Source organism: Panicum virgatum, chromosome 5K (assembly GCF_016808335.1).
Source record: "Panicum virgatum strain AP13 chromosome 5K, P.virgatum_v5, whole genome shotgun sequence".
Lineage (NCBI taxonomy): Eukaryota > Viridiplantae > Streptophyta > Magnoliopsida > Poales > Poaceae > Panicum > Panicum virgatum.
The window spans coordinates 59,544,014-59,613,626 of record NC_053140.1 but is presented as its reverse complement, the minus strand read 5'-3'; the positions used below and the strand labels follow the sequence as shown (position 1 = coordinate 59,613,626).

Below are 69,613 nucleotides of genomic sequence, written 5' to 3'. Positions count from 1 at the left end.
GAGCGCCTGTTGCGCCGGGCTGGTGAAGTCGGAGTGATGAGGTCGCGTTCGGAGGAGAGGAGCTGCATGAGGTAACCGTTGCCGGTTGTCCTGAACTCGAGACTCCCGAACGAGATCGCGCATCCCGCTGGAAACGGATCCGAAACACCCATAGGGTATGGGTTCGATCTGCTCGCCATTCCTGGAGATCAAGTGGGAAAAAGGGAGAAAAAGTCACGCAGCGCCCCTACCTGGCGCGCCAACTGTCGGCGTTCCGACCCGTGGGGCCTGAATCCCAACTAGTAAATGCTGCGTGTTTCCTCATCCCAGATGATGATGCAAGAGGCAATCACAGTAACGCACGGTTTTATCCTGGTTCCGGCCGCGGGGCCGTACGTCCAGCAAAGGGGGTGTGCGAGGGCACTGTATTATCTTGCACCCGAAGTGCTCGTAGTAGGGGATACAAGCGAGGCGAGAGAGGGAGAGAAGCTCCCAAGTCTCTGCTAGAGGTGGAGTTGGTTGAGATGAGTGCTCAGTCGTGCTGAGAGTCCTCTGAGGGGGAGTTCAGAGAACTTACTTCCAACCTTTTATTGGAGAGAGTCGATCAGCCCCTCCAAAAGGAAGCCCACCCTCTCCTTTTATAGTTGTAAGGAGGGGCGGCGTACATGAGTGTAGGGGCGCGGAAGTCGTCGTTTTCCCCTGAATCGCGGGTACAGTGGTCGAGCACTGTAGGAAGTGTACTGTGGGAAGGCGACGCACGTCGCCGTCATCCTGGGCTCCGTCCTTGGTCTCGTGGAGATGGCGGCGGCCGTCCTGCAGAGTCCCAACGGTAGTAATGGCGTGGGACGGTCCCGGACCCCCTGGTCGGGGTGCGAGCGTGCGCACTAGAAGGTCCGGGGGCGCGTGGAAGTCCCGGACCCCACAAGAGGGAGGTCCGGGACCGTCCGCGCATGCGGAGTGCCCCTCCCGGAAGGGCACGTGACATCGCCAGACCCCTTCCCCAGGGGGGAGGTGTGTTCGGATGGTTGATGTCGGCGTGACAGTAACGGGGGCGGCGCCAACTTGTCTTGTACCGCGTTGAATGCTCCACAGTGCTGCTATAGCGGCTGGGGTGGCAGAGCGGTGACCGGGGTCAGTGGACGGGACGCCGGTCACATCCACTGCGGGAGTGGCAGTCTAACGCCGCCCGTCCTTTGAGCCGTGGCGGAGTAGCTGGCCTTTAATGCCTTTGTACGGCGGTCGGTTGGGCGGTGGGGCCACTTGTCCCTTGTGCCGAGAGATGGCCTCGAGCGAGGCGGAGATTGGCCACCCGCTCGAGGGCAGGTCCGCTGTCCTCGAGCGAGGCGGAAATGCGATTGCGCGGTCGAGGGTCCGAGGGGAGCCCTCGAGCGAGGCGGAGATGAGTGACCCGCCCGAGGGTAGATTCGCTACCCTCGAGCGGGGCGGAGATTGTTCGGTGGGCCTGAGAGGGGAGCGAATGGGCCACATGCCGGGCTTCTTTGAGTCCTTTCCTCTCTTCCAGATTTGGAAGGAGGCCGGGGGCCTTTGTGGGCCCAGTTGCCTTAACATGTGTTTGTGTTTTCGAAAGTGGTTTTAGTACTCCAATTAGGGTGTCCCTAATTGTGGCACCCGACAGGTTGCGACGACCTTGCCGGCTGGCGGCGCGTTACTTGCGGCCTCGCGGCACGCCGGCACCACGGAGGCACGGCACGCACGTTCAGAATCGGCAAGCTGCGGCGGCACAGAGCACAGAGATGTCGTGGTGCGCGAGCGCTGAAAACGACCGGTCCGGGCAGGCACGGACGGGCAGAGGGGAGAAGAGAGAAGGCAGCGTGATGCGTGCGTGTCATCTTTGGAGGCGGGGACGTATGCATCACACATGCGGCCACGCCGCTCTCCTCCGCCTCCGGTACCCTTTGTAAGGAAACGCTACGCCAGCCATAAGAATCTCACGTAAGCAGATGAACATGGAGCGTTACTCCTCGACGCGCAGTGCAGCGGAAGATGCGTTGGAGTAGACTTGTCCAACGTAGGCGCGCGTCGATGAAGAGGAAGTAGTCGATCACGTCACGAACGAATCATCTCCTCCTTGCCGATCAGCACCGCAACAGCAGCAGCGCCTCTACGGAGTCCAAACGCGCGGGAGAAGGAACGCCGTGCGCCGATGTGCTAGCACCGCACGCAAGGCTGGAGGAGAGCGACGGGCAAGAGGGAGGGCGGCTAGGGTTTGGACGCAGCAAAAAGGTGTCTCGCCCCTAGCCCCCTTCCCTCGTATATATAGAGCGCGCTAATAGGCCATCGACCATGTAGGTCCATTAGTAAACCTAATCGCTCATGGATTAATATTCATGTGGGCGTTTAATCCATATTGTTATGATTGCCTCTTGGGCATATCACCAACAATCACCCACTTGCACTAGAGACAATCATCTAGCCAAGCTTTCCAAAATTCCAACCCCTTAAATGTGTGACCCGTTAGATTCATGTGTAGACGGTTGTTGGCAGAAACCGTTTCCAAACCACAAGTCAATAGCGGCACCTAGCAGGGCATACTGACTCCCGAATGCACATAAAAATTATATCGGCTGAACCTAAATACATACATATACTAGTCCTTTTGCCACACGATATCAGTCAAGCTCAAGGCGAGATTTGTGCCACCCTTGTGATATCTCAACCATTCACTCGATCAAATAGTGGATTCAATATGACTAACTTTTAGTCACCATGATTAACTCATTAATCACATTGGCATGGCCATGCACTTCCCAATCCAACTATCTCGAGGGGCCCAGAGATATCTCTCCCGTTATTAGGAGGGGCAAATTCCATCTTGATCCGCACACATCACATTCCATATTTCATGATACACCCAAAAATTGATTTTATAGCTACCCAATTACGGAGTAGTGTTTGGCAGCCCCAAAGCACACCACTACGCACAGTGAGAAACATTGACAATCTCAGGTCTAAGGATCTAGTAGGTGTATCACTCGAGACTAACTGATGGCACATATAAAATAACAATCACAGCAGTATCTCGGAGTGAGTCAGTCTAACACCATGTTCACTAACATGTGTCCACATCATTAATTTGATATCTCTATATCCATGATTCGTGAAACGTAATCATCAATTAATCCATGTGCTAGTCGTTTTATCATTATCGTCCCACGTAATGATGTAGACTAGAGACCATTTAGAATAACATCACAAAGTACAAAGAGTTTCACGAACAAGTCACATACTTGATAATCAATGTAAAGTAGTTGCTCAAGGAACAAATAACATTTTATTAAAACACAAACTTAGACGTGGTTACAATAATCTCCCACTCACTTTAGAGTCAATCATGCAAGTATCTAATACCCATGGAACTCATATGTGCCTCATGCTTTTGCTGTGAGAGGGGCTTCGTCAACGGATCCGCAATGTTTAGATCCGTGTGCACCTTGTATATATTCACATCACCTCTGTCTATTATCTCTCGAATCAGGTGATAACACCGCAGTATGTGCTTGGATTTTTGATGTGATCTAGGCTCCTTGGCTTGTGCAATGGCACCACTATTATCACAATAGAGGTCCATTGGACTGGACGCACTAGATACAACCCCCAACTCAGAAGCAAACTTTCTGATCCAAACAGCCTCCTTTGCAGCTTCCGAAGCTGCTATGTACTCGGCCTCTGTCGTAGAATCTGCCACCATTTCTTGCTTGGAGCTTTTCCAGCTCACCGCTCCACCAATAAAGCAAAATATAAATCCAGATTGCGATCTGAAGTCATCCTTGTCAGTTTGGAAGCTAGCGGCGGTGTAACCACTTACAACGAGCTCCCCCTCACCTCCATAGATAAGAAACTTATCCTTAGTTCTTCTAAAGTATTTAAGGATATTCTTAGCTGCAACCTAGTGAGCCTCTCCTGGGTTTGCCTGGTATCTTCTTGCAACACTTAGAGCATAGGCTATCAGGGCGTGAACAAAGCATGTCGTACATGATGGATCCAATAGCCGAAGCATATGGAATCGCACTTATCTTCTCTTGCTCATCAGGTGTCGAGGGACACTGACTCTTGTAGAGACTGACACCATGTGACATTGGCAGAAAACCTTTCTTTGAATCATGCATATTGAACCTTTTCAATACCTTGTCAATATATGTATCTTGGCTTAATCCAATTAGCCTCTTAGATCTATCTCTATAGATCTTAATGCCCAAAATATATGCAGCCTCACCTAAATCCTTCATCGAGAAACTTTTTCCCAATGAAGATTTAGTGGCTTCTAACATTGGAATGTCATTTCCGATCAACAATATGTCATCCACATAAAGGACCAAAAATACAACTGCGCTCCCACTAGCCCTCTTGTAAACACAAGGCTTTTCTTCATTCTTGATGAAACCAAACTCTTTGACTACTTCATCAAAACGAATATTCCAACTCCGAGATGCTTGCTTTAACTCATAAATGGATTTTTGAAACTTGCATATTTTTCTAGCATTTTTTAGGATCGACAAAACCTTCAGGCTGTATCATACACACATCCTCACTTAGGTTTCCGTTCAGAAAAGCCATTTTGACATCCATTTGCCATATCTCATAGTCATAAAATGCGGCAATAGCTAGAAGAATCCGAATTGACTTTAGCATTGAGACGGACGAAAATGTCTCATCATAGTCAACACCTTGAATTTGTTTGAACCCTTTCGCCACCAATCGCTCTTTATGAATGTGAACATTTCCATCCATGTCTATCTTTTTTTTTTTAAATCCACTTGCACTCCACAGGTCTCACACCATCAATTGGATCAACCAAGTTCCAAACTTGATTACCGTGCATGGATTCTATTTCGGATTTCATGGCTCCAAGCCATTTCTCAGAGTCGGGTCCCGTTATTGCTTCCACATAGGTCTTAGGCTCATCGTTATCCAATAACAATATATCGTTATGCCCCGTGGTTAGGAGCGTGAACTTTTCAAGTGCACGACGTGACCTTACAGATCTTCATGGGGCTGGTTCTTCCATAACAGGGTTCTATAACTCCTTGATCATCCCGTAAAGATTCAGTGGGGGCTGAAACCGTTTTAGGCACTTCCCGAATTTTTTCAAGTTGCACCTTGCTCCCACTGACTTCTTTTGAGAGAAACTCTTTCTCTAAGAAGACACCATTGCGGGCAACAAACACTTTGCCTTCCGCTTGATTATAAAAATAATATACTTTGGTTTCCCTCAGATACCCCACAAACAAACACTTGTCTGATTTTGGGGTGAGCTTATCTGACATCAAACGTTTGACATAAGCCTCACATCCCCAAAATTTGAGGAAAGATAACCCGTGATGTTTTCCAGTCCATATCTCATATGGAGTCTTTTCCACAGACTTAGTTGGAACCCTATTTAGTGTAAATGCAGCAGTTTCTAGAGCATAACCCCAAAATGACAGTGGAAGATCAGCTTGGCTCATCATCGACCTAATCATGTCCAACAAGGTTCGGTTCCTCCGTTCGGAGACCCCCATTCCATTGAGACGTTCCAGGCGGAGTCAATTGTGGAACAATTCCACATTGTTTCAGATGACCACCGAATTCATGGCTCAAATATTCACCCCCACGATCAGATCGTAAAAATTTAATTGTCTTGCCCAATTAATTTAGTACTTCATTCTGAAATTCTTTGAACTTTTCAAACGATTCAAACTTGTGCCTCATTAAGTAGATATATCCATATCTACTAAAGTCATCAGTAAAAGTGATGAAGTACTGAAAACCACCTCTGGCCATTGAGCTCATTGGTCCACATACATCGGTATGTACAAGTCCCAACAAGTCACTTGCCCTCTCACTTCGACCAGTAAAGGGCACTTTAGTCATTTTCCCAAGTAAACAAGACTCGCACGTGTCAAATAATTCAAAATCAAATAAGCTTAATAAACCATCTTTATGGAGTATTTCTATGTGTTTCTCATTTATATGATCCAAGCGACCGTGCCAAATAAAAGTGGGATTCAAATCATTCGGTCGAAGCCGTTTTGCATTAATATTATAAACAGGTTTATTCTCAAGATCAAGAACATACAATCCATTCATCAATGGACAATGAGCATAAAGAATATTATTAAAGTAAATGGAACAACGCTTGTTCTTTATTACAATCTCATAACCATCAACTTCCTCCATACATGAAGAAGAGATAATGTTCTTACTCAAAGCAGGAATGCAATAACAATTATTTAATTCCAAAACTAAGCCTGAGGGTAACGACAAGTGATAAGTGCTGATCGCCATGACTGCAATCTTTGCTCCATTGCCGACACGAACATCCAACTCGCCTCTTGCAAATCTTCTAGTCCTTTGAAGGCCCTACAACGATTCGCAAGTGTGAATCATCGCCCCAGTATCAAATACCCATGATTCACTAGAAGACATAACAATATTAATTTCTGTAATGTTTATAACATTCATACCTGAAGCGGAAATCTCACTTCCCTTCTTTTTTTAAGATCCTCCAAGTATTTCTTGCAGTTTCTTGACCAGTGTCCCTTGCCCTTGCAGTGGAAGCATTCATCATTAGGAGAAGGGCCAAATTTGGCCTTAGTCTTAGAGCCATGGGGATCTTTGGAAACCTTTTCCTTGCCCTTACCCTTGCTCTTGGGAGGCGTCCAACGCTTTCTCTTTTTGTTCTCCTTTTGTACCACCATCACATGATTGGTACTTTTCTTGATGCTTTCTTCTGCGGTTTTAAGCATGCCATGCAATTCAGATAACGATTTCTCCATACCATTCATTTGAAAATTCATAATGAAGGGCTCATAGCTCGGCGGGAGCGACTGGAGAATGACGTCAACAGCAAGATCATCATGGAGCTCAGAGCCAAGTCTGTCCAAAGTCTCAATGTAACCAATCATTTTGATCACATAAGGACTGACCGGGCTACCTTCTACTAGCTTGCATGAGAACAAGGATTTTGAGATGTTGTACCTCTCAACCCTAGCTTGGTTCTCAAACATTCCACGCAACCCTCCAATCATATTGTAAGCATCTGTATGCTCATACTGCTTCTGCAGATCAGGTGACATGGTAGCAAGCATGAGACAGCTCACGTTGACTGAATCATCGCAGTGCTTCTCATAAGCAGTGCGATCGGCATTACTAGCATTATCAGGGAGATCGTTGGGGTATGGCTGCTCAAGAACATACTCCTTTCTCTCTTGCCTGAGAACAATTCTCAGGTTGCGGTACCAATCAATAAAGTTGGTTCCATTTAACTTTTCTTTCTTAAGAACAGATCGCAAATTGAAAGCAGAATTGTTACTGGCAGACATGATCTACAACATTAAAGTAAAGCAAGGTTTCAGCACCAAGTTCATGTAATTCTTCTATTAAAAATAAAAGACTCCCACTACAACATCGCCTTCCCTCGAATGACATATAGGGGACCAAGATCCATATTCACTAAAATTCTAGTGAGCTTTGGCTTCACTGCTAGAAAACTAGTGACATAGGTAAACAACGCCTTGTTAATCATATCTCTATATGACTCTTGTTTGTTGGGTGGCATCCAATGCCCCGGCTCCAACTCCATACCCTAAAGCCCAAAAACTATTTTGATAGCTTTGTTGAGAAAATCAATACTATGCTAGTAAGTGTCCGACACTCACTCTATTCATGATGATGGTTGAAGATACTCTACTTTGGTAAACCTACCACACAACGATCAAAATTTTAATAGGTGCAGCTATTGGTAAAAGGATATCAAAGTTCTCAACTTTACTGAGGGAAGCTATTCTATCATGATAAAAACATATCGCTCATATGAAAAACATGAAAGAACAGTATGACAAGAAAATAAACATCACAGGCATATAATCATATTATATTGTGAATAGTATGTCCTTTTGCATCACAATGGGCTCCATCTCCATGGCTCCATGGTGACCTCTGTTGTCATCCATCCTGTCTTGTGGTGATCGTCATCGCCATTCATGCTTGAAGCCTCCAAAAATAAGTACTAAGCTATTACATCTAATAACACTAGTAAAATAAATTACATGAGGGAATCAAGCATCACATGTCGACACGCAGGCTGTTATACAATGATGGGACAACCTCAACCCGGTTGTTGTAACGGTGACACGCAGGTCACAAAAATCATTACACACAGATCATCACATGATATTGAGGCCATACCATTCACATCACACCCTGCAAAAACTAGTTAAGCGTAGAACGTATATATTCTACCGTAGAGGTATGATAAACCGCTATCAACAGACTGCAACGGCAGTCCCGCTATGAAAATCTCATCGGATTGATCCAATCAAACCGGTCTGGGCCATTCACAATGTCCCTTATTTTCACTAGTCAATCACATTGACTATCGCGATAGGTACATCGGAGAAGACCGCACCACACGAGTCAGATATGTCGGCTCAATCTCTTCTCGTTTGCACAGTTAGCCCAGATGGTGATTCCAGCCGGTATGAGCAATTCGTGCGCACAATAGAGAAAGAACACGAACCAATCTACAATCATCGTGATGCAATCAACTCGTACCAATCCCACACCGTGCATCAATCTATACATCTCATATGAACATATTGCAAAACCCTAAACAAGCCTATCTATATATGCACATCCAGACCAAAAGCTAAACATGATCGCTCTGGTACCACTGTAAAGAAACGCTACGCTAGAGATAAGGATCTCATGTAAGCAGATGATCATGGAGCGTTACCCCTCGATGCGCAGTGCAGCGGAAGATGTGTTGGAGTAGACTTGTCCAACGTAGGCGCGCGTCGATCACATCACGAACGGATCGTCTCCTCCTTGCCGATCAGCACCGCAACAGCAGCAGCGCCTCCACGGAGTCCACACGTGCGGGAGAAGGAACGCCGTGCGCCGATGTGCTAGCACCGCACGCAAGGCTGGAGGAGAGCGACGGCCAGGAGGGAGGGCGGGTAGGGTTTGGGTGCAGCAAAGGGGTGTCTCACCCCAAGCCCCTTTCCCTCGTATATATAGAGCGCGCTAATGGGCCATCGACCATGTAGATCCATTAGTAACCTTAATCGCTCATGGATCAATATTCATGTGGGCCTTTAATCTATATTGTTATGATTGCCTCTTGGGCATATCACCAACATCCTTTTGGTCTGGTCGCTTTCCAAAGTTACCTTGGTGCCCGGGGGAGAAGGAGATTTACTATTCTGCCCTCGGCCAAGCGTCTACTACCAGACTCTCGAGGACGGACGGGGACGTTGAACCAAAAACTCACTGCTGCGCACGTGACGGTGATGCTGAACAGCTCCCTTTCTCTATCTCTCTTTTTTTTTCTCTCCCTTTTTTCCCCTTGGACGATCGTCTCCTCCTCCTCGCGAGGAAACAACACCTCCCTCCATGAGTTTCCGGGGGCACGAGGGCTCGTGCTCCCCAATCTCCACGTTGGATCCGCCCCTAATCCAAGCGAGACGCTGTCCTCCTTGAAAAGTGCAAGCTGTAACATTTCGTTTCAGTATGGTGTGTGATCTTAGATTTAAAAAAAAAAGCAACATGGTTACGACGAGCTGGTACGACATTTTCTCCGCCTAATGTGTAACAACGGTGACTCTGATGTCTGATCTACAAGTGCCGAAATTAATTAGGCCATGCATGACGTGCATCTGCCATTGACTTTCTGTGCTCCCACAACATGTACAAATAAATCAAATCATTAGGCTGCAGGCTTTCATCATGGTGTAAGGGAGAAAACGCTTGGTTCGGAGCTTGTAATCAACTTGGGAGTTTATGATAACATGTCAAAACAAGATGAGGTGACAACGACTTCAACCTGAATTCTATCTAATTCTGAAATAATGTTTGTCTACGGCGCACGGATCATTATATTGAAGCAGTACTAGTTTCACAGTCAATGGGAAATATGATACAACCACCTTTTCCTTTCAGAGTATTTAATATAATTAGATGTGCATTGTAACGACCCGGCTCGGGATAACGGTTAAGATCTACTCTACATTTTGAGTAAACCACACCTGCTAAATAACTCTTTTGCGCTTTCGTCCTCGCTTCGCGCAAAAGGCTGCAGCCGGAATTATTAGCTTCCCGCGATCCGGCTATTTAAGCTGGTCTTGCTCGCGTTCGGTTTCCCGTATGGGACTAAACTGAGAACACTGTGCCGGAGCTACAGTATTTTTCGCGCTACAGTAGCCATGCTACAGTACTCGACTTCAGCCCGGCCCAACTGGCCATGGGCTGTCACAGTCACCCCGCCGTTGAGGACTCGACGTCCTCGTCGAGACATCGAACCAGCTTACCCATACGGGACAAAGGAGCAGGATCCCCTCTCTTGGGCCACGTCCCATACGTCTAGTGCTACGATCCCATGTGCCACGCCCGTGGGTTCACTGCCAGCAGCCCGTGTGTGTCCGTCCACATACTGTTGGCATCTGTGTTCCCACGCGCCGACGTGCTCATGTACGCGCACTTCTGCCCGTACGTGGCGTGAACCGCGAGAGTATGGCTCTGATACCCCTTGTGACGACCCGGCCCGGGATAACGGTTAAGATCTAACCTACATTTTGAGTAAACCACACCTGCTAAATAACTCTCTTGCGCTTTCGTCCTCGCTTCGCGCAAAAGGCTGCAGCCGGAATTATTAGCTTCCCGCGATCCAGCTATTTAAGCTGGTCTTGCTCGCGTTCGGTTTCCCGTATGGGACTAAACTGGGAACACTGTGCCGGAGCTACAGTATTTTTCGCGCTACAGTAGCCATGCTACAGTACTCGACTTCAGCCCGCCCCAACTGGCCACGGGCTGTCACAGTATACCATATAGAATCACCGGGTGGAGAGATCATTTCTAGAAACTTTGTGGATAGGGTTCCAATTCTCATCGAGGGAGCTATTTTCCAAGCTAATCTTCTTGTCCTAGATCAGATGGGTTTAGATGTGATTCTTGGGATGAATTGGTTGGGTAAGCATGACGGAGTTATCAAATGTGGGCCCCGCACCATTGATCTTTTGCACCCTTCTGGGAGTAGAGTTCTACTCTCTCTTGCCAAGATGGAATCTTGTTTATATGCCTTGGCGAGTACCATAGCCACGGCATTGGAAAATATTCCTGTGGTTTGTGAGTATCCGGATGTCTTTCCAGAAGAATTACCGGGTATGCCTCCTGATCGTGAGGTGGAGTTCGTCATAGAGCTCAAGCCCGGAACTGCTCCTATCTCTAGACAGCCTTACCGAATGCCTCCCAATGAGTTGAAAGAATTGAAGAAACAACTCAAGACTTTATTGGACAAGGGTTTCATTCGTCCGAGCTCCTCTCCTTGGGGATGCCCGGCTCTTTTTGTGAAGAAGAAAGATGATAGTTTGCGGATGTGTGTTGATTACCATCCGTTAAACGAAGTCACTATCAAGAACAAATATCCTCTTCCACGGATTGATATATTGTTTGATCAACTCTTTGGAGCTCGTTATTTTTCTAAGATTGATTTAAGGTTGGGTTATCATCAAATCAAGATTCGAATTGAAGACATTCCGAAAACGGCTTTCTCTACTAGATATGGTCTCTATGAATTCACTGTCATGTCTTTCGGCCTCACCAATGCACCGGCTTATTTCATGTATCTGATGAATAGCATCTTCATGGAGGAACTTGATGTCTTTGTGATCATCTTCATCGATGATATTCTCATTTATTCCAAGACCAAAGAAGATCATGCTCGTCATATTCATATTGTCCTCCAAAAACTTAGGGAACATCGTCTTTATGCCAAGCTTAGCAAATGTGAGTTTTGGCTTGAAAAAGTATCTTTTCTTGGTCATGTCCTCTCCAAGGATGGTATTGCTGTAGATCCTAGTAAGGTGCAAGATGTTCTGGATTGGAAGCAACCACAAAATGTCCATGAGGTTCGGAGTTTTCTAGGACTTGCGGGATATTACCGCCGGTTCATAGAGAATTTCTCTAAAATTGCAAAGCATATGACCGAGTTACTGAAGAATGGGGTCAAGTATGAGTGGTCCCCAGTCTGTGAAGAAGCCTTTCAAACCTTTAAGGATCGTCTCACTACTGCTCCAGTTCTTGCTCAGCCAGATATTTCCAAGAGTTTCGATGTTTATTGCGATGCTTCTCGCATCGGTCTTGGCTGTGTTCTTATGCAAGAAGGCCGAGTGGTGGCCTATGCTTCTCGTCAACTCAAGCCACATGAAGAAAATTATCCTACCCATGATTTAGAGCTTGCGGCTGTTGTTCATGCTCTAAAAATATGGCGTCATTATCTGCTTGGTAATCACTGCAACATCTATACTGATCACAAAAGTCTCAAGTACATTTTCACTCAATCTGATCTCAATATGAGGCAACGTCGATGGCTTGAGTTAATCAAGGATTATGACATTGAAGTGCACTATCATCCCGGTAAGGCGAATATCGTCGCCGATGCACTAAGCCGAAAGGCTCAATGCAACTGCTTGACCATAGCTCCTCCTGTGCATACTCTTTGTGATGATCTCCGGAAACTCGGAATTTCTATGGTCAAAGAAGGCTATCTTGCTACTCTTACAGTCAGATCTGATCTTTATGATCAAATTAAGGAAGTCCAAAAGAAGAATAAGGGTATGGCTCGAATTCGGGAGTTAATGAATCAGGGCAAAGCTCGATGTTTCTCTACGGATGATCAAGGAGTTCTATTCTTTGGGAAGCGAATTGTGGTGCCAAAGGACCATAAGCTCAGGCGAATTATTCTTGATGAAGCCCACAGTTCTCAATTTTCCATTCACCCAGGTAGTACAAAAATGTATCAAGATATCAAGCAAAGATTTTGGTGGACTCGCATGAAGCGAGAAATTGCTCGGTACGTTTCTGAGTGCGATGTTTGCCAAAGGGTTAAAGCCGAGCATCTTAAACCAGCTGGTACTCTTCAGCCATTGCCTATTCCATCATGGAAGTGGGAAGAAATTGGAATGTATTTCATCACTGGATTACCCAGGTCCTCTCAAGGGTATGATTCTATCTGGGTAATTGTGGATCGATTGACGAAGTCGGCTCATTTTCTTCCAGTGAAGACTACTTATCTTGTCAAGCAATATGCGGAGTTGTACCTTACCCGCATCATTTGTCTTCATGGTGTTCCCAAGAAAATTGTCTCTGATCGTGATCCTCAGTTTGTTGCTCACTTTTGGAGAAGTCTTCATGAAGCCATGGGAACTGACCTCACCTACACTACTGCTTATCATCCTCAAACTGACGGTCAAGCTGAGAGAGTCAATCAAGTCTTAGAAGACATGCTTCGAGCCTGTGCTCTAATCTATGAGAAGAAATGGGTTACTTGCTTGCCATTCGCGGAATTCTCCTACAACAATAGTTATCAAGCAACTATCAAGATGTCTCCTTTTGAAGCCCTTTATGGAAGACGGTACAGAACTCCGATCAACTGGTCCGAATCGGGAGAAAGGCCCTTCTTTGGTCCAGATTTGGTGAAAGATGCCGAGGATCAAGTCAGGATTATTCGTGAGAATCTTCGCATTGCTCAATCTCGTCAAAAGACTTATGCTGATCATCGTTGCCGAGAACTCCATCTCAAAATTGGTGATTATGTCTATCTCAAGGTTTCTCCATTTAAGGGCACTCGTCGTTTTCAAGTCAGAGGAAAATTAGCGCCACGCTTTGTCGGACCTTTTCGAATCACCAAGAAAGTTGGAGCAGTGGCCTATCAATTGGAACTTCCTCAATCACTATCCGCCGGGCATAATGTTTTTCACGTCTCTCAGTTGAAGAAATGCCATCGCGTTCCAGCTGACGCCGTCGACCTTGAGTCACTTGATCTTCAACCGGGCCTTACCTACGAGGAACACCCAATTGCCATTCTTGACCGAGATGAAAGAAAGGTGAAGCGTAACATGGTGAAGTTTATAAAGGTTCAATGGAGCAATCATTCCGAAGATGAAGCCACGTGGGAGCGTGAGGATCAGTTACGTCAAGAATACCCGGAATTCTTTTCCGATGAGTAAGTTTTTTCTCTACCCCGCCCCACTTTCTTGATGAAGTTTAGTTTCCTAGATATTGTTATATGTGTACACAATCATCCATCAAGAAGTCCCTAGGAATGTCTCACACCACATCATTCGGCCTTTGTGCATCATCTCTTAGATGTTTATCTTGTCTAGGTGAATATGGTCTTAACCTAGTCTGAGTTTTATCCTTCTTCTCTTGTCTGCCTAAATCTCGGGACGAGATTTTCTTAAGGGGGGAGATTGTCACAACCCAGGAGAAAAAAAAAGAGAAAAGAAAATAAAAATCCCGCGGGCCCCACCTGTCAGCCACCCTTTTCCCCTTCCCCTGCTCTGTTCGGCGCCGCGCGCTGCACGCGTCGCCCGCCGGCGTCCATCCTCGCATTCCGCGCCACGTGCCGTTGATCCTCGCACGCCGTGCCGCCCCTTCCCTCTTCCCCTCGCCCTCTCTCCTTATCCGCACACGGCCTGTCCCCGCTCCCCTTCAAACCCTAGCCCCGAGCACCATTGCCGCCGCCGCCGAGCTCCGTCGCCGCCGTGATTCACCCGCTCCGGTGAGCGCCGCCGCGATTTCTCGCTTGGGGAGCTCCCTTGCGTCGTCATCTTTCGATTTTGCCCCTCACCCAGCCCCTTCCCCTCCCCTGCAGGGCCACCGCCGCTCGCCTTCGCCCGCCGCCGCCCCTGTCCGCCGCGTCGCTAGCCCGCTGCCGCTCTCCGCCCGTGCTCTTGCCGGTGAGGTTCGCCGCCGCCTTCTTCTCGCCGTGCGCGCCTTCCCTGGCCCTCGCCAGTCCTCCTCCGCTCGCACCCTCGGCCACCGCTGCCGGCGTCGCGCCGTGGCGCGCGCGCCGCGCGCGTGGGAGCGCCCAGGCGCCGGGTCTTGGCCTTGACCGGCCTGGGTGGGGCGCCTGCCCGTGGGACCCACCTGTCGGCCCCTGGCCTGACGGGTGTGGCTGCCCCGGGTGGACCTAGCAATTGTTGCTAGGGTTTCTTTGGGTTTATTTGTGCTGCAAATTTCCAAAATTCATAGAAAATCATGTGTAGCTCCAAAAATTGTGAAACTTATTTTGTTGGATTCCTCTAGCTGATATCTACTTAGGAAAAATATTGTTTTGCATGTCACTTTGTTGTAGATTTATCTATAGTTTTATCTTACAAAAGTGAGTTTATTGCTTAGTTATTTGTGTACTGCTTGAAAAATGTCAAGTTAAATTTTGTTAGACTTCTTGTAAGGTGTAGTTTCCATTAGTGCAACTTACTCATGTGTTTCCTTCCTGTTGGTTAGGGTTTTATTTCGATTTCGTGCTTGCTATCCAAAATATGGTTTAATATAGAACTTTTTGCTGGAAAGTGAGAAATTAGTAAAACCAGTTTTGTTAGCCTTGTGTTGCTGCCTGGTTTCAAAGATAATTTTCTTAGATTTGTTTAGTTCAGTTTGCATGCCTTTCCTGATTTATCTTGTTTAGAGTGGTTGAAAGCTAAAATATTTATGGTTATTTGTAGGAAAATGCTTTTGCTGCACAACCAATTTTCATGAGTTCTTTGCATTGTCCTCTGCATGCTCAAATTGTTTCATGATTTATTCTTGTTGTTTGGTTCAGTTTTTTTAACTCTTGCATCGCATTCATGCATTTTAGTGACCGGACCGTCGGAGAACGAACCCGTGGAGCCCGCCGAGTCCGTGGAGCCTGAACCCGGAGCCCCGTTCATGGTCGAGTCGGAAGTTAACCCAGGCAAGCAGCTAAGCATATTCCTTGCACCTATTTAATCTGATTCAGTTTAGCTATCTCACCGGGTAATATTGGGTGATATGTTATATTTGTATTGCATTCTTGTACCTAATTTCCTGCATTACCATTCCTTGAATTGTTATCCATACCGTTGTCACTTGTTAGTCAATGAACTACTTAAACTTGACTAGATGCTTAGTCCTGCTTAGAATACTAAATTGCTCGCTAGAAAGGATTGGTTTGGAGTATCACACTTACCTGTTTATCCTTGATCGCACTTGAGCCGGGGCAAGTATGAATTGGTAGTATCGAGATTCGAGCGGAATGTTAGGGCCTAGAGAATGAAGTCACATGGGCATAGTCCGCTTGGATCGATTAAGGACCGAGTGGATGACGTTGGTTTTGAGCACCTTTCCGTGCTACCACATATCCAATATAATGGAACGGATAAGCCAATTACCTTCTTTGACTTGGTCATTGAGGCCCGGTCCCAGATGCGTGGCCAAGGGCTATGCAGGGAGGTTTAGTGTGTCCCCGGGTGGAACTATGTGTAGGAAAGTTTAGAGAAGTCTCCGGTGGAACTAAATCTCCACGCGCAAGCTGGGCGTACCCTCAACGGTTGAGCCTTGTTGGGAACGGTTGACGCGAGTATCCCCTTATCCAACTCTGGCCGGTTGGGTGAGTCGCATGGTCCTCGCGCCGTGTGGGTAAAGTAGTATACCCTTGCAAGGTTATAACCAATTCGAATTGCCGCGCTCTCGGTTATGAGCAAGCTCTTTAACCCATGAACTCCTCATAGAATTTCGATTGTGTGGGAATGGTTCGTGTTACAGCTGTGAACAGTTATAGTTGTATTACTCTCTTAATCAACTAAAATTGTTTGGGTTTGGGCAAGATTAATTAATTCTGCTAGGTGATAGTGTAGAGAGCTAATGCTTATGCAATAATTACTTAACCTTAAAGCTTTTACTAGAGCCAATGCATGATCCTTGCTTATGTAATCGCATAAGTCTTGCGAGTACCTTTTGTACTCAGGTTGCTTTCTAAACCTAGTTGCAGGTGAGCCAGAAGTCGTGTTCGGCCACTTCTACCCCGCTGACCCGAACGCGGGGGAAGAGTAGGTCGTGGTGGCTGTAGTGATGTCCTTGAGCAAGGCGTCATTACTTTAGTAAGTCTTTATCATAATCGAGCTTCGTGAGAGCATGTATTTTCAATAAGCTCTAAGTCTGTTTAATATGACTCGCGTGAGCCCAAGGCTTGTAAAGTGAAGTTTGAAACCCACCTATGTTGAATTTGTAATATTAAGCTGTGAACTCTGATAATATAAAACTGCTCTTTGTGGATTTTTGGCAATGTATTCGATTGTAAACGGTATGTGCATAAGCTGATTCTGGGCGTATGTTGGAGCGCATACCGGGACTACCGGATTTGATATTATTTTAGATGAATGGCGTGTCGGTTATTCGTGTCACTAGATGTGGGATAACACGTGGCACGCGCTCTGGCAAGCACGTGTTAACTCTTATCTGGATGATAATGACCGGCGGTTCGTTTAAAATAGTATCAAATTGGGCGGTTCTCACATGCATGGTAAGGAAAAAAAATATTACAATAATTATATCTTAAGTGGTTTTCTCGGTAGATAAACTTCTGTGGAACTAGTAACGTTTTCTCCTGAGATCCTAGATAAGAATCATTGTGCAACGGAGGAAGTGCTTAAATTATTAGTATCGTTTCAATCACATATCTGAAAATTAACAAGCAAGCCGGCCGGCCTCGTAGGAGTATTCGTCCACGTGCGCCATAAATTATGCTCCTAAAAAGCACTGTTCGTACGACCGGGCCGGGGAATTTGACGCGCTCCAACTCCAACCATCTTGTCGAATTTAAAATCGGCACGCAACTGGCCGGGACGGCCGTCTTTAATGTTGGCTTCGTTCCCATTGTTAGGTTTGCCCATTCTTGAATATGATGTTCCGTGATTTATAGTTTTATTATGATTTAATTTTCGCTCGCCTATTCTGTGCCATGTGATTGCGGGCAATAACTTAGGCCGTGTTTAGTTACAAAAATCAAAATTCCAAAATAAATTTCCGGCACCTGCATGGGGACTTAAATCTAGACGAAATAAAAAACGCATTGCAACTGCTGTCTGTAAATGGCGAGACGAATCTAATGAACCTAATTAGGCTGTAATTAGATGCTAAATTGCTACAGTAATGCTACAGTAAATAACCTCTAATGATGGATTAATTAGAGTCATTAGATTCGTCTCACGATTTACAGACGAGTTCTGCAATTATTTTTGTGATTAGTCTATGTTTAGTACTTCAAATGTAGAAAGATGACTTTTCAAAATTTTTACAGAGTGCAACTAAACACGGCCTTAGTATCCAACTTCAGTACAGCCATCAATACAAACAGGTTGCTCCGTACAGTGAAGCAGCTTTGCTCTGTCAAAATCATCTACATATAGGCCGTGTTTGGTTGTGGGGTGAAAAATTTTTCACCCTACTTTGACCACTGATTACGAGTATTAAATAAAGTCTAATTACAAAACCACCTCCACAACCCCCCGTGTAAATCGCGAGACGAATCTAATGAGGCCTTTGACCACGCGATTAGAGGATGGTTACTGTAGCATCACTGTAGCAAATCATCAATTAATTACCACTATTAGATTCGTCTCGAAAAGTTACACCCGTCCCTGAAAAGGTTTTGCAAATAGACTTTATTTAGTACTCCATGCAAACGAGATTCTCTTCTCGAAAAACGTGCGCCAAATTTACCAAACACGGCAATAAGATGCCGTGCTGTTATCCTTTCACTATATTATTCGGCTCGTGGGTAGGCCTCCAGCCCTACAGTATTTCCTTATCACATTATTCTAGCTCCAGCATCCAGCCACCAGTCAGATAACAATGTTTTTCTCTCACACCACTCCAGCTCCAGCCTTCAGCTCCAGCCTGCCGAACGCAATGATTATTCAGTGTTGTGTACCACCACCTTATCTGCTATCTCACTTCGGTGCATTAATAACCATTATATGGAAACAAATGTTTGCTTTAAGGCTTTACCATTATTGGCTCTGATCGGCTGGTTGTGGCTTGTACTAATTTATCGTGAGAGAAAAATACTATTGACTGGCTGGTGGCTGTTAGTACGAGAGAAAAGCATTGCTGCTGGTTGCCAGCAGAACAGAGCGAATTCCTATATGGATCATAGAATTTCGCGAAAGCCAACACAATGCTGATAATATAAGTTGGAGGAAGGAAAAGGTCAACAATTTGTTTTGGTATCCGCAAAAAAAACAATTTGTTTTGGTGGAGCCAAATAAATATACTAGTGCCGATTTATTAAAGTTGTCACACCCGTGTAAAAACTCAAGCTTTTCAGCTGTAGGTATCAGAGATCGGTGCGCCTAGTGAGTACGACTTCTAGAATCTAGCCGTGCACTTGCGCGATCCATTTTCCACATGTTTTTTTTTCTTCTAAAGAAGAGAAAGGAGGACGCGGTGAGATCGATATTAGCAAAGACAATTATTCTCCCCCCAAGTGATTCCTGCCCAAAAGAAAAGAAAAGAAAGCCCTGGGTATCTATCCATCTATCCCCGGTTACCAGAAGTGACGAAGAGATATCATCAGGCAGAGGCAGAGGCAGAGCTATATACTCCATCGGGCTGATAAGCAAGGAGGTTCGGGGTGCGTGTGCAAATTATGCAGCCTGCCGTTTGGTCCGGGCAAAAGGGTAAACGAGAAGGAAAGCAACAGGCCGGCCTGTCCTCCTCCCCAACAGGATAATGTGAGGGGATGCATCTAATTGGAGGAGGAGCAGGGCAACACCAAAGCCTCCACAAAAGGCATCCATGATTATTCCACTCACATTACTTTCTCTCTCATCCTCTCTCTCTCTCTCTCATCCATCATCCTCTCTTTAAACAGTCCTTATCTGATAGTAGTATCTAGTTGAGAGCCAATTCTAGATGCCAAAAAATTCACAAATGCTGCAAAAATTTATGGTCCCTATCCTATCAGCTAATGAATTTGCATCATTGATCCCATGTCACACAAGTAATACTGGTACACTCCAGTCTCCGGTGGCCGGCCGGCATCATCTCACACATCAATTTACCGCGCAGACTTTCCTAGCTAGTACTCCCTCATGTGCGACCTTTTCAATGCCTTTCGTCCCCCCCTGCTGAACACAACTAAAGCAGAGAGAGTCAGTAAATAAACCCAAGATGAAAAGGGAGCAATAATGGTAAGTTATTTTTAGAGTAAGTATTATAGCAGCTGCAAGAAGTCTAAATGCTGAGATGGAGGAAAGAGAAGAGGAGATGTGAACTGCAAGCTTGCAGCCAGCTTGGACACAAGAATCAAAAAACCTTGTGAGAGGAACATGTGGACCTTATATTAATGATGAAGAACTAAACTACTATACTAGTTGGCTGAGAGGTAGACTATACGAATTCTTACAACCAACAGCTAGCTATATTATTAGCCTTGCTGTTAGGACTATCTAGTAGTAGGATTGGTAGCCTTTTTTTATCGGATCTTAAGCCGCAGCAGCATGTGACCGTATGTTGATCCTGGTTACAGAGGGGTAATAATCCCCGGTCTCGTGTCAAAAGCTAGCGAGCTCGATGGAGCGCTTAATTAATAATGACCGTATGTCTGCAGGGAGGGCCCAGCAGGCTGCGAATCACAGGCTCGGATCGGCTGCCGAGCACTGTGCATTTCACAGGCCATGAGATATACAAATCAACGACGCGTATGGGGTCGTTGACCGTGGTCGGATGGCAGTGTTTTTTAGTCTTGACTCGTGCCACGCCCTTCTGCTGCTTTATACTAACACGAGAATGAAGTTAATAAAATTCTGCATTATTGCACTAACTATTATCTCAACAAGGGTTTGAATTATTGCAAGGGAAAAACTAGTAAAAGATGACCCATAATGGTAGTACGCCGAATATATACGCAACTTGTTGCATTGTTTATTGATACAGAGAGAGCTGGCCCATGCATGTGATCTACTTGAATCCAACATGGTACTACCAAGGTTACTAGATTCCACACACATGGCCGGCCTTGAGAGACGTCATTGACAACTGTAACGCGCGGCACCTGATGATAACATTAATACAAAAGACACCCAAAAGCACGTACGCCTCCCAAATCAGGTGCCAACACACAAACCCTAAAAAACACAGTCCAATCCAAAACACTGTCGACCATGCTAGCCGTCGCCCTGTTCATCGGTTTCACAGAACCGGCTACCGGACCGTGCCCAGTCCGGATAGAACCGTCATCCTGGATGCTTAACATGGGTTGGGTCGGAACCAGTCTATACCCGAACTAAACAAGGTTACTTTAGCCGGTTTGCGGGTTTACCCAAGAAACCCGTCGAAACTGGGGTTAGCACGCCGCCGCCGCCGCGGAGGCGGCGGCGGCGGCTGCGATGAAACCACCGCCTCTCCCGCTCTCCGTTCTCCGCTCCCTTCCTCTCCGATTTGGCACCTTTCCCTTGCTCCATTCCACTCCGATTCGGCGCGAGCAAGCAACGAGAATCAGACTTGCCTTCCAAGCTCTATCCTCTTCTATCCGACGCCAGCACGAAGCAGCAGAGCAGCCAAGCCATGGCGGTGGACCTTTTGTCCGGCGGTGACGCCTAGAGTACCTTCTCTTCCAGGCCGCGACGGGCTTCGCGCCCTAGAGATCCTCATGTCCCTCCTCCCCTGTGATACTTCGATGGGCGCACTCACTGCTGCTTGGCTAGATCGTTGGCCATGTTGTCCGTCGCACGCGCCGCAGCCTTGCCCAGGAACTCAGGAAGACGATGCCTCCCAAGTCTCCCCCTCTTGTGTTGCTGACGCTGGACTTCACGCTGCCTGTGCCATCGAGGCGGCGACCAAGGCATCCTGCTAATAAATTCTTAAACCCGTGTTAACCGTCTCGACCAGCAGCCCAACCCAACCCGGTGCACTTTTAAAACCGCCACCAAGCCGCACCAGACCAGTAATTTTTTTCTGGTTTGGGTTGGAAGCAAACCAAAAACCGTTAAATCCGGACCATGAAGAGGCCGAGCTAGCCGCAATGGCAGAGAGAGAGAGTTCATATTTAATGGCATCATCCATGCACAGCACAGCACAGCGACCACACAATGCAAACACACTAGTACAGGGTTAATATCTAATAATGGCGGCTTGACCCTTGGCACGGCGCGCTTAAACTTAGCCATTGGACAGACACCGATCGAGCTGATGGACGGAGGAGCGAGAAATAAAGGTCGTTAATCACTTGCGGGCGTGGCATTATTGATGATGAAGAAGAAAATCCGGATGGATCTTTCCGGTGCTGGGGCGAGCAGCCAATTAGTAACTCGCCCGGTCAGCTTTTGTCGTAGCCTGCGCTTCCTTCCGGTCTGTGGAAGAGAGTACTTACTGATCACTACTTACCGAGAGCCATGAACGGAGGCCGGCCTTTTCTTGTTCGTTGCTGGAGCTTGAACAACGACGCCAACTGCAGGTCACTGGTACCAGCTGTTAATACTCTTTCATAGCCTCGTCGCGGTTAAATGATGCCACTCCACTCCACTAGTATTTTCATTAAAAATGGACAGTGCAGGCACTGTCGCGCAATTACTAACACAACGCAGGGGAGAGGGGAAACTAATAATAAACCCAAGATATATATATATATATACATATATATATATACATATATATATATATACATATATATATATACATATATATATATACATATATATATATACATATATATATATATACATATATATATATACATATATATATATATATATATATATATATATATATATATATACTAGTACTATTTGGTGTGCACATGCGCCGCAGCACGCACGGAAGGGAAGCGGGAGGAAACAGGGGGTGGAGTGGAGTGGGTTAATTTTCTAGTAATAATTGTAACTCAGGGGATGGGTTAATTGTAAGTACTACAAATTACTGCTCGTGCTTGGATTTCATTTGACGACGTGCCATGCCATGCCATCAAAGCTGCTGCTCGTACTGCAGCGGCGCAGATGATCTCGTACTACTGCAGCTGGCGGGGCCTCCTTCGTTGGGTTCCCTTGACCGTCCGAGCTGGCGCTGTCGTGCCACGTCAGAGAGAGAAGCAAGGAAGTATTCTATTCTAGGTTTCCTCCCCTACACGAAGCAAGGCCCTTGTCGGCACATGTCACGGTCCGGCCGCGGCGCATGACTCACTGTGCCCATCCCCCTCTCACTCTTGTGGGCTGTGGCTGCATGCATCCATCAGGCCGGGAACCAAAACCAGATGAGGCGAGATCCATCATCCATCCACGGATCGGGTTCACTTCACCCTACGATCCCTCTCTCTCTCTCTCATATAATTGGGGCGGAAGACGGCTGGGTAGCGTCCAACCAAACCAACGGGGAGCGGCGGCTGGCTTCTCCTCCGCCTCCGCCTCCGTCGCTAGGGTACACGAGGCGAGCTCAGGGGCGCCAGGGATGGGAGCGACGACGGCTGCCCGTGGCCCAGACGGCGCCAGGGATTGGAGGAGCTAGAGAGGCAGCAGCTGCAGGAGAGGATTGGAGTTAGAGAGGCAGCAGCCTATGTAGCATCGATACAGATAGGCGTATCAGAATCGGCCCGATACGGATACGTGAATATGTCAAATTTCTGCAAAATTCAAAGGCACAAAAGTATATCGGAGTATCGAATATGGATACGCAGATACATATCGGATACGTGATACGGGGTCATGTTGAAATATCGGGGTTACAGAGTCGTCGGCGGCGGCAGCAGCAGGAGAGGGAATGGAGGAGCAGCCAGGCAGCGACCGGCAGCTGATCGGCGCGGCGCCGTCTCCTCCGCCTGTGGAAGGAACACGGAAGACAACAACTTGTCCCCAAGTGCCTTTATGCGGGGCCCACCCGCCCTCCCCTTATCGTCCGTCCCACGCGTATCACCATCCTCAGCCGTCACTCACATGGATGGCTTGCAGCTGGCTCTGGTTACTACTGACTTACCGTCCGTGCGGTTTCCTTGGTTTACGTTTACGATAATACTAATAAAATACCACCGTCAGCAGTATAAGTACGTGTTACAGAGCGTGGGAATCTCACTCTAGCTTTGTTTATCTCTTTCTCTACTTTAATATGTACGTATAAACAATACCCTTATGGTCAAACCTCACCATTAATCTATTTGTTTAATGAAAGTATTATCATTTAGCATGTGGCGTGCCAACAAGAATGTTTATAATATTAAATCTGGCACACAAACTCAAGTTATTTTAGAATTGCAATTATACACGCGTTGATACCTTTTACTAGAAAAATGATGTGCCGTATGACTGTATGTGTATATGTATAATACATATTTATAGTATGATTCATTAAATTTCTATTTTACTCTCATGATATTAAATATCTAATTAACTTTCACGATATGCCAACGTATGATAAAATTAACCAACAAAATTTTGGCACTCGTTTAATCAAGTTCTATTCTAAATTTCCCAAAATTTCAGTAAATAAAATTAGATGGTAGGGTCTGATTGGTTCGCATTCAAAATGTGAGCGAACCCACAAATTTTGGCACTCGTTTTGTTGAGCGTTAAAAAAGTAGTCCAGCTAACCAAGTGTTATTCAAAACTTGCCAAAGCTATAGTGAAAAATCTTGGCACCCCAACATTTTGATATCCAACTAAGCAGATTGTTACAGTTCTCTGAGTTGCACATCATATATAGATTTCTCGTTCGCGGCTATGTGAAATTTATCCTAATAATATACTTACTAGGTTCTAATGAAACACTAGAAAGAATACGTCATCGAGTTATTAGGCCGATCACTTGTTGATGCAAGAGCTGAGCCGTGAATGAAACCATACGAGATTAGTGAGAGAGAACGAAGAGAAGGGGATAGAGCCGTGCCAAAGGGGAGGCCGGGAGGGAGGGAGGGAAGGAGAATGCCCCCCCCCCCCCCCCCCCCCCGGAGAGGAGATGAGCCACTTGCGTGCTGGCCTCTCCCACTGTTGTGACTGGTGCCACCTCCCCTTCCTTTTCTTTCTTTCTTCCCCAATCCCACCCTCCCTCTCCTCTCCTCTCCCCTACCACCACCCTGGCCCTACTGCGCTGCGGTGCGGTGCGGGCGGCTGCTCTGCTCCCCCTGCTGCTTTCCTTTCCCCCCTCCCCCCTCTCACCTCACCCTGCTGCTTTCCTCCCTCCCTCTTCCAATCCGCCCTCCAATCTCATCTCCATCCCTCTGTTCCCCTCTCTTTCTCCCACCCCTCCTAGCTTAGCTTCCTGTTCAGCTCTGCTTGCTTGGGTTCCTGTTGCTGTTCTCCCCCCCTCGCTGCTCACCTCCTCCCTGCCGCCTCCCTTCTTCACAAGGTCAAAGCGCGCGCCTCCAAGATTAGCTGCTGCTGCTTTCCTGGAGGAGAGGAGCCCGAGCGGCAAGAATCAGGTCGAGAGACAGGAGGGAGAAAGGGGGCCAAGAGACTACTGCTGCTGCTGGTGGTACTGGACAAGCCACAAGGGAGAGGCCGGCCGGCAGGGGTGGGTGGAGGAACGAAAGCGCTCGCGGCTCCCCTGCTCGCTCGGGACATTCAATTGGAGGCAACAGTGGCCGGGTAGGCGGCAGCTACAGCACGGCGGCATCCATAAATTAGCGAGCGAGCTCCCCGCGCCCCCTGTCCGTCGCCCCCGTCCCGAACGACTCCTCGACCACGCGGACGCCCGCCGGAGCATGCGCGCGGCGGGCCTCGGTCGCCGGAGCAGCACCACCGCCGCAGCCAGGGAGGCCATGTAGCTCAGAGATGACCGGCACAGCTCGCGGGGGCAGGGGCGGTGGGGCGGGGATGGAGGACAAGGGCGAGGCGGCGGAGCTGGGCTTCCTGGGGCTCGACAGGATGCGCCTCCTGCTGCCGCTGCCGCTGCCGGAGAAACTGTCGGCGAGGACGCCGCGGGCGCTCCTGCGCAGCTACTACATCAACTGGAGCTGGCGCTGGGTGCGGGATCGCTGGCCCTGGCTGCTCCCGCTCTGGCTCCTGCTCTGGGTGGCCATCTCCTTCAGGATCCTCTGGTTCATGAGCAACCAGGCCGTCGACAAGCGCCGGGAGTTGCTCGCCAGCATGTGCGACGAGCGCGCGCGGATGCTGCAGGACCAGTTCAACGTCAGCATGAACCACCTCCAGGCGCTCGCCATCCTCGTCTCCACCTTCCACCACTCCAAGACTCCGTCCGCCATCGACCAGGTAGGTTGCTGCTGCCTGGTAGTACTACCTCAATCCATCCCCACCTTGTGACCTTGGCATGGCATGGCGATTGGCGAATCGATTCGATTTACGCCATGATGAAATGAAATTTTGCTGCCGCAGACGACGTTCGCCAGGTACGCGGAGAGGACGGCGTTCGAGCGCCCGCTGACGAGCGGGGTGGCGTACGCGGTGCGGGTCACGCACGCTGAGCGAGAGCAGTTTGAGCGCCAGCAGGGGTGGAGCATCAAGAAGATGTACTCCTCCAAGAAGCAGGCGGGGGACGCCGAGGTGCGGGAGCCGGCCGAGGAGTACGCTCCCGTCATCTTCGCGCAGAACGCCTACAAGCACGTCATCTCCTTCGACATGCTCTCCGGCAACGTGAGCACCCTTCCTTCGCCTCCACCCTCTCAAGATTTCATCTTTTTTCACAGCGCAGGCCCAGGGCCGTAAAAAAAGCTGCAATCTTTGGTGTTCCCCATGTGCTCACCAATTTTTTTTTTAAAGAAAGAAGTGCTCATCTCATCAGTCATCTTCTGTTGCTACATCCTTTTTCACCACAGATTTTTGCCCCTTCTTTGTACTCCGGGACAAAATTACTGATGGTAAAAAAAAATGGTTGTGTCATGAGCAACAGGGTTTATCTGTCAAATCAACTAATCGTTTGCCCTTTACAGGAGGACCGCGAAAACGTACTCAGAGCAAGAGAATCTGGGAAGGGTGTTCTTACTGCTCCTTTTAAGCTGCTCAATAATCGCCTCGGAGTAATCTTGACCTACACCGTGTACAAGACTGAGCTTCCCCCAAATGCCAGGCCGCAAGAGCGCATTCAGACTGCTATAGGGTAAGCTTTCACTAGTCTGCCTACCCTCCTATCACGATTCACGCAGCTGAATTCTCCCATTGACTTCTTTTTTCGTGCAAACAGCTATTTAGGTGGCATATTTGACATTGAAGCACTTGTTGATAAGTTGCTTCACCAGCTCGCAGGCAAGCAATCTATCATGGTGAACGTGTATGATACTACTAATGAGAGGCCAATCAGTATGTACGGTTCGAATGATACTGGCAGTGGCATGTACTATAAGAGCACACTGAACTTTGGTGACCCGTCAAGGAAGCATGAGATGCACTGCAGGTGATTTATTTGTTGTTTTATAAATCCTTATATCCTGTAGCTGGAATGCGTTCAGAATGGCAGGTTGTCTGTGTAGCCAGTTCTTTGATAGACTATCTGTCTGATCTGGTTATCTTTAACAGGTTCATTCAGAAGCCACCATGGCCGTGGTTGGCAATTACGTCATCGTTTGGAACTCTTGTGATTGCTTTACTGATTGGACACATAGTTCATGCTACTGTAACACGGATTGCCAAAGTTGAAGATGACTATCAAAAGATGACTGAGCTCAAGAAGCGTGCAGAGGATGCAGATGTTGCCAAGTCTCAGGTGATTAGCTTCACTGCACATAATAGTTACATGTGTTACTGTTGCTCCTCATGACCTGATGATTACATATTACTTATCTAAGTTAAAAGGAGATCTTATTAATTCCATGTCATTGTTTGGATGCAGTTCTTGGCAACTGTTTCTCATGAGATCAGAACTCCAATGAATGGTGTTCTAGGTGAGTGCCTAATCTATCATCCGTACAATAATCTTCATTGTTAGATGAGTACAAGGATATGAATGATTCCAATTTTTCAGGAATGCTGCAAATGCTCATGGATACTGATTTGGACACAACACAACAGGATTATGTTAGAACTGCGCAAGCTAGTGGAAAAGCATTGGTTTCACTCATTAACGAGGTTCTTGATCAGGCGAAGATCGAGTCTGGTAAACTTGAGCTTGAGACGGTGCCTTTTGATCTTAGAACAGTTTGTGATGACATTTTATCTCTCTTTTGTGGGAAAGCTCAGCAGAAAGGACTGGAGGTAATCAGAGAGTACATCCATGCTGTCACTGCAGTTTTACTAATTTTTTTCATAATGGCACTGACTTTATATTCGCTGTTTTTTACTATGGCATACGATGGGAGCAGTTGGCAGTGTATGTTTCTGATCAAGTTCCAGAAACACTAATCGGTGATCCCGGCAGAATAAGGCAGATAATTACAAATCTTGTCGGGAACTCCATAAAAGTAAGATATTTTGTCTACATGGATAGTAAATGGAAATATGATCCATTTGTATATTTGTATCTAAATATTTATTGATTCTTTGTTGGCTAAGAGTTTTATTATTTTCCTCAGTTCACAGAGAGAGGTCATATCTACTTGACAGTTCATGTCATTGAAGAGGTCATGCCTTCTTTAGATGTTGAGACAGGAACTCAGTGTGCAAATACCTTAAGTGGCTACCCTGTGGTGAACAGGAAGTGCAGTTGGGAAAACTTTCGACATTTTAATAGGGAACTGAACTCATGTGAGATGCCTTTTGCACCTGGGGCATCTGACACAGTAAGCTTGATAATATCAGTTGAAGATACTGGTGTTGGTATTCCGTTCGAAGCTCAGTCCCGTGTCTTCACCCCTTTCATGCAAGTAGGTCCGTCCATCGCTCGCATCCATGGGGGCACTGGCATTGGATTAAGCATCAGCAAATGCTTGGTCGGTCTAATGAAGGGAGAGATCGGATTTGCAAGTAAGCCCCAAGTTGGTTCTACTTTCACCTTCACTGCAGTACTTACGAGGGCCCGTTCTAGTGGAAACGAGAATAAACCATCAGAATTTAAAGAGGTCAGTGCATTGGTGTTTGACCATAGACCGGTCCGAGCCAAGGTTACCAAGTACCATTTGCAGAGACTGGGAGTTGAGACTGAATTGACAACTGATCTAGATCAGTATATTTTTTCTAAAGTAAATTGTGGATTAAGGGTTGCAAAGCTTGTGCTGATTGACAAAGAAACCTGGCTGAAGGAATCCCATTCCATGCCTATGTTGGTTAGTAAATTGAGGAACAAAGATCAGCCAAACTCTCCGAAGTTATTTCTTTTGGAGAACCCTAAAAGTTCTGTCAGGAACAGTTCGCATATATCCAGGGAATTCCACTTGAATGTAATTATGAAGCCACTTCGTGCGAGTATGCTTCAGGTCTCTCTACAGAGAGCACTGGGTGGGATAGATAAAGTCAACTGCAGGAATGGAGTAGTTGGCAATTTAACATTGGGCAGCCTTCTTCACAAGAAGAAAATCCTCGTGATTGATGACAACATTGTAAATCTCAAGGTTGCTGCAGGTGCTCTTAAGAAGTATGGTGCTGAAGTAACTTGTGCTGACAGCGGGAAGAAAGCAATCACACTGCTGAAACCTCCTCACAGTTTTGATGCTTGTTTCATGGACATACAGATGCCAGAAATGGATGGGTGAGTCTTATCCTTGGCTTCTCGTCATGTCACCCTACTTTAGCTATTCAGTTGATACACATTATTTGCTCTTTTCATTGATTGCTTAGGTTTCTTGCGCGACTCCTTTATCATACATGTGGTACCTTTTGCAGATTTGAAGCCACAAGAAGGATTAGAGTGATGGAAAGAGATCTCAATGAGCAAATAGAGCGTGGAGAAGTTCCGCTAGAATGTGCAAACGTTCAGCGATGGAGAACTCCAATATTGGCCATGACGGCGGATGTTATCCAAGCAACATACGAAGAATGCTTGAAATATGAAATGGATGGTTATGTTTCCAAGCCATTCGAGGGCGAGCAATTGTACAGAGAAGTAGCCCGTTTTTTTCTAAATCAAGATCAAGTTCAGTAAGTAGGCTCATATGGAGTGTAAAATAGTGGAGGATATCACCAACCGTTCACCAGTCGGGGCACAAAGAATTTTGTCAAAGATTCCGTGTTCTCAAGAGTAAGTGCTTGACTTCTCCTTGCCTCAGGAGTTCATTTTCCCCTAGTTCCTTTTCTTTTTTCTTTTGCTGTAACATGTCTGATTGCTGAATGCTTATACTTAAGCACAATATAATTCATAATATGCTGTGGAAAATGCTTCTCTTTCTATCTGTTTCTTTTCTGTTCACTTATGTTTTTTTAACATAAACACTGACACAGTCACAGTGCATGCTAAAATATAAATAAGTAGTAAACATTGTTGCTTAATATCGTTAAAGTTTTTGCATCACCGTGGCTTCACATTGCTATACAGGTGGGCAGCAATTTGCAGAGTTAGGGGCCCTGTTAAACGCTAGAATGCTGGGATGTGGCCTGCAGTTAGGTAAACTTATTCAAAACCACTGTTTAATAGGCATGTCAAGGTGGATATTAAGCCAAAACTTGGTTTCGTCAATTTAAGAATCAAAATAGTGCTGCTAGACAACTATCAAGATCTAAAAAGCTTAATATATCTTAGCACCACCTTTTTTGCTGAAGTTGTTGGTAGGGGTTCTAAAGAAATGTGATGCTTTCTTAAAGCAAGCTCTGGTGTTGATATTTTTAAGCTTATTGATTTTTCTCGTCCTTTCAGGTGGAAAGACGCTGGAGATGAAACCACCCATGTTCAATTCCATTGTGCACCATCTGACCAAGCTGCAAAACTGAGTGTACAATTTCTTGAAATCAAGGCATGTGCAGCAAATTACTCGACAATTTCTTGAAGTCAAGGCGTGTGAAAAAGTCCAGCAGCATTCACTAACTGCAGATGTCCTCTGCCACTGTAATATAGCCGTAGGGAGAGAAATTTTCGTTCCACTTTTTGCCCGGGAACTTACAGCTGTACATAGTAGGTGTTAGTCGTTTGTGCAGGCATTTCTTGGCATTTTTGTATGCATCTTCTTCACGATGTATGGGGTTCAAACTGTAAAATGTAAATGGCACATTCAAAGATGGAGCTTTTGTTTGACGAAAACATGGGTCGCCATCGTCGGCCCTCAGCTTGTCGTCCTGAAGTTCCCACCAACCGATTATTCTACTGAAAACTGCCTGTTGGTGTGGCTTTATCTGATGAAATGCCTTTTGCCTGATGTCACGGAGCTTGTTTAGGGGTTGTTTGGTTCCAGAGACTTTTTTTAAGTCTCTGGAATTTTTTAGTATTTAAAAGTATTAAATAAATATTAATTATAAAACTAATTGCAGAACTCTGGGGCTAAACTGCGAGACGAATCTAATGAGGTATCTTAATCTATGATTAGCGAATGGTTACTGTAGCATCACTGTAGCAGATTATGAATTAATTAGGCTCATTAGATTCGTCTCGCGAAAAAGCACTCAGCTGTCAAAAAACATTTATAAACAGATTTTATTTAATACTATAAAATAGTAAGATTTTTTTGATGTGATAGGGATTTTTGAAAAAAGTCCTGGAGCCGAACAACACCTTAATGTGTGGCCTGTAGCATATTGCGACGGTACCTTACTGCTGCAATATGTTAATCGCCTCGAAAGGTCCAAAGTGATGCACTGATTGCTGTTCTTTAAACTAATGCCAGTGGTTACAGGCGCCTAATCCTCTGGTTCTTTCACCTTCAATGGAGACTGTCAGTCGCCTTGTGTTTGTCTTTGTCCAGTCCAGTGCTTGCACCAGTGTCTCGCACCCTGCCTGATTGTTTATTCTGTTGGTAGTAGCTTGAGCCATCAGAATTCTGATCAGCCGGAGAAGTTTAATGCGCCGAGTCCTCGTTGATCGTTGCTCCATTTGAAAGCTGATGCCAAAAGCATGAAACCTCTTACAGCGGGGGCCTCCCTCGCTGTTTTCAGTTCAAAAAAAAAAGCATGAAACCACTGGTGTTGAACTGTTGGCATGTCACTGTCTGAAGAACTGGAGTGGGATTATAATTTAGCATTTTTAATTCTATTAATCTGTAATGAAAAATGCAAAGGTGATCATCGTTCATCATTTGATCCCATGTTTAAGAGATGGGAGCATTTCTCGTAGGCAAATGGCAACTGAGATTCCTTACATGATTCATAAAAAAAAACTGAGATTCCTTACATGATGCATGGTGCTACAGCAGCTTTGCCCATTTTTACTACCATATATAGTACGAAGTTACTGCAAACCTACTCGTGAACACACGGTATATACACGATACATCGAATGAGGTGGGCTTCATCTACCTCTATCTAGGCCTTTGAGGCTTCTTCATGTACAAAGCCCTTCACATTTCACGACTTTCAGCCTTAAGTCAGCTGTTTTGCACATGACGTTGCTATGTACACTCACAGCGTTCACCATGAATTGGAGACGGTACTGAATCACTTTCAGTTTTCTCCTCTGGATCCACTGTCCTTTCAGTCACCACGGCTTTACTCTTCACCAAGAGATTCTTCACCACAGGAGATAAAGAGAACAGTGGGTGGCTTGCGCGTTGCTCCATCACTGTAGGCACCAACCGTTCACCCTGCAATCGGGAAAACCTCCCTAGTTAGTCCGAAGTGAACAATAAAGTTACCTTTTCAATTCAAAAATCGTTTCACAGAATTTCTCATGCAATGTGTAATGGCACACCATTAATAGATGTCAAGGTTGTGACTAAAAATTCACCTTCACTTGTTGGAACCTCTGAAGCATCCTTTGCTATATTCACCTTTGCTTGTTGATACCTCTGAAGCATCCTTCGGTACTGCTGCATTGCTTTAGGACTCCCAATGATACATGATACCCTTGAAACAGCTTCATCAATGGCTGTTTCCACTCTTAGCTTCCGGAAAACTTTGGCAACGTCTTCTTCCACCTCTTCATCAACTGGCATCGCTCCAGAATTGAAGCCCCGCAAACCAACCCCTTTTCGGTACCATCGAAGCATCACTTTCTCAAGGACACCAACACTCCGTATTAGTTCCTTGTACTTCTTTCTTTCTTGATGAGCTCTCACCCGTGCCTATCAGGACAAAGATAAGAATTAGCCTATCAGATGTACAAAACCTTTTGATGTTTCAACCAAGGTAGTACATACGTTGATTCCTTTGCGCATGTTTTATTGTGCAAACTTACCTGTATCTTGATGACATTTTTCCGCAACTTCAGGAATTCTTTACGTTTTTTCCAGCACCTGAAGTTCTTCTGGATAGATAATGCAGCTTTCTCCAGCATACCATGTGAAACTGCAACTGTCTCATGAACGGACAAGCAGCTGTTCTGAAGAGCCGTCTCTTTCTTTTTCTTAAAGGAAAACACTCTGTACGCGGCTTGTATGCGTGCTGCAGCTTGGACAGCATTTCGGACAGCTCCTAGGGAATCCTTAAGTGCAAGCTGATCATTAGTTCCACCACGCACATGGGTGCTTTTATCCGATATTCTGTCCACAGCACTACGTATTCCAGCTCCACTAGCTTTGCCTTCACACTTTCCATTTTCTTTGGATTCAATAGAATCAAGATGAGTTGTTAACTGTGCTTCTGAAAGGAATGCGGAAAGGCCCTTGAAACCAAATGCCAAAGCTATTGAAGCAGGTGTTTTGGCAGCTGGATCTTCTGACGTTGGATGTGAAAGTGCACCAGCTACAGCCCCAGCAGTCAGAAGAGCCACAACCATATCCTCCCTGTTTTTTTCATAATTACGACAAAGTCAGGAGGAAACACGCATTAGAGAAAGTCATAACACAAGATATCGACTGCCTTAGATTATGCAAGGAATATCTTGTGTCCAGTTGCAAAAATAAAAAGGTTCCTGGCAATTGATACATGGGAATGTAAACAGCAGGAAATATGTAACCAGCAAGATCCCACTTGAAACTTGACCATGGAAATAAAAAAGTTAGTATTATACGGCATGTGAACTAAAGTGTTTTGTATACCTGCCAAATCTTGCAGCCCAATGTAGAGCAGTCCATCCATTTGCATCACGATAGTTTATAGGTACTCCAGAACTAAGCAGTGGCTTCAAAGCTAAGTCATATCCCAAGGCTGCAATTGTATGTATAACACTGTGATATTGCTTAGGAAGCAAATGATCCCCATCACTATTCTGTTCACATTTGGATGATAGCCACTGCTTAAACTTGTCATTAAGCAATACTTCCATGACGCTATTTACTGTCTTCTCAGGGTCTAGGTGCTCATATGTCTTCCTCATAATATCCATTTGGTTAACTAGGAGTCCACAGCCAGGATTTGGGAGTTGTGGGCTAAAATTTGAAAATATGTCACAACCATGACCATCAAAAAGAATTTGCACATATTTGAGCAGCAACAATAGCTCGTCATTACTTTTAGTAGGTATCTTGTGGACTTTGATATCTTGTGCTTCATTGCATGCTTTCTCATTTCCATCAATCATGCTCTTGGTAGGCTTCTCATGGAATTCAAATTCTCGTGCGTCACTGCAGGGTTTCCCATTCCCATCTATCAAGCACATTGTCACTTTTCCAGCATTAAGGCATGGAGTGTGGCAACGGATGGCACCTTGCTGGATTATTTCCACAGGTACCTTAACATCACCAAACAGCATTTCCAATGAGCTATGAGAAGGATTGCAAATGAAGTCTCCTAAAACAATAACCTGCACCAAATTTACATAAGCTTCCAGCCAGTGTAGTAATATCACTGCAAAATTAGTCTTGATGCAGGCTTGCCCTAAGTAACAAATTGTTTTTCATGTCCTTGAAGACTATAGAATAACTTAGGCTTCATAGAATAACTTAGGCTTCAAGCACACTAAGATCATGATAGTTTATATATAGTATTACCCCGTCCAATTCTAAAAGCATGCCATTTTTTATTTCACGACTCTTCTCTAAATGTAAGGGTAATTCTGTAATTATTTTTTATTTATAAATGAAAATGAAGAGATGGAATTAGAATGATAGTCCAAATAAATTGAATCCTGATATCATTAATATTTTTTCCCATAGCACACTTATACTACCTATATTACTCACATATACTACTAGTGAACTTTGTACTAGTATACAATTAATCTGAACCGTCGGATGTTTCTATACTAGTCCTTTTCAAACACTAGTATAGACCAGTATTGTAGCTACTTGTCCCCCCACTTCTCCTTCTTATGCCCTTGCTAATTAAATGCTATCACTTTTATGAAAAAAATGATGTATCCTTTCTAATGTATCATAATCACAATACCCAATAAGGTTCTTAATTCCTTTGTACAAGTTTAAAACAACTTACATTTTCCATCAGAGCATACAAATACCACATGACGATGCATGAAAAAATGACTGCATTTTTCAATATCTTGCCGATAGAAAAGAAGAATAAGGATGGAATGTTGTTGCGATATTTAATCTATAGTTCCATATGGTACCTTTGTAATTTCAGAAGAAAACGCCGATTCTGGAGAAACCTCATGGATATTGAACCATTGTTTTTCGGTTGGTGCCATAGAAGCTGGATGCAGAATTGCCTCAAGTTGATCCTCCTCCAACCACGTGTCTGATTATAAAAAAATAAATGCAAAAACTACCAATTTTAAGAAAGATTTCAACATCTCCCTGCGAGTTCTTAGAAATGAAAGAATCAGAGTGCATGGTGTTTTACTAGCATATGGGATTATTTCACCTGAATTTTTTAACACATCAATAGCACTGGGACATGGGTTGTTTCCAGTTTCTTTGGTATGATCTCTACTGAAGTCCAGTACGTTAAAGATATCCTCAAAATTTGCAGAACTGTCTGGCTCCACAATCTGAATCCCAGGGAAAATAACATGCTCATTATTTGTTGGAACTTCCTCAGCTACAACATAGGAATCTTCTTTGTCTTCCAGACTCAACTGCATTTCAAGTTTCCGCAAGGCTGCCTTATGTTGAATCCAATCAGATCCACTTATACTATTTGTTTCATTGTTTATGATCACAGTTCGGGAACTAACTTCTTCTGCAGATCCTGGACTGGATGAATTGGGACATGGTAAAACTAACTCACTTGTCCAACCGGGTGAACTGTGTACTTCAGCTCTGCGAGCACTGCCATTCTGATTCGATGTTGAAGAATCATTTCGTGCCGATACTGAAATGCTGCCCTGGTAAGCAATCAACAAATTAAGGTGAGACGCGACACAAACCAATCTTCAAAGATGCATCCAATTCAAATCTTGATCTGTAATATTGTTGACTACCAAAGTAGAATCTTGTCTGGCTAATAGTGCCAAAAACGTCCTAATTGTTAATAATTGAAATTGCATATTTCATTGACAAAAGAAAGAGAAAAGGAGCCAAACCTCTAGAACATCTCTATAGTGGACAAGAACAATGTGTTCATAAGCCCTGCAAAGATGAATTGCTCTTATCAAGAGGCAAATTGATTCACATACTGGCCAATGAGTTTCAATAAAATAAAATAAGAAGAACAGATCATAATTAAAAGTAAAAGTCATAGGTCATAACAACTCAGGTACAATACCATCATTTCAGAACTGTATCATGACTGGTACACTACCATCAGTGCCTAGAATTTGTTAGTTCAGGAAATGCAACAGCTGGTTGGCAGATCCTAATTAATGTAGGTTTTAGATTTTCAAAAACACGATCTCCACATCATTTTGCAGCACCCACAAAAGTGTAAAAAACTGGTACAATGTTATGCGTCCCACCATAACAGAGGAGGTGCACGATGTTATGGCAAGTGGGCCGGCCACAGGCCTAGGAGTACTGTAGCGCGTGAACAGTACACGCGGTTAGGGTTATCTTATTTGGGTTAGATCTGTTAGCAGGCGCCTTATGTCTATAAAAAGGCTGTCATGAGTCCTAGGGTTAGGTAGGCAAGAAGTAGAAGAGATTAATCTCAGAGCCTCCAGCGTGAGGGCGAAATCTCGACTACCACCTTGCCGTTCATGTTTATCATCTAGTAATCAATCCACATCAATGGTTTCTTCAATACAATGGACTCAGGGTGCTTTCTAGCGAGTTAAATACACCAGTGGCTCTCGAACTTGTCCTCAGGTGCCACTTAGGTCCACGAACTCACAAAATCGAAATCTGACACCATGAACTTGTTAAGTTGTGCCACTTAGGTCCATAACTCTTCAAAGGGTATGAATATATACAAAAGGCCCCTTCTTTTTTTTTCCTCCTCTCACCACGCCTCCTCCCCCATCGGCCACACGCCGGCGCGCCCCCTCCGCCCCACCGCCGGCGAGCGGCTGGCGCGCACCCCTCCTCTCCGCCTCGCCTCGCCGGCCCTCCACGCTTCCTCTCCCCCACTGCGCCCTCCTCCCTCCCTTGCTCGGTACCCTGCGCGGAGCGGCGGCGGCGCCTCGCTCCCTCCCCTTTCTCACGGCGGCGGCGGCGGGTCCGGCTCTGCTCCGCCGCTCGCTGCCATCCGCCGGCCCCGCCCGCAGCCACACCACGCCGGATCCACGTGGGTGGCGGGCGCACGCGGCGGGAGCGACGGCCGGCGTGCTGATCTGCGCGCGGCGGCGGCGGGCGCGAGCGGCCTGCGCAGGAGCGGCGGCCGGGCGGGACCCCCCTCTCGCGCCGCGCCTCTCTCCTCTCCGACGGCGAATACGGGCGACAAGGGCCGCACGCGACCTTCCCGTCCCTCACGCCTCGAGCTCCGCCCAGCCCCTCGTCGCCGCCACCCCACCTCGAGCGACACGACAACGGCCATGGCTTGCGCGCAGCGCGGCCGGGGCCTGCGCGCGGCGAGGAGCCTCCATTGCGCGTGGCCATGGCGGCGCGGCGGCCACGCCGCGGCCCATGGAGGTTCGGCGGCTCGAGGTTCGCCGCCCGCCGGGAGGGCGCCGTTGCCAGGCGGCGGGGTCCGAGGCCGCCGCGGCGCTACTGCTGCTGCTCGCGCTCGCCGCGCATGCCGACGATGATGGCGGCGGCGAGTCGAGGCCGCGGCGGTGTCGCCAGCGAAGGTGGGGGTCGGGTCGGGGCATGGAGGGCGTGGCGGCGGCAGGCCATGGAGGACGAGGACGGGCGTCGCCGCAGGGCGCTCGCGGCGCAACCGCCGAGAAGTGATCGAAGAGGTGCTCATCGCGGCCGTTGGTCATGAGCTCGCCGAGCATGGTGACCATGCCGTCTGGACCTGTCTCGAAGGCCCTGGCGGATGCTATCGTGTAGGCGGCCTCGTGGCGCTCGTCGGCCGCGATGATGCCGCAGATCTTGGCAAGGCAGGCGTCGCCGTGGCGCGCAGCGCGCCCGGCGGTTCGAGCGTGGGAGACGAAGGTGGCGCGCTCCTGGAAGGCGTCGTAGATGAGGCTGTGGTAGGGGCCTTGGCGGAGGACGCCGGCGCTGGGCCGCGGGTCCGAAGCCGCGGCGGCGCTGCTGCTGCTGCTGCTCGCGCATGCCGCCGCAGCTGCCGCCTGTGCGGGGCCGACGTCGCGGGGGCGCAGGGCGGCGACCGCGCGTGGGCCATGGCGTGGCGCTGGGGTGCTGCCTACCCGTGCTGGGATGTGAAGGTAGAAGATGGCTAATTTGAAGGGTTTTTTTGCATATAGTCATGCCACATGGCGCTACGTCAAGGGGTATGGACTTAAGTGGCACAACTTAACAAGTTCAGGGTGTTAGATTTCGATTTTGCGAGTTCGTGGACCTAAATGGCATCTCATGACAAGTTCGAGGGCCGCTGGTGTATTTAACTCTTTCTAGCTATTGGGAATTTCAGATGTAGAAGTTCAGAGTAACACAAGTGCACCAAGTAAACTAAGCCATTGACAAGAATTTGTTGTGAATGTAAGTTAATGCAAATATAAGTACTGTGTGGAGTTATGAAGAATGTAAATACTGCATGTAGTTATGAAGACGAAATGGTCATATATTCATCCATGAGTGAAAAGACCCAAAGGGTGAAACATCTTTATGAAGACTTTCAGAACCAGAAAGAACAAAAAGAGAAAAGTGACTAAATAATTCTTACGGATCAAGCATCCAATATATCCGCCTCTGAAATGTGGGATTTTTGTCTCCACGAGCATAGTAGCAATTCAATGCATCCACGTTATCAACCTGAAATTTCCAGCATCAAAAGAGAAATGGTCTTAGCTAGACATTTTATTATGGAAGTGCCTATTGCCTGCTTAATTCATTTCTAACCACAAACACCTATCAGTAACTAATCCACTTATCGAGCTGACGACTCCTGAACATACTGTGACTAGCAAAATATATCTATTAACTTCATGAAAGATATGGAACCTAGACATGAATCTAGAAATGAATGGACCTTGAGGCGCTCATGGGCTTCATTAATGGTCTTCCCATTCTTCTTCTTTTGCCATTCGAATCCATCGTTTCGGAAGTACCGGAGCACTCTTCGGTTGAAAAGAAACCAAGAACCACCTGCAGTATCAGGAACCGGGATTGGTTCAATGAATCACATTCAGGATTAAAGCAACCAAGCGCAGGCTTTGATCGTATTTACAGGCTAAAACCAAAGGATGCATTTATTACTTGGTGGCTTCTGTGGGGGCTTATGTGAGACCGTGAACAGCTCATGATTCAGTAGTATCTGCAGAACTTCTTGAGACTTCAGCCAGCGGGTCTTCACTACCTGTTGTAGTTTGTGTATGTCTAAGCCTGAAACAGTAAAACCATAGGCAAAATTTGCTTATAAGAGATAGGAAATGACAGCACGCCATACGCAAAGCAACTAAATGCTATCACATAGAGGCATCATTAAGACTACAGTTCAATTTGCTACATTAATTGATGGACAAATTCATAACCCTAAATCCTATCGCTACCCACTTGACAAGAAAGGCGCTCGCCACTGAAGTGAGCGTCCATCCCAAAACCACCCCCGCGGCCACTGTTGCTATTATCGTCCGTCAAGAACTCAACTTGTTAAAAGCCATATAATATTTAGGGAAAATTCGATTCATGCCACCACAACTCCGTGAAATTGGATTTCATGTTCAAAATCATGCCACTCAATGGCATGGATTTCAACATGAAATCCAATTTCAAGAAGTTGGAGTGGCATGAATCCAACTGACCCTAATATTTATTATGAGTTGTAGCATTCCGCTCCTACAAATAGCAGAGCAACAAAATCCAAGACAAATCGGTTGCATTTTTTGGGGCCTGGCGTAATCTCCCCCTTACCCTATCTCCTCTTCCAACCTCCGTTCTTCAGGCAGGCCCAAAATCGCACTCGAGGATCGCTCAAAAGCATCGAAAGATTGCAACTTTGAAGCGAGGCGCCACGGGATTCGGCCTTACCTTGCTGCTGCATCGCGCTGGCCCGACGAGTCCGCGCCCCCGCCCCGGCCCCGGCCCCGGCCCCGCCCCCAGCGAATCCAGCAAGAACTCGCGGTGGTTCTGAAACCTGTGGCGCCTCCTCACTTGGGAGCCAAGTCGGAGTCGCCGAGTGGCAGCGCCGCCTGCCAGCGATTAGTTCCCTCGACGCGCAAACTTATCGTTCGTCCCGCGACAGCAACGCGCACCACTGACCGCGACCGATTGACGGGGCGAGGGACTGCGAGCGGAGCAAGAACCAACGATGAACACGTGAGCCGGCGTAGGAAAGGGGGGAAAGTGCCCGACAGATTCCTCCCTCCCCCTGCGCAACGCGGCGGTTGCTAAACATGCGGGAATTTCTTTTTAGCGGAGGCAGATAACTATGCTAGTATTCTAGTAACAACATCGATCTGCTGGTGGTGGTTACACTAAGCACGCTGTCACGGGCGCAGACTCGCAGCACACGCGCCCCCTTCTGAACCATAGAATAATTGCAGTTGCAGGTCGCCTGCTCCAGCTGGAGGCGAGCGCAACCCCAACCCTGCTTCTGCTTGGGGCATGGCAGTCTCGCCATGAGAGGGACAGTAGGTTAGGTGACGGGCATGCTTTAGTGAAACTTTATTTGCAGGTGTTATCCGGAGTACTATTTAAAGAAAAGGTGTTATCCGGTGCATGATGTTCTTAATCAGGGAACGGCAGTAGTGTTTCTTGACAGAGTGTAATCAAGTACTCCCTCCTTCCCCGTTTATAAGGCATGGTGGAACATGACACGGTCTTCTAAACAACACTTTGACCATTTATTTATCATATATTATATCACTTTTGATTATAAACTTATAATCATTGTAAAATATATTTGATTATGAATCCAATCATATGAAATTTGCATTATAAAAATAAAAATTTAATAGTCAAATTATTGGTCAAAGATGACAAGGTTTGAATCTTGATATACGTGTATGCCTTATAAACAGGGAAGGAGGGAGTACTAGTATACTAAAGCTTGTCGAAAAGAAAGAAGCAGCATACGAAAGTGGTGGGCAAGGTGGTTAGTGGCGCCGGATAAAGTTGCGTTTAATCCTTTAGGCATCTATGGTTATTGATTTCACACGGGGATGCACTTCGTGATGTTTACAGATCCATCCTCGTTCCATCGCGAGCAAGAGCAAACGCGCTGAGACTCTTGACTCCCTCTCTCTGCTAGTGGTCTGGAGGGATGCCTGGAGCCACGCACGCAACGATCGTTTCACATCGAAAGCGGGCGTGGACTTGCCTGTTTCTGTCAAGCCTGAGTTCCTGCGCACTCTCAAGGCTGCAGCAACTGGGAAGCTGTCGGTTTCTCAACTCGCAATGCAATTCACTGCCAATCGGTCTCCACGACAGTTTTGGCATCGCGTTTATACTAGTACTACTTTGCTGACTTGGCCTTGATTGGGTGCGTGATTCCGTTCCGACCAAGTCGGTCTTGCATTGGCATCTCCACGTCACCACTACTGCACTAGCTTCGCTACAGTAGAATACTGTGCGACTTTCTTTGTGCTCCCACTACATTTCACCCCCGGCCTGCACTGCACTGCAGACTGCGCCGATGAGCTTCCAACTGATCCGACAGACAGTGCGCTTTACCTGCACTTGGTTTAATTTTGTTGGGCATTCATCTTTCAGTTATTCTCATACATAATCCATCCATCCGAATCCGCTAGTTAATTTTCTTCATCTACCCGTGTTTCTTTCCACCAATAATTAATATTCCCCGGCACGAATCCTCTCCAACATGAACAAGATGGTGTATAAATGGCAGCCATTCACTTCGCTTTGGATCGGCCGGAGTGCCACCGGCCGGGCCGGTCCACGGGTCAACAGTATACTAGATAGCAGCCAGACATTGAGACAAGGGTTTTGATTAGTATAATTTATTTGCTGCATGTCCGATGGAGCTAGCATCAATGGCTGCCGACCGGCAAAGAGAATGAGACGTGAGTAGGGAGAGGTCTGGGGTTTGAATGAGACAGATGCGCTTTCCTTATCTACAGCTGCTCTTGCTGTCCGTTTGTTTCTTCTGTTCTCTTCATATATTCTTCATCGACAGAGCACAGCACAAGAGGATGTGTGCACGCGGTAGTAGAAACCGCAGAATCCGGTTGATTTGATCTGCAAATTAATTAAAGTCTCGGCGTCGTCTCCATTCACTGGCTAAGCAGGAGTACTAACTACACCACTTAGCGTTTTACTTTTACTTTGTCACCCCTAGCCGCGTGCCTGACGACGATCGATCGGTATATTCCGACCGTCGTCCGAGTCAATAAATCATGGTCGATGCACGATCATTCCGTTACCGCCGTACTAGCAGCTAGGACGACAGTATGGGATGCATGGGGCGGCCGGTGGTTACTGGTCGTCAGTGGTCACACCGCCGCGCCCCGCCGGCCGGTCTCCGGCGACGGTAGGGGCTACAGCAGCCGGCGGACGGGGTGGGCCGTATCGGGCCGCATCCGACGCAAGCATGCGGGAATCGCTACCGACGACGACAGGTAGGAGTAAAGTTATCTATTATCTTATTATTTGGTCAACAAACGGAGCCTCCAAATTCGCTCTCATGGTCTAAAAATTTCGATGTTAATCGGAGAAAAATAGAAAAATAAAAATTACTCATCACTGCCATTACGATAAAAATTAGACTAAAATACTCATGTGCCTAATTAAAAATCACCCACCAATATCATTATGAAAAATTAAATATAAAATACCATTTAGCTATGTATTAGTTACAAATATATACTATTAATAAAAACTAAAGCTAACAATAATCAATCAAAATAAAATGAAAATAAGAATAATTATCTGTATAATATTATTAAAGCTGAACAAATCAAATTGTTATTATAGGTAGATCATAGTTGAATTGTTTTAATCAACAATAAGACATAATTTACGATAATGAACAGAATGATGTATATATATAAAAAACAGTATAACTTTTAAGTAAGGATACAACAACATGCAAATTTTTTAGTTTTTAATACTAGTCGCACAAATGCGCGGGCTATATACCTAGTTACTAGTTATTATTACTGCAGAACGTTCGAGCCCTGGAGGTATGCATACATATGTGTAGCCGGTGGGCACAGAGTATGCGATGCACGATCGATCGATACTCATTACTACTCCCTCCTTCCCCGTTTATAAGGCATGGTGGAACATGATACGGTCTTCTAAACAACACTTTGACCATTTATTTATTATATATTATATCACTTTTGATTATAAACTTATAATCATTGTAAAATATATTTGATTATGAATCCAATCATATGAAATTTGCATTATAAAAATAAAAATTTAATAGTCAAATTATTGGTCAAAGATGACAAGGTTTGAATCTTGATATACGTGTATGCCTTATAAACAGGGAAGGAGGGAGTAGTACTGATCGTGGATGTGATCAATGCATGCGTGCTACTGATCGTGGATGTGATCAATGCATGCGTGCTATTCCTTCGCATCCGATAGCTAGCACCATGATGCAAGGACGACATGATATGCGTGGCGGACTGGCAGTGATCGGAATTGATTCATCAAGGCAAAAAGCTCTGCTAGGGACCATGCACGCCGTCGATTGTCGAATGATCGTCCAGTCGCCCGCTAGCGCTCCATTTGCACTGGTCCCGTAGATTTCGGATCTGTTAATAACTGATCGCCCAGAGTTCCAACAGACAGCTAGCTAGCTCTCGGTCGCCGCAAGATTGGAATCCAATTCAAAGTGTTGCTGCGTGCAGCTGGTGCACACGGCAGGCAAGTGATGCCACGCACGGCCGCTGCACGATCGATACGGAAGCCCAAGTAACGTCGGATATGCTGTGGCTCCGATCGGGCTGGAGATGACGCCGGGGGGATGGAGGCGCATGCGCATATGACATCAGCAGACGATGGTCGAGCGCCAACCCCGCGCAGCGCCAAGCCGCAGCCGATATAGTAGAAGCGGTGCGCGCGCACGGCGTGTGGCGCTGGGGAAGCGCCGCGGCGGCGATAGATCGACAAGCTAGCGCAGGGTGCGTACGGGCGGCCGAGGCGCGCGCGCGCGACCGCGCACGGCGGCGCGGTGACCGGTGTGAGGTGGGCACTCCGCACTCGCGCAGTTCGGGTTTGGCGGCCGCGTGCATTCGAGGAAGGCTAGCTCGGCCAGCCAAGCAGCCAGCCTTCTTGTCTTGTCTAACCTGAGATGGGCACGGCCTGCTCGGCGCCACTGCACCGATCCCTAAGGCCGTATCAGGATTCAGGAGCGGCCGACTTGTGCCAGAGCAGACGATATGCATGCATGCCATGTGTGGCGCTAGCTAGATCCGGGGACCCGGGCATGCCGCATGCGCAGCGGCTCCTCCGCCGGCTCGCCCAGTGCGGCCTTGTCTTTCTAGCCGTCGTCGAGCTCTCGAGCACGACCGGCCGCAGTGCCCACCCGTCCGGGCCCTGCCTCTCTCTGAGAGCAAGAGCAATAACGCAGCCGGCTGGCGGGCGGCCATGCGCCCGCTGCTGCGCCTGCGGCCGGCTGCGTGCTGCCGATTCAGCTAATTTGGGCCCACATGCAGCAGTGCAATGATCATTCAGCCGGGCGAAGAGTTTGCCGCCCGCTCCCGTTTCTCTCTCCTGATCTCGCTGCTTTTTTATGATGTGGCTCCTCCTTGCCGGCTGAGAGAGTGTTACTATACTTGCTCTGAATGCTCTTGTGCACGGCTGCCAGAGCATGCAGCGCGCGCTCTCGCCCCTCATACATGTACGTAGGTGGTGGCTGGTGCCGGATCTACGCCCTGCTGGTCCCCTGCCGCGCCGCTGCCGGCGGCGGCACATGCGCCTGCACTTCCTGTCGTCGATCGGCAGGGCCCCGGCACGGCTCGTGCCGTTTTGCTTGTCGGATCGTGGCGCACCCAAGGATACGGGTGCCGGCCTGACCCTTGCCGGCGGGACACGCGCCGCGCCGATGCCAACTTGAGCTAGTGGAGCTGCTGCCGCAGCGCCGTGGCACCAGAATGCCGCGGCCACACGCCCACTGCGCGTCCGTACTGCGCAGTGGATAGGAGCAGGAACAGCAGCACCAGCAGTAGCAGGGCTATCGGTGCCCAGGGCAAGTGCAGGCCGCCATGGACCCATAGTCCATGCGGAAACAGTTGAGAGCCGCACGTAGTTTTCGGGGGCGTTCCAAAGTTGGGCCCTAATGATGGGTTGGTCCTACTTGGGCTGTCATGGTCATGAGCACAAAAGTGCAAACGTAAGCGCTCGATAGAAAGAGGCCCAGTTCCGGTACTGCTCATGCGACTTCACGGCCGTCTCAGAGTTCCCCCCAATACAGTCACCACAAGTCAGCCAGACGCGACTGAATTTGAAGTCACGCTCAATAATAAAACGCAGAATTTGCAGCCGAAGGAGCACTTGGCACAGCAAGGTCAACCAGAATTTATATCAAACACGTCTTCATAGGCAAACAATCCTCCGGAAACAGCACAAATGAAGGCATAATCATGCTTCTCGGTTGTATACTGATCATGTGATTTATGATACAAATACAAGCGCGACACTGACAGCCATAGTAATCATGGAGACTTCCAACCACCAAAACTTTGACCAACACCGTGTAGTATGAAGGCGGTCATCCACTGCCGTGAAGTATTATTACAGTTTTTTTCTTTCTTTTTCCTCACAAGAATTAATTACACAGCCATTCTGGTCATTCCAATGCAGTAATGTGCTCCCTGTTGTGCTTGCCTCAAAGCTTAACCCGCTCGTTTCAGGTAAGCCATTACCCCAAGGCCGGCAACTAGAGCCGCCCCGGCGGCGACAGCACTGTACGCGGAGGCCCATGCATCCTTTCCAGCGTACTCAAAATCTGAAGAACCGCCTCCTCTCTTCCGGCGGCCAACGCCAACATAATCCAAGTGCAACCGCAAACTCTGCAAGAGGAGCCTAAATGAGCATATCCTTGGTACAAAGAATAGTCATCTACTCATATTTGCATGAAAATAGGAAATTACCTTCCAACCAATCTGTCTTGCATGATCAACAGCAGCTATAAGGTCACTGTCTGATGAAAGTATGACCTTATCATGATCCTCATCTTCATACTGTGAAGCAGTTCCGCAAATGAATAGAAACTTATAAATTTGAAATTGCGATGTGGGTATGGTTACATATTGACAAAGGCATGTAGATTCAGCAAATTACCAAAATTTGAGGAAGGTTTTTTCTATCAATGTCATCGCCGACCCTCTGAAGAATGCTGGTTATCAGGTCTGTCAAGCTGCTCGTTTCTGACATTTGAAAACCATGAAGTTCAGAATGCAATTTAAATCACCAAGACAAAATGATGATTAAAACAACTTCGCGTGAAGCAACATAAGGATATATACCGCAGTTAAATCTGTGCATCCTGCCTTGCTTGTCCTGAATCTTGAACCCGAAAGTGCTTGATAAACCAGAAGCTGGAAAAAAGGCAGATCTTCCTATATCTGTTGCCTCAGATGCCACTTTTGTTGATCCTTCACTGAGAAAATGCCAGGTAAATTAGCCACGCGGAAGACACCCAATCTAATCAGAACGTAAGATTGGGATGAAAGGGCAATAATACTGACCTTCTGGAGTCGTCGTCATCATCTAGAGGTCCAATGGACATTGCTGAATCCCAGAACCTCTGCATCATGGCAGATGTCGCCTCAGATCCAGCTGCTCCGGTATTCCCGACCTAAACATAAAATGGCAGTAAGGCATTCAAGCATGATCCGTTGAGTAGACATCCACTAATATAACAGTCTGTGTAACTTGCATTGCAGTCTACTGAAAGTTACTATAGTTACTTCTACATTGCAGTGCATAACAAGTAATACAAACTGCACTAAAATAACATATTATTTTGCAAACTGGACAACTGAGTGTTGTGGGCACTATCATACAGTCAAAAATGGCTTCTAACCTCAAACCCACCTCAAACCCAAAAGCATGAGCATAGGAAACACAAACATTCAGGACTAGATCCAAGCAGAAGTTGCCACTCACCGTTGCAATTGCAGCATGTGTTATGTGAAGAACATCAACAACAGTCACAACATTGCCATCTGGATAAATATAGCATGGCATACACACTTTAACAGTTTTACAAAAGATATCAGCTGGATTTAGCTCATTCATGGTTCACATACGTACCCCTGTCTAGAACAGGCAAATGTAAGAATTTCCCATCATGCATTGTGTGAAGGGCATCAAGGATTGGGGTGTCAATTGTGGCACATTCAGGACTCTGGGTCATGACCTGTGGAAGGGAGTTTCAAACATGGTGGCAGTTAGTTGACAAGAAGGTGCACAATAACGAAACATGACTATAATAATACAAAGATAATTATAACGAGACTTGCCTTCTCAACTGTGGTGGACTCGGGAGGAAGATTTTGGGCGATAACACGCATCAATATATCTCTAGAGCTGTCAAAGAAAACAATGCAAGGCTTATCTTCAAGCAGATCTAGAAATAGATGTTACTATAATAAGATTGATAAAAAGAACTCACGTCAAAATTCCCCCAGGTTTGTTTTCAATTGCTACAACGGCTGAACTCACTTTTAATTCCAGCATCTTCTTTGATGCTGTCAACACCGTGTCTGTTGGTGCAACAGTGACCACTCTAAGCAATCAAGATCAGGAAATAAGTTGTTCTGGACTGGCACTTATATTATATGAATGCTCAAGAAGGCACTTAATTTGAAAAGGAAAGGATATTACCTACTTTGAATTCTCAGAGATAATGGTAGACAGCGATGGCCTAAACATCTTCTCTCGAAGAGTTTCAATAAAATTTTTAGGACCTGGAAAATAAATAGAGAAAGGATTAAAGTGGATCACTGCCAAAGCCATTAATGCAAATTTTATACATAACACAGGTGGTCAATACAGGTAAAACATAAAAGAGAAGGGTGGGGTGAAGCTGAATGCATAATTACTTCTTTTTTTATAAAAAAAGAATGAAGATGAAAAGGGGCAGGGAATATGTCAACTACAGACCAGATGCAGCTGTTCCCCAATGCTTTTCTACGCCCTCAACAGCAGCAGCAATTGCTTTTCCTTTCTCTGCTGCCCTTTCCATCCGTGCAATAGCATCATATAGGCACTTGGCAATGTCCAGCAGTGCAATGACTTCACCATTCTCCACAACAGGCAGATGTCTGAACTTACCTGGAAACAAAAGGAAAATTTTCAGGCTACATTAAGATACAGCAGGTAAGGTGCGGAAAAAATGTCAGAGCATTCACATACCTTGTACCATCTTCTGCAATGCCTCAACTGCAAGAGTGTCTGCAAGCACAAATACAGGGTTTCTGGTCATGACCTTGGAGACTGGTGTGTCTTCCATCTTCAATCCACGAGCAATGACCCTTGTGGTTATGTCCTGGTCAGCATTGTCAAAAGACAGCATACAGTGAGAAATCATGAATCTCTAAGGCAGCAAAGATATGAAAAGTGAAGCGGCACATATTCCTCACCTTGTCAGTGAGGATCCCGCAGAGCAAAGCATTGGAGTCAGTCAGCAACACGGCATCGACCCTGCGTGAGGCCATCCTCCGACAAGCCTCATGCACGGTTGTGTGATCCGGTATCGTCAACGCCTTGGACAATCTCAGCCTTTTCACAGTTCTCTCGCCAGTCAGTGACCTAAAAACGAATTACACAAGGTGTCATTTTCAGTTACAAGTCCCATAACTTGTGCACAAAGTTCTATCCATCTCACAGCGGAAACAATGGTTGACCAACCCGAGTACAGAAGCAATCAACATCGTTTTGTAGCCAAGCTATAAGCTATTGCTTCTAGTTGAAATGTGTATAGTTTACGCTACACAAAATTCCAAAAGCAGAGGCATGTCGTAACAGTTGGATGGGATCCAGCACTTTCTACTGCAATTGCCAGGAATCGTTATAGGCTGCAAAGTAGCAATCTAGATGTCGTAACCCCCATCGATTCCGTAAAATAGGACCAAATCCAGGCTACGGGAGCTCCTAGGCTGCAAGCGAAGCGAGACATGGAAGCTACTCCAGCTAATCAATCACGCGGCGCGAGGGTCGGACCGAACGCTCCTCCAAACCCAACCACAGAGAGAGACGCGGTAGCTACGGCCAAAAATCTAGAGCATCCAAACGAGCACGTACGGGGAGTTGGCCCGGGAGATGGAGGCGGAGGACCTCCTGGAGGCGGCGCCGTCGTGGCCGTGGCCGTGGCCGTTCTCGGCGGGCGGGAGCCTCCTCCTGGAGGCGGCGGCGGAGGAGATGCTCCTCCGGCCGGGGCCGCCGTGCCCGGCCGCCCCCGCGCCGCCGTCCATCCTCCCACCGCGCGCCGCCCACCGGGGGAAGGCGAGGGGCCTCCGATCGGCGACGGCGCTGATCCGCAGGCGGGGGGCGGGCGGCGGGGTGCGGGTGCCTGCCTCCTCCCCCGAATCGGGAGCTCCCACAGGATGGGGGCCGGGGGAATGGGGGAGGCGGAGACCGGAGACGGAAGCGAAGGTCGCGGCCGGCGGCTGAGTTTTTCTCGGCCAATGGAAAAAGATTTTCCTGCTCGGGTTTGGCTGGCTCCCGTGTGGATGCGCGCAAAAGGCTTGGACAATGGATCCGTGCGTGTGCGTGCTCGCGCACGGCGTTGCACACTTGCGGGTGGGTTTGCGCGTGTGGGTGCTGAGACTGACGGCTGGGTCCGGATGAGGCTGACGGCTGGGTCCGGTTTTCGGGGAAGAGCACGGACACACGGTACCGTTTCGTTCGTTGCTGGGGTTCGTTGCTTGTGCCGGAGTCACGCCACACGCCAGCTCAGAGGTGTAGTGTTATTTTTATCTTCTTGCAAAACAGTGAAAATTAAAAACACACACACGCGACACGTGTTTAGTATGGACCTACCAGGAAGTTTTCCAAACTTGTGGTTCATCCCCCCAGATCTTCCGCTGGGAGCTCACATGGCTGCTGTCACGGACGAGGGGTGCATCATTAGCACTGGCTGCAGTATCGCCTATTTTCTAGGTTGCTGCCAACAAAGCGAAACACGTGAATTTTGAGCCTTTTGTTTGTGATGGGAGGTGAACATTGACCTGGCTGATTGCCTCGAATTGAAAAAAAAAAACGTGCATTTGATACTGACAGCAACAGGTCCTGCTACCAGTTTATGCTGGTTACAGCGTCTGTATGACCTGGCATTTCGGAAAGGTGGTGGTTGAGAAGCGAAAATAAGCAGCATCCTCTAATTTCCAACAGAAACATTGTGTTGCCAAAAAAAAAACAAAAGAAGCCAAATTGAAGTTTTCGTGTACAAGAACAGCTAAATTCTCAACTGACAACTGTACTGTCTCTGCTCAAATGAGTTATAGAACAGTGTAAAACCACCGGCCAATTCATTAAAACGAGCGAGCAGCAGATTACATGAGACTGCAGAAAACCGTAGACCATCGCCGTGTCAAAGCAGCCCGGGGGATCGAGCTGGCTGGGCCTAGGCGGCGTAGACGTGGACGCCGATGGCGACGACGAAGATGGTGAGGAGGCAGAAGAAGATGATGGCGTGGACCAGGATGGCGATGGCGCTGGTGCCCATGTTGCCGAACTCCACCACCCGCGTCCGCGCGGGGAGCTGGAAGAGCAGCCCCGGCGAGAGCACCACGAAAAGGATCGCCGCCACGATGATGGGGCCCCAGTCCGTGCTCGGCCGCGGCGACATGCCGGCGTTCATGCCCTCCATCGTACGGCTCCTCGCTCACTCGCTCCTCTTCTCGGCAACTCGCTCGACCAATGCCTGGATGTCCTAGCTAATGGATGCAGCAGGAAGCTGGAAGCAATGTGCAAGGCCGATATGTAGTGTCCAGTGAGTGAGGTTACTTAGCGCTGGCTGCCTGGCTGTGTAGAGATGGAGAAGGATCAAGGAAGGAAGGGGAAGAAGGAAGGAATGCATGCCCTGCTTGTGGGCGAAGCAAGAGCGATGGAATACATGTTGGACAGGAGGCACACAACGAGATGCCTTTGCTCGCTTTACAGTCTGAAGAGGGCTCCAGAGAGGTGCTCCTTTGCAGTGGTTTAGGGCTTTAATTAGACCAAAGGAAATAGCTCCAGCAAATGGCTAGCAATCTTACCAAGAAAAGGAAGTGATTAATTAAAGGCAACGCGTTTTGGCTGGCTGGCCTTACAGATGAGAATCATGAGATCCTGCCATGCTCAAAGCCGCCTTGTAAACCCAGACAGACAGTAGTCCCCTGAAGGCTGAAACCTGAAGGTTTGCAAAGAGTGCAAGTTGCTTCTAGCTCGGACTCTGAGAGAACTAGAGAAGAGAATACGTGGTCACACAACTCACCAGCATCAGGTAATTGATACAGACAAGTAGTAGCATCGTTGCATTTGTTCAGAAACAGAGGACTCTGCTGGGAACTGCGTCCTGCCGAATCTTCCGACTGCGTCCCAGTAATGGCGGACCTGCGCAACAAGCAATGGATAATGCAGACAAGACTGTCGATCAACTCATCTGAAAAATACAGGTTGACTACATGCAATTACTAGCGCCGATAACAAACTGAAGATGTATATAGCTAGCTATGTAAAATCACATTACAATGTGTTAAGAGACTTAGTAATCTTCAGAACTCAGAAGCTGGAATGCCGAATACTGAGCTAGAAACAAAAAGAAGACATAGAAAAAAAGAAAGCAATTGAAAAACAGACAAACATATACTTCCTTTGTGGATCCCGGAGGCCGGAGCACCGAACATTCAGCGCTACTCTCCATGAAAGCAGAGACTTGCTTCTCAAATCAAACATTGCTTCCTCCTCATGCTAGGCTGCGACCGTGACGGAAACAAGTGGGTTTGTGGTATTCTACCTCAATGCAAAGATGCTAGTCGACTACAATCCTGGTGCCTGAAAACTAGCTACACGCACAAATGGCAGTCGCTCAAGCAGAGACATACATGATCGCGTGCATCTGGAGTTCTTCCCCAAACAAAACCAATCGTGAGGGGATCAGTCTTTACTCTTAACAACAGGGCTTGTGTTGGGAGGATAGGTGGCATCAAGAATATTTCGGATGTTTAGTTCAAAAATCTTCCAAAAACAAGAGAATTCCGAGTCCCAAGTCCCATAATATCTTATCCTGAGTCCTGTCCTAGTAATAAGTGGGTGTTGCAAAGAGCTCAGACAGGACGCATGATCCGATCCCGACTACTAGCTGCCATCTGATAGCGACGAGCAAACTATCCCCCCACACTTTTACACGTAATCGCCAGCTCGTGGGCCACATCTCTATCACAGCTGATGAGCACGCTCAAAACACTCGCATCACTGTCCGGCATGTCCGCTCAGTACAGGCTTCTACACATCTCTCACCGCACACAGACACAGCTTACCGATGTCAAACTTGTGCTGCTCCGTAGCTCACACGCTATCCATGTTTCGTGATCCACTGATCAAGAAGAAACTGGCAGATGAACACACCACATAAACAAGATTTGTCAACCTTTTCTTTTGAGTCTTTTCCTTCATAATCGTATGTGTCATTGTCGTTGTCATAGAAAAATGGGAACATGGGAGTGTTGAACAATCACTTAATTATCGTGACGTTTCATTAATCCACAAGCAAACACCTCCTCGGGGAATGACTTGCGAGAGCATACAACAAAAGGGAAGATCCGTATGTATCCTAGTAATAATTCAGGAAGAAAGAACTCAAATCTACGCTGCTGCTGCTGCTGATCGAGCTACGCTACGAGCCTACGAGCAGATCGGAGTCGATCGGGGAGCAGATCCGCCCCCGCGGCGCGTCCTTGCAGGGGAGCGGCGCGGGCTTGCCGAAGAAGAACCCCGAGGAGAGGTTGGAGACGGCGCCGGCGAAGCCGAAGAGCAGCGCGAGGCCGGCGACCCAGGGCATGAGGAGGAAGCCGATGGCGAACGTGACGGACCCGCAGAGCATGAGCGCCACCGACGCGCCGAGGAGCATGGACGCCGCCGCGGCCGGCGACACCCGGCCCGCCGGCCCCGGCGCCGGCGAGGGGGAGACGACCGTGAGGAGCAGCGCGCAGAGCTCGCGGATCAGCCGCGAGTAGTGCTCGTCGCCGCCGCCGGTCCCCGTCATGGCTCGCGCTGGGTTCCCTGTGGCTGGGCGGAGAGGCGAAATTGTTGACTCGGAGTCGGAGCTTGGGCGAGCAGCGATCGATCAGGGCGCAGGAAGAGGAGGCAAGACGAGCAAGGAAGGAAGAAAGAATAGGGGAGGGGATTGGCGCGTGGAACTGGTCTTTATAGACCACCGGTGGCCCCGTGGTCAGAGCGGGGCCCACGTACTGCTCCGCCGCCGGGTCCACCGTCCACGCAAGGACCCCGCGGCAACGAAAAGGCTACGCCGACGGCCGCACAGGCCACAGACACGTAGGGAAGATGGTGGATGGCCCCACGCGCCAGTGGGATGCGCGGCGTATGGGCCCGAGTGGGTGGGCGTTGGGACGGTGGTCGTGTGGAGTATGTGGCGGTGGTGAATTGGTGATCGGCGCGCCGGACCCGGGGATGGACCGGAACGGATTAAACAAACCGACGCGGCCCATCCCTATCCGCCGCCGAGTCATGGCCGCCGCATCGCTTGATTGGTGTTATCGCTTATCTGACAGGCCGGCCCATGCCGTGGGGCCCACCGGGCAGAGGGCTCTGTGGCCCAGGAAAAAAGATGACGTGTAGCGGCGCAAGCGCGAGGTGACGTGGTAGATAAAAGAGGAATGCTGGAGTTGGAGCTGGAGCTGGAGCGGTTCGCTTTCGCGTGGCCATGGGCCGACCGGTTTTTCTGTTGCGGAGAGTTCCACTTTTCTCTGTGGGCCCCTCTGTCGGTGTCCCCACCATGTCGGTCGGATGCGTACTCTCTCAGTCTGCCAGGCGGGGTCCGTACTGGGCCAGAGGGAAGCTACGATGGCCCGGATTGAGCCCAAACGAATGGATTGGACACCGCACAAGGCCCGGTGAGCAGGGGGGAGAAAGGAAAAAAAATTCAGAAATCGAAGCGTCGAAACGAACTATCGCTCGCATCCGCGGCACAGGAGCAGGTGGCCGCCGTAGCACCTGCCCAGCCAACCTGACGAGCTGCCCTCCAATCCAGCCGCGCCGCGCCGCGCCGCGTCGCGAGTCCCCGTAGTCGTAGAACCCACCGCTCCGCTTGCCGCTTGGGGGCGCAGCCTTGCAGGTCCGACGTGTCGGCGGGGGCGGGTCCACGCCACCCGTCGCCGCAGGGCGCATCATTCGCCCGGGTCCTTCATTTTTTTCCCTCAGCGGCGGGGGGCGTATAAGCGGCAGTGATGTGTCCCTTGCCCGACGGGACACGGGCACCCCCACCCCAATGGGCGCTACGGCGCGGTCGCAAGCTGTCACCGGTATATATATAGGGAGAGAGAGAGAGAGGGGGCCGGGACGCCGGGGCGTCGGCGTGCGTGGCGGAACACACTACACTTGGTGCCGGCGGGCGACCGGGAGACAAATGGGCCGGCGAGGGCTTTTCATGCGCAGGTACGTCGCCGGCAGCGGGCGACTCGCTCGTCGCTCCTTTCGTTTATTTCCGCGTTGCAGTGACGACGGTCGTGATGGGCATTGAGCCATTGAGGCAGGGTGGCCGGGCATCGTCTGATCTCAGCGGCTGCAGCGATACCCACCAGGCAGGTAACAATAATGCAGCTGGGCCACTTTTCCGTCGGTGGCGTTACATGATGTGTCGCCTTCCGGGCTCTGCTAGTCCCCGCGCGCGCTAGGAGAGGAACTGGCAAACGATTTCCGACAATCCAAAGGATTTCATTTCCGGTTTTTGCGTCATTTACTTTCTATTTTCGGCCTCCTGCAGGACATGCACTCCATCCCGCCCCTCCCACCACGAAACGCACACAGCGCACGACGGAACACAGGTTTCCTTTCCGCGCCGGCGTGGCTCCACCGTGGTCCATCCTGCAATCCACCGCACCTCTCCGAAAATCATATACATAGAATAAAAAAGTTATGCACAAAAGTTATAATAAAAAATATTTATACAACAAAATTATATAAAATAATAATAATGTGAAACATATTTATATAGCAAACTTATATACATAACTTTTACAGAAACAAATGTATAATTAACTTTCCTAAGAAAAAGTTATAACAAATAAAATTAGAGAAAAAGTTGTGCAAATACAACACTGAACAAATGTTGTTGGTATAACTTTTACAGGAAGATGAAAAACTTATACAAAAAGAAAATTTAGTTATCTAAATTATATTTATAACTTTTCGAGGACAGCAAGTTTTTCAGATTAATGGAAAAAATAGAAAAAAGAAAAAAGAATAGAAAAATAACAAAGAGTAGGCCCGCCTGTGCCGCGCCGCACACCTCTTTGGGGTCGCCGGTCTCCGCCTCTCCATAGAATACGAAGAGAGATGACAGAGAAGAATGGAAAAAACATAAAGGGAAGGAGAGTGGATAAGAATATGTGAAAAAAAACGTCGACAGGCCCACCTACGTGAAGGCAAGCTGGCGGTCCAGGATCGAGCGCCAGAACGCTCGCCAGCGCTCGCGTGTAGAATTGGAATTGCCGTCGCCTTCCTGACCACCCCGGACGGCACGGCGCACGCTGCCGCCGCCTCGCACTGCCTGAGTGGCGTCTTCGTTTATTTGAGTCTGATAACCGCGATTGATCAGGCAGGGGACAAAATAAATGCACTTTTAGAGTTTAAATTTTTTGAAATAAATGTGCATCTACAAATCGGACAAAGTGTCTTTTCTACTTTATTTATCTCCTCATGCGGTACGAATGATTACATATTTATAAAGGTATATATATGTAATTTTTTACCAACATTAATCTCCCATTCAAACTTTAGAAGTGAGTTTATTTTGGAGCGGAGGGAGCAGCTAATTAATATTTGAGGCGAATCTGTGAGCCATGCATTTATTCTATATTTATGAGACAGATCATGAGGCAACTCATGTAGTAGCTCTGTTGCACTGTCCGTGCCGCCCATGTGCACCCACCATTAGAAAATTGTATGCCACCGAATCGAACCAGGCCCGTATCTGGGCACGTGCAGCCCGTGCGACCGCACAGGGCCCCCGAATTCGAAGGGCCCCCAAAATATTAGGTATATATTAGATATAGTCATGTAAACACTTTAATTTAGTTGATTGTTTGACCCAATTTGTGGCAAAACATGGCCCAAATTACTCCTAAAAGATAAATCGTCGTAGGCGTATCACTTGCCACTTTTTTTTACATGGGTGTTGTTTGGGGTCACGTGTGTGATCTCAAGTGTACCTGTCACAGCACCCCAACCTCTTCAAGATTTCGTGTTTTGGACATAAAATCGGCCTAATAAACCAAACCCCTCAATGCTTTGTTGCTAGAACAAACTTTTTCTCGGAAAAAAAATTTTGTTGCCCAAACAATAACAATTGTTCCAGTAACAAAAAAATTTTCCGGAACAAAAAATAGTTATTGGGTCTTATGTGATGATTTAACTATCAGTCACACGTGTGACTTCTACCATTTGTGCTTTCACACAGCACATCGCGCTTGTGTGAAATCTAACATTTGTGCTTTCACACAGCATATCGCGCTTGCCGACTGGTATCGTTTGGTATTCATGATCCTTCACTAAGCCACCAGGGCCCTAGTCCATTGTTTCGCACAGGGCCCCCGAATTTGCCGGTACGGCCCAGAATCGAACACTTGGCTGACATTGCACGGACCCATGGATGCTATACTAGCTAAAGGTTTTGATATTTGGGATGCCTATTTCTTCAAAAAAAAATATATTTGGGATGCCGGTATCTGTGGACGGTTGTGACTTTGCAAATATTATTGAGAGAGAGAGGATTTGAAAAGGAGTATAGTAAAAGTGGCATCTATTTGGAAAGTCGGAGAGCGATGCGGAAAAACGAGCAGCGTCCACGACCAGAAAACGACCGCCTCCAAAATATCCAGCTTCCTCCATCGTCAGAAAAGGAAAGCGCGGAAACAAACAAACAAACAAACAACCTCGAGTTGAGACTTGAGAGGCGGCCCAGATGGGCCTCGCTCAGAGCAAGCCCACAGGCCTAATTTCCCTCCCTCCTACTGTTTGACCAAGGGAGGTCGGAGCGTCCGCAGCTTTTTCTTTTTTTATATTTAAAAAAAATTAAAATTTCAAAAATATATGTCGGTTTTGGAAAATTTCAAAAATATACCCCGGTCGTCTTATGGGGGCGACAGGGCTCAAATGTAATTTTTTTTCTTCAAATTTGCAACGAAGTCCCTGGAGAAAAAAAAATAGGGGGCCTGTCGCCCCCCCAGGGGCGACAAGCCAGTGGGCCCGCCAGGGGGGCCGGTCGCCCCTCCTGCGGGCGACAGGGGGGGACTGTCGCCCCCCCCCACGGGCGACCGGGTCAGCCCCCTTATATAAGGCCTCCCCCTCATTCCCTCCTCTCATTTGACCTCAAAAAATCCAAAAAAATCCAGAAAAAAGAGAGGGGTGAGAAGAAGGGAAGCGGCGAAGCTCTGCCGAATTCCGCACTTGTGGTCTACCGGTAACTTTCGTATAAATTCGTTGATATTGTGTAACAATTTAATTTAATTAGCAGATTAGCTGAATTAGATTTGGTGCTTTAGAACACCGGTTTAGTATTACAATTTGAGTACTATTACAGACTTTTTTAAATAAAATAATTATACATTACAATAGAATTATGATAGTACCTTATTGATATTGCAGTATAAGACAATAGAATTATAACAGTACCTATATTTTCATGCATCGATTTGGTATACGATATGTGCATTGCTTAAATTATGGTTTGTTATTTGGCGCACCACACTATAGCGCCAATGTCTTCGTCAGGATCAACCTATATTTCGTGGAGCAAGTGTAAAGCCACCGTACCCAAAGGAATTGATGTGCCAATGTGCTTCTGCGGTTCGTTATGCAAGTTCATGCAATCTGAGGTTTTAGGAGATGACTACGGCATGAGGTTCTTTATGTGTGAGAACTACGAATATGATCCACCTAAGCGATATGGCAAAGACCGGGCCAAGGTAGCAGGACAACATACGCTATTTTTCTATATGACCTAACATTGAGTTATGATTCTAACTTGTGTTGGACAAAGTCTCCTCCGCCACTTTGTGATTTTATGCAGTGGTTCGACACCGTGCAGTCGCAGCAGGCAAAGGACATTGTGGAACAAAAAGCAAGATGGGCTGCAGAACGTTGGCGCCGAATGAAGCACGAGGAACAGCAAGAGGAGAAGCGCAACAAAGAGCAAGAAGAGATCCGCAAGAGGATGGAGGAGGTGGATCGTAAGGCGGCGGCCGAACGTGAAGCTGACAGGGAGAGAAAGCGAGAGAGGGCACGCCGTGCGAAGGAAGCCGGGCCCGAAGCAATTAGGAAGGGCAAATATCCTAGGTGCACTCAGTAGAGTAGTACCATATAATCCCGGCATTTTACATTCCATAAGGCATGGTAGGTTTAGATGCAACAAGAAATTATCTTGTCGCGTGCACATGCCACTGCAATTAGTTGTTTATGTTTTAAGTTGAGAGCTTAACTCTGTGTGTTGTAGCCTTTACCATTAATTTGCAGTTGTAGCCGGGAGTCTATGAAATCTTTGAACTTTTCCTTAATATTTTCGGAGCTTTTCATGTCACTAGAATACTAAAAAACACACATTAATATAATGATAAGAATTAAGAACTAAGAAATATATCAGGGTCTGCTGCTAAAAAGCTCGAATAGCTCAAAATAGGAATCATAGTGTATCTAGCTGCGAGTACGAGATCACAGGTTGCCACTGCTCAGCACGGCGATCACAGGTTTCCCAAATGTCGCATTCTTTGCCCAGACATACGTGACATGTTTAGCAGTGCCCTTCCACCATTTCAAAAAGATGTGACAACACGGCAACCACTCCAGCTCACCTTCAAAGCAGTCTCTCTGGCGAGGACGACGGACCTGTCATTCTACAGCGAAGGTCTGTGGCGTGTAGTGGGGAAGGCGGCATCTAGGCGCGATCGACCGAGTGGCAGTAATGCAGTGCTGTGAGTCTGAATGCATAGAGATGCATCGAGTAGTCATTTCGAGAATCGAATCTAGCCTTTTCAGTGTTAGGTCAGCTAGCATCTTCACTGTGTTATCATGTAGGTTTTTTAGGTGCATTTACACTCCACACTCCGGGTATCAGACATTTGTGCGCCTATAAATACTCCCAAGTTTGTGAACTCCCAGCACAACTCAAACATCAAACCTCATTGTATACCCAATGTCTGGAGGTGGGTCTAGCGGGAAGAATTACTATGGTTTAGGGAAAGGAAAAGGGGGAAGAAAGGGAGACCCCATCATATGGGAGGGGCCTCTTGGACCTGATTCCTTTCCGGAACCAGTGTTTGAATTTCCGCCACAGCACAAGAGTGAATTTACCAATGAAACTCCTCTTCGACAATACGATAACCGTAGAGAACCGTGGCCAAAATGCAGACATGGTGAGGACTGCTTAGTGCAGATGTGCACCGATGGGATGGATGGCGGTCGGCGTTTCTTTAAATGTCCACACGCATGGGTAATACTTGGTTGTTTCATTTCTTTATCTTCAATGAGACACCTTACATGGAATTTGTTTTGCAGTCTTCCGATGCTCCAGAAAACTGTGGTTTTACTAGGTGGGTAGATCCTGCACCAATTGATTCTGTTCAGGAGTTCATCGAGTACCTCCAGATAAAGATCTTTGATCTGGAATGTAAGGTGAACCATTATGAGGAAGTGAGCGAGGGTAACAAAGACGACGAAGTTGATGATACTAGCAATGCAGCCGGTTCACAGGATGAACCATGCACTGTTCCTTACTGCAACTGCCCTTGTCACAAGAAGAAGGGCCATGCGCCTCCGGCACCACCGCCTGCACCACCTGCAATGGGTGGATACTGCGGAGAAGGCTCAACGCAGTTTGCTACGTGGGGGTACGGCTACTAGGACTACCCTAGTGCTAGTGACATGCTGCATCATTGTGTTTATTCTGTTTTTTTAAATTACCTAAGGCATGTTAGGTTAGTCCGGAATCTGTTTACCGTAGTTTGCAACGGGTTCTGACATGCCACTGCATGTGTGATGTGTGTTTCATTATCGTTGTATTATGATGTAAAATTTGGTGGTTCACATTACGTAATGTATTTCTTAGTTTTTATTTCTTATCGTTATATTAATTACATGTGTGCTTTTAAGTTACCTGTAGATCAGGAGTACGCAATTCGGCAGAGCTTCGCCGCTTTTCTTCTCCTCACCCCTCTCTTTTTTTCTGAATTTTTAGGCTCAAATGACAAAGGGAATGGCGGCGAATGGTGGCCAGGGTTTAAGTGGGTTTGCTTGGACTATGCTATTTCTGAATAATATTTTCTATTTCATAGGAGATCTTGGTCCCTTATTTATAGTTCTAGCATTAACAGGTCTGGAATTAGGTGTAGCTATATCACAAGCTCATGTTTCTACGATCTCAATTTGTATTTACTTGAATTATGCTACAAATCTCCATCAAAATGAGTAATTTCATAATTGCACCTTTCGAACATTGATATTGTAAAAATTCTGTGTAAAGCCATCATTGTCAGAAGGGAGCAGGAGATACACAACTCCTTTAGATATCAAAAGTTGCATAATAATCTGACAAGTAAAGAACTACATATGAAAAAAAAAGCTACGGAAGCAATGATTCCAATTTGCATCAGGGGACCCTGTCGCCCCTGGGGGGCGACAGGGGCCTGTCGCCCGTTGGGGGGGGGGGCGACAGGCCCCCTATTTTTTTTTCTCCAGGGACTTCGTTGCAAATTTGAAGAAAAAAAAAATTACATTTGAGCCCTGTCGCCCCCCATAGGGCGACCGGGGTATATTTTTGAAATTTTCCAAAACCGACATATATTTTTGAAATTTTAATTTTTTTAAATATAAAAAAGAAAAAACCGCGGAGCGTCCTGGGCCCACTTGGGCTCCGGCTCGAGGCCGGATAGCTCGTAATGGAGGCCCAGCGAGTGGGATACGCTTTAATTATCCAAAAAGAAAAAAGGCCCAGAGAGTAGTCTAAACAGGAGGGCGCAAGGCGTGCGTTGCGTCGGCCCAGCGGAAAAGTGTTGGCCTCGCCGGACGCGGTCGCGGCCCGGAGTGGGCGCCTCACCCAGTTCGCTCGACGCGCGCGGCCGGCGCCGGCGAACTTTCTCGGCCGACCGCCGCCGCCCAAGCAGCCGAAAGGTCCGTCGCCTCATCCTCTCTCCTCGATCTTTTCTCCGTCGCTTCTGATACGATTAGATAGCCGACGGGTACGAGTATGAACTGAAACTGCGCGTGCACTCGGTTAATTAAGCCTTGGATCAGTCTAGATGACGCGGATCGGAGCTGAGTCGGCAGATGTCGATGGCTGTAGCGGATTGCAGGCCGACCGAGCGGGGCTCCCCGAGGAACTGGAACGCGGGTAGGGGTAGGGGATAGGGCACGCACCATCACATGGCGGTCGCGTCTTGAGATTCCAGTAGGCGTAACCGGACAGATATGCCATATCTGAAATCCTCCATGGCCGCGGCGCGGATAAGCTCGCCGACGCTTTCAATCCTCCTCCTCGCCATGGATCTATCCATCTGCCAGGTCCGCGCTGTTGTGCTGCACCTTTCCGGCTTTCCCATGGATTCCTACCACTGCTCAGTCAAGCCGTCGCGAATGTCGCCAGAGGCCGCAGATGCGTATGAGGATCAACTGCTTCTACTAGACGAACGTACTCGTCATCGGAGTAGACACACAGGTGGTCGATGCGCCACGCTGTAAAGCTCCCCATGGCCGATCTTTTGGCGGCCAAAAAAGCTTCAGGTTTTGTCACGGCGCTCGCCGCCGCCGGTCATCTGGGTGGAGGCAGTAGTGGGCTTCCCTTGCTTGCAACCTGCCCTTTTGTCCTCCCAACTCCTAGTATCAAGAAAAGATATTTTTGATGCTTTGCATGGACTTCAAATCATCATATGCTTGTGCCACTTAGCGGTCAACTAATAGCTATGCAGCGAGATTGCTAGGGGGAAAAAAATGACGCTGATAGCGCCCGGACGTCCGGTGAAACATTCAAAATTAGCATTTGCAACATATAAAGATCAACCTATGCAACCTCGAAAATTAGCATTTGCAACATCAAAGCATGTTGAAAAATTTTATTATCCGTCCATTAATGATGAGAAAAAAAAACAGCCGCAACATCTGTTTCATGTTACATGGAATATTCTAAATCCCTCGATGAAAATGCAACATCCAGATAAAACACTTGTAATATATGTGTGAAACGTGTACAATATTGTTCTAAAATATTTGAAACACTGAAACATACACTTGCAACATGCAACAAACTCTAGCAAAACAGAGAGGATGGCGAGCTGGGGAGCTCGCTGCCATGAAGTTTTTTTCTCTCACACCAAACCAGGCACCAGGCACCAGCTACCAGCCAGTCAGCAGTGTTTTTCGCTCACAACAAATCAGCGCCAGCCACCAGCCACAGCCAGCCAAACAGAAGCTTTAGCGTCGGACGCCCTAAGTATAGCATTACAAAAAAAAAGAGCTCGTCAGAATATCAATTAAGGTTGCTCTTGTAGGGTTGAGTTTCGGTTACTTGACAATTGACAAGTACTCCTGTACTATATCCGTTCTGGTGATTCAATATTATTATTTGAGAAAAAGTAAGCTGAAATAAACCGAAAGCAAACAAGCCGAACAGACAGAATTGCTACTGAAAATAAGCTTCTGGCTCGTCTAGTTCCTCTATCTTATCCTTGCTTATCCTTCGGCATTTTAGCTATTAGGCCCTATTTAGTTCCCAAAACTTTTTCTACAGTACCCGTCACATCGAATGTTTGGACACATGCATGGAACATTAAATGCAGGTGAAAAAATAACTAATTACACAGTCTAACTGATTAGCGCGAGATGAATCTTTTAAGCCTAATTAGTTTATAATTGGACATTATTTATCAAGTAACAACGAAATGTGCTACAGTACCAAAACCAACAATTTTTCACCAACTAAACAGGGCCTTAGTTGTTTTATTGTGCATTTGCACCCCCATTCAGTTAGTTTTAGTTGACGTTTTTACCAAAAAAAATAAAAATAAAATTAGATCACGTTTCACAACTAAAAATGACAGAGGGATTAGCAAATCAGTTCACTTGTTGTTCCTGTATCCCAAGCAAGTATCTATGAAGTGCCACTGTGCTAGGCAGACTCTTTAATAAGATCTTCCCTGGAATCCAGTGCGTGCACTACCAACCGGGAAAAGTCACTTGTGAGGATGAGAACATATACACAGAATCAAAACTAGTGATCAAGTGATGTTTCATGGATGTATCAGAAGGGATAGAGAGGAATCTTTTGATCGACGAGTATGTGATAAAAACTGCTGCGACGTATTGTCGATCGAGAGGCATATTCAAATCAAAGAGATCTTTTCTGATCTGGAAAAAAAAAGGAACGGGCCCCAAAGAACCTTGAGCCGGATCTTATCAAGAGGACACAACTAGCGTGTAATGTCATGCCATGGTGAGCACCTGCAGCTTCGAAAGGATTACCGAGCATTTCCGACTACTCTCGCTCTTCACTGGACCCTTCTCATCTTGGGACTCAGCTTGTCAGTCAGCGACTCAATGTTGTAAAGATTCTTGCGTGAGAAGCATGAATATACGGATGGTAATAATTGATAAAGATGCGCATATCTCCGGCATGTTCTTGGAAAATATATGGAAGATGATTCGTTGATTCTTTTCTGCATGCATGTTATCCACTGGCATCCAAAGGCAAAGCTGGTCACTGGCATCCAGTGGGTCACACACCAACCTGCATATATATACAGGGGTTACCTCCGTTGCATTGCCAAGCAACCATCCAAGCAAACAAATGGAGGCGATGACGAAGACTAGTGCTAGAGGTGCCAAGGGCAAGGTGGCGATGGTCTACTCCAAGTACGTCAAGCCCCAGAGCAACTCTGCTGTAAGTATTAAGCACCAGCTCAAGCCCTCTCCTGTAGGTGCAGCAGCAAGTGCCTCCTACATCGACGACATCGATGAAAGGGCATCAGCTTTCATTCTGGCCGTCCGGGAGCGTTTCAAGAATGAACACAGTAATATGTAGAAAGGATTTGGTCAAGAAAAAGAAGGGTAGAAAGTCCAGAAGAGGTTATTATTTATAACAATGTCTTCTGGAGTTCCATGGATCTAGGTACAACAAGTAGGGCAGTAGCTATTGCTGTGTACTTCTTCCATGGCCTTTTTCTGTTTTAAACTGTAGTTTTACAAGAAGAATGGAAGGAGCCAGGGTTAGCATATATCTTCTGAACCCTTGCTTGCTCCGATTTGTACAGTACTTTATTGGGCTATCAATTGCTTTCTTAAGGCATGAACCCAATACTAAGCATAATCTGTTAGCACGTGTGGAATTAATCTGTCGCTTTGGCCGAGCTTTGCTCCAAAGCATCTATTGCCGTATAACATATTCTTCAGTCCTAGATTGTTTTCAGACACAGGGAGCCGAGATTAAAGATATGAGCCGTGGAGCATAGTTGTCTCCAACATGTTTGTCCTTACAACTCAGGCTACAGAAGTGGTCCATCAAGAACACTTAATATAATCACTGTTACCCAGCATGCGGAAAACAAGCATATCCACGTGATTAAAGTAATCAGATATCTCCAGTTTTGGGGCGATTTCTTGACTTTTCAGCGCAGTTTGTTTCTCACTGGAGTTGCGCTCTAGTTTTAGTGCCAAGCAAGTGGATGGCCAAACATAACCTCCAGACAAAATAAGCAGAATTACCTCCAACATTTCACAAATTCAACCGCGTAGGCTGTGAAAAATACTACCCATTTACACTATTCAAGATCATAATTTAGGGGATGTCCATAAATTAGAACTATCAGGATAAGCTGAAAGAATGGACATGGCTTGTCAAAGTTTTCAGTACGACAAGACTACTGGTATTACAGCCGATATATTTGGTGAACAACAAAAGCGACTACCTAGCACCTGATTGATCAGAACCCGTCTACCACGATGAGAAAGGTATAGCCTGAATGGCCGCACCATCTGGGTTGTTGCCCTGATCGCCACCACTCACATGGTAATAGCCATGGTACTGCAGCTGCGCACCAGGGCTAGGAGAAGCAACTGCAGTGTGGTTGGTCGATGTGCTCAGAATGGATGGATGCTTGCTGTCTCCTGCCCTCGCGTTCGCGTACGACATCCCGGTGAGCGAGACGTCGCCGCCGTCGGGGAGCCGCGCCGCGCCGCCGTACTGCAGCGCCGCGCCGAGGGGCTGCGCGGTGGGGATCATGGTCGTCGTCTGTGCCCGTGTCGGGTTGTCTGACAGAAGAGAGAGAGCACAGTTGCCGTTGCTATGCTTGCTGCTGCTCTCTGAGGATGCCGTGGTGATCGTGAAGGGCTGGCTGGCGAAGGCCCCCGCCGCGTCGCCACCATGGTGGTGGTTGGTCAGGAAAGGCAAGTGCTTCCGGTCCTGGCCGTGGAAGAGGGAGCCGGCACCGTTGAGGTGGACGGCCGGGTAGTAGTGGTCTTGGAAAATGTCAGCCTCCGTCTTCACGACCGGCCATTTGGGATCTGCCATGGATGAAGCGAAGAGCTGTGGGTACGATGTGAATCTTGCCACTCCTAGACAAGGTAAAATGAACTGCAGTTAGATTTCTGGTGCTGCAAGTGCAGATGATACTAGGCCAGATCAGCAGCAATCAGCAGGGTGCCAATGCATCAACATTGCACGTACAGGGCCAAGTTTCTTCGGGGAGGAATTTGGTTTGTGATTAACCATGGTAAAAATGCAGTAAAAGCCATCTTTCTCTGCTATTATCAGTTCATTGGCCATGATTGTTTTCACAAGTAGCTAGCTTTTGAGGAATTCATGTGCATATATGTTCCAGATTGGTTATTGATACAGGTATTTCTGGGAAAAGGGGCACCCAAAGACAAACTAAACTGAAGATTATGTTACTAGCTGGTTTCAGCAATATTCACATGCATGCAGATTCAGAGAAATTTCTAGGCCACACATATATATTTCGGATTGGTTATTAGTACAGGCATTTCTTGTTGGAAAATGGCCTACCCAAGACTATACTAAACTTCTGTTGCTTTCGAACAGCAGCCTAGGTTCATCATGGTAGTGCAGGACTAGTACTAGTACTAGGCAAGTTCCCTTTCCCCCCACCTCATGGTTAAGAAAAACATTTGATTGTAGCACTTGGCACTTGCAGTGTGCGAAATGATTTGTGGCATAGTGCTGCCTATCAACTGACAGGTGAGGACTCAGTTCAGCATATGATCAATCAAATGCAAGATACTGATCCTCAAAGTTCAATAAGCTGTGCCTCAGCTCAGCTCACAAAATATGAAAATAACATAATTAATTATAAGCTGTGCTTCCCGTTTGTGCCAGCCTGCCAGGTAATAATCGTAATCCAAACGCAAAATTTCTGCTTTCCTTCCATCAATCAATTCAGTGTTGTCTGCTTTATAGTTAATTCATCTCCCTAAACCTTGTGCTTGATTTCTCATGTATGCATGTTCAGTGGCAGACTGGCAGTAGACATGTGTTCGATTCAAAAATAGAAGTGATTGCCCTGCAAGGAGCCAAGGAGGAATGAATTTACCATGGTTGTTAGCAAACAAGCCTCCGGGGTTGAGAGGGTCTGGCTGCGGCTTGCGACGGCGCCGATTGTGCCCATCAAGGCGCTTCCTGCAGCTCCTCTTCGTGTCATCGAACTCACCAAGCGAATGAAACCTGCAAGCAGAAGCAATTCCAAAGATCATAAGGACTTGGGAACTCACCACAAGCTAGCATAAACCAGGGAAGCGGGATTCACCACATTTCAAAAACGTTTAGTGCTATAAGTTCCAAAATGGCAAGTTGGTTCCTAAAGAAAAACACTGCTTGGTTCTTGGCTCCGATCTGGTCAACTCAACTCAAGGCATCAACTACAGTCTACAGAGAACGAAGCAAACACGTGGAACATACTACAGTTGACCTAAAGAAGACCCGAAACCAAATCCACATGACCTTCACGGCACGCTCTGGGATATTTCATATTTGGAACTTGATGATGATTCTGAATGAGGAGAAGACAAACCGAGCTACCCCTACCTGGGAATTCAGGCCCTTCTCTTCTAGAACACAAGATTCATCTGACTATCTATCTGATTGAGGCCTTTGAAAACAAAAATATGGAATGTGGAAAGCATGGGCAAGCCACGCAGACAACGACGACGACAGGGACACACACGCACACATCGGAGAGCAGGAGGGAAAAATTTGTTGTCTGAGTGAGCCTGACAAGGACGGGAGGCATGGACCTCAGCTCAAAGTCCAGTTCCATTGCATCTGCCCTTGGCAGCGGTGTCGTAGGGACACCCTGAGAGCACGGGCGCGCATGCAGCGGCAGCCAAGCACTAGCAGCCGGCCTGACGGTGGTGTGTCACAGGATCTGTTCAGACCTTGACAAACAAATTCAGGACCAGGAGCTGGGATTGCAGGCTAATCCCTCGTTTACTACTGTAATAGAAGTCCGGCCGTACGTCAGGCTCAATTCTACTGTAAGTTTGGCTGTCCAAATCGTGCTACTGGAATAATTCTGCTCCAACTTTTGCACAAAAATTGGATCTTTGGTCGGCGTTGCTTGCTTGCAGTGTTTACTACTTTTGCATTTGACCGTGCCGTGCGTGCGAGACAGACGGATGCCGGAAGTTTTGGCTGTCACACACGTCGTTCAATCAATGGCAAAGCGCCAAACAAACATCACGATGACAATTAAAGGGACATACAGGAGCTGCTGCTACTGACAGCGAATTCTTGCTCGCCCAAGCAAGCGAGCGGTCTAATGATCCTAAAGCTAAACCACCGTGTTTAGTGCAGAGCAGTACGGTTGTACGTGGTGGTAACTAATAATTAACTAGTAGTAGGAAAATAATTCACCCCCCGGGAAGAAACACAGATGCGTACAAGAAAAAAACACGCACGCGACAGCCATGGACAGAGGCTGTGGCATCTAGAGGAGGTCGGACTGAATTATTTGAGCAAGAAACCAAAAGAGAATCATGAGTTTGAGGGGCGAAGGAATCCAAGAATAAGTATGGTGCATGGGATTGGGATGTACGAGGGGCGAACCTGCTGCACTGTTGGCAGAAGCGCTGCTGCTGGCCGGCGACGGTGACGACGGGCGTCTTGGAGTGCGCCTCGCAGACCTTGTGCCGGCGGTGGTAGTCGCGGCCCTTGGACAGGTCCGCCGCGCACCCCTCCACGGAGCACGCCGGCACCGCCTGCTGAGCCTGCCCCGCGCGCGGCCGCTTCGCCGGCGCGGACGACGACGGCCGCGGCGGCAACGGGGCGGCCGCCGGCGCCGTGGCCGCCCCCGCCCTCCAGCTCGTCGGCCCGCCCAGCTTGAGGTCCAGCGCCCCGCCTCCTCCGCTGGCGCCGGCGGCCGCGACGACACCGACCCCGCTGCTGGGGCCGACCACCGTGCCCAGGTCCCACGGGGGGAGCATCTTGGCGTCCCAGTCCATGGCAAGATCACCGCTGCGCTGCGTGTCTCGGGATCTTCTCTTCTTCTATCGGGACTCAGAGAGAAGGGCGGCCCTGCCGGCTTGTTTGCAGCTAGCGATGGCTGCTTCTGCTTGAAAGGAAACTGCGACCGCCTGCAGCGAAGCAAGCAGGTCGTCGGAGACAACCGAACTGCTGCGGACCTCGAAGAAAAAGAATAGTTGATTGCGAGCAAAAGCTCCGGGAGGAGGACAGGAGTGGCAGAAAAGGAATGGATGAGGAGCAGAGAGACAGAAAGATCACAGCAGCTGCGACAGCATGCAATTAAGAATCCAAGAACAGCAGGCGGCACCAAGAGGAGCGAGCGGAGGAAGGCGGGGAAGGAAGAGATCAGGCAGTGAGCCAGCTGCAGTGGTGGTGGGTTTAAAGCGAGGGGGAGAGGAGGGGAGGGGAGGGCAAGGAGGACACGGATGGATGGCTGCTGGCTGGCTGGACGCAGGGAGGGAGCGAACACCAACCCCGTCCCCGTTGTAGAGAGGAGGGGAGAGGAGGGGAGAGAAGGCGAGCGAGCAGGATGGTCGGAGATGGAGGGAGGGACAGTGGTTGCAGACAGCACAGGAGGAGACTCCTATTGGAGGACTCCAAACTCCAAAGGTGGCAATAATTGCCGAGAGCGGGGGGCACCTCACCTCCACTGTTCACTCGCTTTTTTTGAAATAAAAACTGTTCACTCGCTTTACTTACCAATGCCAGTAACACACACAGTGAGAGAAGGTGCGTGTGGTTGGGGACAGTAGGTGGGAGGAAGGAGAAATCAACAAGCTACAAGCAGATGTGGCAAAAAAAATAAATTCAGAAAGAAAAAACACACAGCAGCAGCTACTCCATGTATCTGGATGGAGCGAGGAGAGAGGAGGAAGAGCCAAAACCAATGAAGCAGAGGGAGGAGGATTCCCCCTCTTTGGTGGTTGCTGCTAGCTGCTGCCTTTCCTTCCTTT

The 69,613-nt window shown here is 47.5% G+C and overlaps 6 protein-coding genes across 9 annotated transcripts in view; 1 reads left to right on the top strand and 5 right to left on the bottom strand.

The window, feature by feature from the left end:
• The first annotated feature begins 24,810 nt into the window (after positions 1 to 24,810).
• On the top strand, positions 24,811 to 30,917 carry LOC120709104 (probable histidine kinase 3). Of its 2 annotated transcripts, XM_039994629.1 has the most exons (12): positions 25,533 to 25,970; positions 26,094 to 26,351; positions 26,648 to 26,814; positions 26,899 to 27,108; positions 27,231 to 27,417; positions 27,544 to 27,595; positions 27,676 to 27,905; positions 28,013 to 28,111; positions 28,223 to 29,334; positions 29,469 to 29,823; positions 30,118 to 30,186; positions 30,436 to 30,917. In XM_039994629.1, exons 1-10 carry the CDS (start codon positions 25,533 to 25,535, stop codon positions 29,725 to 29,727), a joined length of 3,012 nt encoding a protein of 1,003 aa, XP_039850563.1. In that variant the 3' UTR covers positions 29,728 to 29,823; positions 30,118 to 30,186; positions 30,436 to 30,917. The 2 variants fall into 2 exon arrangements, with proteins under 2 accessions (XP_039850564.1, XP_039850563.1); XM_039994630.1 differs by lacking the exon at positions 30,118 to 30,186 and having other exon boundaries at positions 24,811 to 25,970; positions 30,436 to 30,912.
• An 857-nt stretch (positions 30,918 to 31,774) lies between these two features.
• Positions 31,775 to 40,541, bottom strand: LOC120709103 (calmodulin-binding transcription activator 4-like). Of its 2 annotated transcripts, none has more exons than XM_039994628.1 (11): positions 40,034 to 40,539; positions 39,263 to 39,388; positions 39,036 to 39,151; positions 38,730 to 38,818; positions 36,088 to 36,133; positions 35,427 to 35,889; positions 35,173 to 35,300; positions 33,704 to 34,335; positions 32,902 to 33,448; positions 32,452 to 32,788; positions 31,775 to 32,308 (listed from the first exon to the last, which is right to left on the bottom strand). In XM_039994628.1, the coding sequence occupies exons 1-11, from the start codon at positions 40,044 to 40,046 to the stop codon at positions 32,304 to 32,306; spliced, it is 2,502 nt and encodes an 833-aa protein (XP_039850562.1). In that variant the 5' UTR covers positions 40,047 to 40,539; the 3' UTR covers positions 31,775 to 32,303. The 2 variants fall into 2 exon arrangements, with proteins under 2 accessions (XP_039850562.1, XP_039850560.1); XM_039994626.1 differs by having other exon boundaries at positions 31,814 to 32,308; positions 33,704 to 34,407; positions 40,034 to 40,541.
• A 4,994-nt stretch (positions 40,542 to 45,535) lies between these two features.
• LOC120709099 (CBS domain-containing protein CBSCBSPB1-like) lies at positions 45,536 to 49,654 on the bottom strand. 2 transcript variants are annotated; one of them, XM_039994622.1, is made up of 14 exons: positions 49,229 to 49,654; positions 48,568 to 48,736; positions 48,341 to 48,473; positions 48,089 to 48,259; positions 47,814 to 47,892; positions 47,598 to 47,711; positions 47,446 to 47,512; positions 47,237 to 47,342; positions 47,090 to 47,148; positions 46,669 to 46,778; positions 46,447 to 46,580; positions 46,262 to 46,347; positions 46,072 to 46,161; positions 45,536 to 45,990 (listed from the first exon to the last, which is right to left on the bottom strand). In XM_039994622.1, exons 1-14 carry the CDS (start codon positions 49,396 to 49,398, stop codon positions 45,814 to 45,816), a joined length of 1,665 nt encoding a protein of 554 aa, XP_039850556.1. In that variant the 5' UTR covers positions 49,399 to 49,654; the 3' UTR covers positions 45,536 to 45,813. The 2 variants fall into 2 exon arrangements, with proteins under 2 accessions (XP_039850556.1, XP_039850557.1); XM_039994623.1 differs by having other exon boundaries at positions 49,262 to 49,646.
• A 626-nt stretch (positions 49,655 to 50,280) lies between these two features.
• On the bottom strand, positions 50,281 to 52,130 carry LOC120709102. Its single transcript, XM_039994625.1, has one exon. The coding sequence runs from the start codon at positions 50,793 to 50,795 to the stop codon at positions 50,550 to 50,552; it is 246 nt and encodes an 81-aa protein (XP_039850559.1). The 5' UTR covers positions 50,796 to 52,130; the 3' UTR covers positions 50,281 to 50,549.
• Positions 52,131 to 52,627: 497 nt separating this feature from the next.
• Positions 52,628 to 53,299, bottom strand: LOC120709101. The gene has a single exon (XM_039994624.1). It carries the CDS (start codon positions 53,169 to 53,171, stop codon positions 52,803 to 52,805), a length of 369 nt encoding a protein of 122 aa, XP_039850558.1. The 5' UTR covers positions 53,172 to 53,299; the 3' UTR covers positions 52,628 to 52,802.
• Positions 53,300 to 64,875: 11,576 nt separating this feature from the next.
• LOC120709098 (squamosa promoter-binding-like protein 2) overlaps positions 64,876 to 69,613 on the bottom strand; it is a 4,944-nt gene continuing 206 nt past the window's right edge. Inside the window, exons 1-3 of the mRNA XM_039994621.1 lie at positions 68,244 to 69,613; positions 66,733 to 66,863; positions 64,876 to 65,737 (exon numbers count right to left, since the gene is read on the bottom strand). The exon at positions 68,244 to 69,613 is cut by the window's right edge and continues 206 nt beyond it. Of these exons, the coding sequence (XP_039850555.1) occupies positions 65,118 to 65,737; positions 66,733 to 66,863; positions 68,244 to 68,638 (1,146 nt within the window). The 5' untranslated portion in view covers positions 68,639 to 69,613 and the 3' untranslated portion in view covers positions 64,876 to 65,117. The remainder of the gene's footprint in view (positions 65,738 to 66,732; positions 66,864 to 68,243) is intronic.

What these genes read in the sequence shown, in the direction of transcription:
- LOC120709103 (XM_039994626.1), bottom strand. An exon ending in AAGCCCATGAGCGCCTCAAG is followed by an intron (nt 38,819 to 39,035) that starts GTCCATTCATTT and finishes TGGAAATTTCAG; the next exon opens with GTTGATAACGTGGATGCATT. An exon ending in TGGGCTGCAAGATTTGGCAG is followed by an intron (nt 33,449 to 33,703) that starts GTATACAAAACA and finishes TGAAAAAAACAG; the next exon opens with GGAGGATATGGTTGTGGCTC.
- LOC120709104 (XM_039994629.1), top strand. Translation starts at nt 25,533, where the DNA reads ATGACCGGCACAGCTCGCGGGGGCAGGGGCGGTGGGGCGGGGATGGAG. An exon ending in CTCCGTCCGCCATCGACCAG is followed by an intron (nt 25,971 to 26,093) that starts GTAGGTTGCTGC and finishes TTGCTGCCGCAG; the next exon opens with ACGACGTTCGCCAGGTACGC. An exon ending in CAGATGCCAGAAATGGATGG is followed by an intron (nt 29,335 to 29,468) that starts GTGAGTCTTATC and finishes TACCTTTTGCAG; the next exon opens with ATTTGAAGCCACAAGAAGGA.
- LOC120709099 (XM_039994622.1), bottom strand. Translation starts at nt 49,398, where the DNA reads ATGGACGGCGGCGCGGGGGCGGCCGGGCACGGCGGCCCCGGCCGGAGG. An exon ending in TTGGGGAACAGCTGCATCTG is followed by an intron (nt 47,893 to 48,088) that starts GTCTGTAGTTGA and finishes TTTATTTTCCAG; the next exon opens with GTCCTAAAAATTTTATTGAA. An exon ending in ATTATCTCTGAGAATTCAAA is followed by an intron (nt 47,712 to 47,813) that starts GTAGGTAATATC and finishes TTGATTGCTTAG; the next exon opens with AGTGGTCACTGTTGCACCAA.
- LOC120709101 (XM_039994624.1), bottom strand. Translation starts at nt 53,171, where the DNA reads ATGACGGGGACCGGCGGCGGCGACGAGCACTACTCGCGGCTGATCCGC.
- LOC120709102 (XM_039994625.1), bottom strand. Translation starts at nt 50,795, where the DNA reads ATGGAGGGCATGAACGCCGGCATGTCGCCGCGGCCGAGCACGGACTGG.